The 69,758-nt window shown below is 45.5% G+C and overlaps 3 protein-coding genes across 6 annotated transcripts; 2 read left to right on the forward strand and 1 right to left on the reverse strand.

Moving 5' to 3' along the window:
- The first annotated feature begins 1,208 nt into the window (after positions 1 to 1,208).
- ELAC1 (elaC ribonuclease Z 1) lies at positions 1,209 to 5,604 on the forward strand. 2 transcript variants are annotated; one of them, XM_088527848.1, is made up of 4 exons: positions 1,209 to 1,227; positions 2,684 to 2,862; positions 4,334 to 4,801; positions 5,130 to 5,604. In XM_088527848.1, the coding sequence occupies exons 2-4, from the start codon at positions 2,706 to 2,708 to the stop codon at positions 5,597 to 5,599; spliced, it is 1,095 nt and encodes a 364-aa protein (XP_088383974.1). In that variant the 5' UTR covers positions 1,209 to 1,227; positions 2,684 to 2,705; the 3' UTR covers positions 5,600 to 5,604. The 2 variants fall into 2 exon arrangements, with proteins under 2 accessions (XP_088383974.1, XP_088383973.1); XM_088527847.1 differs by lacking the exon at positions 1,209 to 1,227 and adding an exon at positions 2,344 to 2,372.
- Positions 5,605 to 14,042: 8,438 nt separating this feature from the next.
- On the forward strand, positions 14,043 to 38,331 carry SMAD4 (SMAD family member 4). 3 transcript variants are annotated; one of them, XM_088527850.1, is made up of 12 exons: positions 14,043 to 14,174; positions 23,504 to 23,869; positions 24,810 to 24,984; positions 25,416 to 25,445; positions 27,054 to 27,269; positions 29,044 to 29,160; positions 29,293 to 29,403; positions 31,520 to 31,570; positions 33,029 to 33,212; positions 34,181 to 34,349; positions 35,670 to 35,808; positions 36,991 to 38,331. In XM_088527850.1, the coding sequence occupies exons 2-12, from the start codon at positions 23,621 to 23,623 to the stop codon at positions 37,200 to 37,202; spliced, it is 1,653 nt and encodes a 550-aa protein (XP_088383976.1). In that variant the 5' UTR covers positions 14,043 to 14,174; positions 23,504 to 23,620; the 3' UTR covers positions 37,203 to 38,331. The 3 variants fall into 3 exon arrangements, with proteins under 3 accessions (XP_088383976.1, XP_088383977.1, XP_088383978.1); XM_088527851.1 differs by having other exon boundaries at positions 29,068 to 29,160; XM_088527852.1 differs by lacking the exon at positions 29,044 to 29,160.
- An 8,109-nt stretch (positions 38,332 to 46,440) lies between these two features.
- MEX3C (mex-3 RNA binding family member C) lies at positions 46,441 to 61,131 on the reverse strand. Its single transcript, XM_088527890.1, has 2 exons — positions 60,987 to 61,131; positions 46,441 to 47,815 (listed from the first exon to the last, which is right to left on the reverse strand). The coding sequence occupies exons 1-2, from the start codon at positions 61,129 to 61,131 to the stop codon at positions 46,596 to 46,598; spliced, it is 1,365 nt and encodes a 454-aa protein (XP_088384016.1). The 3' UTR covers positions 46,441 to 46,595.
- Positions 61,132 to 69,758: the final 8,627 nt, after the last annotated feature.

Here is a 69,758-nt window from a genome sequence, read left to right on the forward strand (position 1 = left end):
CTTGGATTTAAGGAGAAAACCACTGTCATTTGAGCATTTTTTTTAAAGTTGACGTCCACTGTTACAAAGCACTGTGCTGTCCTGTATGTAACAAAATGTACATAATATGCAAGGACTGGTATTATGTTGAATACTGGAGCAAGGAGAAAATCTAGAGCAAAGCTCTAATTATACCCCTTTGCAGCAGAATTTGATTAACGCAATTCAGTTGCCTCTGGTGAAGGGACATCTAATTCCGTGCGCATCTACCTTGACCTACCTACCCACTCCTGGACATGACGTTACCGTGGTGTCAACCTGCAGACATTCCTGGTGAAAAACGAAGAAAACTCGGCACGCTTTCGGCCTCAGCTTCCCCGGTACTGCGTGGGGTGGCAGACCATGGCAAAAACACATCAAAACCTCTCTTGGGTCGGGTGTTGGACTGGCCATCGCGCCAACGGCTCGACATCCCACGCGTGCAAGATGGGCACTGGACTCAACGTAGCCCTACAAGTACCCCCGGCTTTGACCGTCCTTTAAATAGCTCCCTCCTAATAACAGAAATTAAAATACTTGTCAGATTATGCAAACAGAGCGCGTAGGAAATAAAATGGCAAAATTATTTCTCTCTCTAGAGCATCCGTGTTGTCCAACTCAACTATTGCCGCCTTGTGAGAGCAATTCCGGACTGCCTAGGGGGGACTTAACCTAGGGAGGCTCAGCTGAAACTAAAATTGTATTTAAATGTGAAGGGCTTTTTGTTGTTGTTTTCTCCCTTTATAATATTGTAACTGTTGAAATGTGTGTTCTGGTCTTCTATTTTCTTAGTAAAATGCATTCTCTTTGCCTAAATAACATTTCCTTTTATTTATTCCAAAGGGGTAGTGCTTGACCTGTACAAAACTGATAGGAAATTAACTATTTTAGCTACTTTCTCCCTTCCCCCTCCCGCCTTAACCTGTTTTAAGGCCATTTCAGTCCCGTGGGAGTGACCAACACATAAAAAAGGGGGCCGTGCGTCTCTGAGGTAGTTGGGAGTCGGCCTGTTCGCTTCGCCCACACACACGAGCGAAAAAAAAAAAAAAAAGAAAGGAAAGGATAAACAAAAAAGCTGAGGAAAAGGCCAAACGCATCAATAAAAACAACGAAAAGGCGCCGCGGAGGACGCGCCGCGGCAGGAAAGGCCGCGCGGCCGCCGAGGGGCCGGGCCCGGCGCGGGCTCCGCCTCAGGCGCCGCCGGGCGAGGTAGGCCCGGAGCGACCCGCGGAGGCCGCGTGGAACCGGGGGGGACCGGGGAACACCGGGGGACACTGAGGAGAGCCGGGGGGCGCTGAGGGAAGCGGGGAGGCCGAGGGGGCCCTGGAGCCGCTGCTCGGAGGCCGTGGCTTCTCCCGCGTTGCTGCCGTGCAGCGCGGCTCGGAAAAGCGAAATGGCTAAAAACCGACCCAAAAGGAGGCGGATGTGCAGCGCTTCTGGGCGGAGGGTTTGCTTCCCTTTCTGGCAAGGGAAGCAGAGGGTCTGTTGTGCCCCTCGGGGTGTGATGGGTGTTTCTCATTCCCTGCAAAGTGGGGTGCCCGCGTGCGGCAGCTGCATGTGCCTCATAAATCCTGGCGACACGAGAGCGGTCCCGTTCCCCATCCTGTGGCAACTACAGCAATCGCTGCAGAAATAACTAGCCCTGAGTAGACGGGTGGCTCTTTCCCTTGGAAGGTGTCCAAGCCTGTTCAAGATGATGTGGAAACACACCTGGAAGTGAGGTAGAGACCAAGTCCCAGAAGACTTAACGCCGAAGGAAATGCAAATACCTCGTATTTGCCTCGTATACATCCAGACAAGTTAAAAACCAGTCGTGAGCTTCTAACACAGCGCCCAGAGCGTTGTCCTGCCTGTGTACACGAGTTGCAAACGGTTTAGTGAATAAATAAACAGCTCACGTATGGCAGCTACTTATATAGATTCCTCTGTGACAATAGGTGTCACTTGATGTATTACAGAGCCTCTAGGCTACATAAAGATTTTGCAGTATTTAATTTTTCACCTTACCCCGATGAGTAAAACAGCGTTTGTTCTCAAGGTGCTTTTTCTAAGGTAAAGGAAATCGGCTCTTGCCTTTTGCGGTCTCTTAAGTTGTTCTGAGGGAAGTGAATCTTTCGCCCCCGTTGTGTTGGGCTGTCTCCTCCTGCAGCCCACTAATGGCTTTTAAATGCCAGCATGGGCTATTTGATATTAGTCTCGCTGGAAAGGCTTTTAAGAGGAAAGTGCCTGCCTTTGGGGAGGGGAAAATGGTTAAAGGAACGCTCTTACTATCAGACAACAGGAAAAAACAAGGTTAAAAGAAGTGGAGAAGAAAGAAACAGTAGCAGTTTTAAAGATTAGGGTATTTCCAGAAGGTTAGGGGGAGGTTTTTTGTTTGGTTGTTTGGTTCTGCTTTTTAATACCTAGGTGATGAGCAAAGGTCACCTGTAACATTCGCTGTGCGTGTTTGCAAACCTTCCATTGGCACAAGATGGAAATCTGCTGTTTGTAAACATTGTGCCGTCCCAAAGTCCTGCTCCAGGGAAATTTCTATTATTTTTTTTTTTTTAAGAGAAGGGGAATGTGACCCTCACACTAAAGGAGGATGCCTGCACTTAAGGGAAAGATACCTGCTTCTTCCCCAGCAAAAATAAGCATTTTGGGTAACGTAAAACGCCTGTTCCAGGTGGCGGCGGGACGCAGCCGGCATGTCCATGGAGGTGACGTTCCTCGGCACGGGCTCGGCCTACCCGTCCCCGTCGCGGGCCGCGTCGGCCGTGGCGCTCCGCAGGGAAGGGCAGTGCTGGCTCTTCGACTGCGGCGAGGGGACGCAGACCCAGCTCATGAGGAGCCACCTGAAGGCAGGTCGGTGCTGCGGGACAGGGCAGAACCCGACAGGGATCCGGGCCAAGGGCCACAGCCATGCGGAGGGCCGCGCTCTAGAAACAAACTGCCCCAAATTAATTTATTTTTAGGCCTCGTGGTTTCAGACACGGAGCTAAATTTGCATGGTTTGTATTTGTCCAGAGACAGGTCCAATCAATACCTGCCATGGGTCTTACTGCTCGTAGATGTTTTGCTTCTGTTTTTGAATAAAGCTGCGTGTTTTCCTATTAGCTTTTTCATTTTAGCCAGTAATGTAGGGACCCCCCTTGCTTTCGCTCATTGCAGTCTTCAGCAGCAAGCCCTGACTTTCACGGATTAATTTTAAACTTGGAATGTCGATTATAAACACAGAAATAACCTCCTGCTCCCCCAAAATCTGAAACTACTATCCGAATAAACATCAAAGTGAATAAACTGAAGTACTAACCTAAACTAATTCTTTTAAAGGGCTTCTTAGTTTTCACACGTAAGTTGCTTCCTCCTAATCGCTGATTAAGAAGACTTTGGTTCTCTGACATCTTTAGGTTCACAAACAGCAGCGCTAAAGAGGCTGCAAGTCAAACTGGGTTTCCCCATTATAGAACGGAGCACCTGAAGTGATCCAGGCAATTACAAGCTGGTTAGCTCAAGATGAAGCTGTTACCTGGAAGAGCACGTCTCATTTTGATGTCTCTTTTGTTTAAGTTTGACTTCTGTGGGAAGAAAGGCGGGAAAAGCCACTAAAAGACTCAGTGGGTGAAGAAAATGCCATATAGCAAGGAAGAAGGAACTCCATTAGTTAACCGAAGAGCCTGATTCAGCTAGATTAATGTATATGCATCTTTAGTAAGAGAAAATTCTGGGGTTTTTTTAATCTAACAAGGACAAGGTTCAGTGCCTGGAAACTGGGAGTGAGACAAATCCAGACTAGACTGAAAGCACAAATCTTTAAGTGAAAACTTTCATCTGTTTGAAAGAGATTAGGTAGGAACTGTGGGGTTCTGGCTCTCGAAAGTTTTTTGTTGTTGAAATTACGATTATTTTGTGTCTTAAAGTCAAAAGCAGAAACAACACAAATTCCACCTTATGTTTCTCATTAGTCCACAGATTCCATGTAATGTATCGAAGTGCAGCCACTTTCCAGACCTGCTCTGCATTTTAATGTGGCAGATGTCACGGCTGATCCAGCTCCGCGCTCTTAGCACGCTCTGCTTAGGATTAGCTAAAACTTACTGTCTTTTGGGACAAATCGTTTGTAAGTCAAAATAAGACCTCTGTGGAAAGTTATCCCTGTAGTGGAAAAATATACTTAGTGGCTTGGGATTTAGTTCTTAAACATGTGTTTTATTTTCATTTCCCACCTTCTTCTCATTTCTTTCTCTCCTTTTTGCCAAAAAGTGATTAATTTCTAAGTTGTCATGGTGTTCACTTGTTCTCCTTTTTTTCTTTTCCCCGTTGTTCTTATCAATAGGTAGAATTACAAAGATTTTCATAACTCATCTTCACGGTGACCACTTTTTTGGGCTTCCTGGCCTGCTGTGTACCCTGAGCCTCCAAAGCAGCCCTGACTCAAACAAACCACCCGTGGATATTTATGGGCCGTTAGGACTACGAAGCTTCATATGGAGGACTCTGGAGCTCTCCCACTCGCAGCTTCTGTTTCCTTACGTTGTTCATGAGCTCGTACCGACACGGGACCAGTGCCCTGCAGAAGAGTTTAAAGATTTTTCTTCCCTGGACAAGGACGACACATCTCCAGGGGAAGCCCAAGGGCGGATCCTCCACCTGGATCCTGTGGAAAACTCGTACTTGCTGGTGGATGATGAGCAGTTTGTAGTCAAAGCCTTCCGCCTCTTCCACCGCATTCCTTCCTTTGGCTTTGCAGTGGAAGAGAAGCCACGGGCGGGTAAACTCAACGTGCAAAAACTAAAAGAACTTGGTAATTATTTTGACTTTCTTTTTCCCTTCTTTAAAAATTACTGAATGCTTTGGAGATGAGAATTTTTTGAAACTTATTCCTGAATGTCCTTATGGTCTTACTGCTTCTTGCTGCATTTGCATGAGGGCTCTAACTGCCTTTTTTAGACCTGTAGGAACCATTAGATGCCTTTTTATACCAAAAGAGCAGGTTCTAATAGCACTTGTGTTCACGTTGCAGCTTGCATTTCTTCAGTGAGACAACTCTACATGTAGTGCAGCTCTTAGGAGTTCTTTGAAACCCAACAGTGATCATGGCACTGACTGGTTCTTTTGCTTTTATTTACCAGGAGTTCAGCCAGGTCCTCTCTATGGAAAACTGAAGAATGGTATACCAGTAGTTCTAGAAAATGGAGTAACAATTTCTCCTGCAGATGTCTTGGAAGAGCCTATTCCTGGAAGAAAAATTTGCATTTTAGGGGACTGCTCAGGGGTGGTTGGTGATGCAGCCGTGAAGCTTTGCTGTGAAGCAGATATGTTGATTCATGAAGCCACGTTGGATGATACCCAAGAGGAGAAGGCCAGAGAACATGGTCACAGCACCCCAAAAATGGCCTCTGGCTTTGCCAAATCGTGTAAAGTTAAGAAACTGGTTTTGACTCACTTCAGTCAACGTTATAAACCAGCCACGCAGATGGGTGAAGGAGATGCTGACATCACAGAGCTGAAGAGACAGGCAGAGTCAGTGTTAGATGGGCAAGAGGTAACACTCGCTGAGGATTTTATGACAATAGAAGTTCCAATGAAAAAGCAAAAATAGTATTAACAGGAAGATGTAAGCTAGGCTGTTCAGTGACACTTGAAGCTAAGGGCAGGGTTTCTGGTACCCACATGAGTTCTGTGGTGCATGGAGGACTGCTGCAAATGGGGGAATGGTGGAGCATGTAGCAGGTACAGTCTTCATGGCTTCTGGAGAGAAATGGAAAAAAAAGTACTCCAAACTCTGGAACTTGGAATAAATTCTGAAGCGATGCCTGCAGACACCTAGGCTGGCCAGAAATTGGAACACATAAGCACAAGCCTTCCAGCCTAGACGTTTCACTTGCACTACAGAAAGGCTTCTAGAACAGACTACTGGATGATTTCACTTAATACAGTCTTCAGGAAGGTTAAATTCTACATCAGAGTCTAACGTATCTTGCCCTTGTCACAAGCCTTTGTGTAACATCTATTTCAAACTATGCATAACATCTATTTCAACTATTTCAAATACTATTACACTGAAATAATAAAGTATTTTTAACCCTGCCCGGTATTTGTAACTGGTGGTGTTGCTATGCGCAAGTTGAGGAGCTTTTACAAATACTCCTTTCACATGTGAAGTTTTCACATAAATAACCGTAGTTTAGGCCTCCTGTCAGAGGAGAATCACTCTTAACATGATGGTTTATTTAAAACTCAGAAATGTGGATCCTGGTTTGCATACCTGTCTGCTGCAGCGCTGAAGTTTTGAAATGTGCTCTGGTGGTCTTCAGGCAGGTGAAAAGAAATCTTCCCTGACATGCATTTGCAAGTGTGTTTTCAAAGGTTTTTTTTTTTTCTTTCTTTTTTTTGGTAAAATCATATTATTCTGATAAAAACATATTTCTGTTGGTAGAAATGCAACTACAGGAGGAATTTCACCTGTGTTTAGCTCGGTCTGTTTACTGAATGACTTTATTCGTTCAGTTTAAGTGACCTATAGCCCAACCTTAAATCTCCTTCTCTTAAGGCTAATTAGAATTTGGGGTTTCCCACATTTTGGCTCAATTTTCTGTTCAAAAATGGAGTGCTTTTAACGAGTTTGCCCTAGATAGATCCCCCCTAGCATGGATTGCTGAAAGCTGAAATACTTCATAGCTTTCTAATAAACACTCAAAACTTTGGCATGTTTAAGTGCAGCTGCTAGAGTTTATGCTTGCACTCTTGTTGAATTGATAATAATACAGATGGCAAATGAATTTGTTTTAATTTACTATTTACCTTTCTGCTTTAGATCTGGAATAATAAAGTTATAAAAAAATGTAATGTTTACAGATCTCTCAGTTGTGAATAATGTGCGGCTCTGCACTGTTTTTGTGCAGTGGTAATCTTGACCCAGACCTGGTGAAATGACAAATCCTGCAAATAACTCACTCTACTCTTCACATTCTCTTCATTAAAAAGTGTGTGTGGCTGCAATGCAACAGCAAGATTTCAAGAACAAATAAAAGGAGTGTGATTTTCTAGTATTTGTCTGAACTGCTCAGATTGAATTGGAAGCCTCACCTTTCTAACACACCCTTTGTCTTACTGCAATTACTATGCACTAAATTTGCAATTACTCTATTTTCCCTATTAATGGCTTCGTCTTTCCATTAAGCGTATGTTAATTATTGGAGGACAAAACTCCTGTGGGTTCAAGCATATCTGCCTGAAAATATTTTGTTTGACAGCAAGTAAGTAATGTGATAATATACTAGCAAGCTTGTTAGGGTTACAGGTACAGGTTTGGGCAATCTCTCATTTGCATTTCTCAAATGGAGAGAAATTTGAGATCCTTGTTTTCCCTTTTTAGTTTTGTGTTTAGACGCACTTGAAGTTGAAAATACTTCACCCTGGATAGAAGACAAAAAAAAGTGAGACCCTGTGCAGCTCACAAGTTGGTATTGTCATTTTAAACTTAGTAGGCTTGTCAAGGTCCAAGGGATGTATATCTTCCATATAAAAGCAAATATTGAATAGCACGGATTAAAATTTCCAGCTGTGCAAATTGCCCTTTGAATAGCACAAGCCGCCCTCGGAGGCTTAGGTAACATTTCCTGTCCTTTAAGTGTTTTAGGCCAAGTAAAACAGTCTCTAGCATTTAGTGCCCTTGTCAAGCAAGGGCTGCTGCCAGCTAATGTGCAAGGATAGCCTGTGGCTTTGGTGTTCCAGCAAATGAAGAGACCTAATTAAAGGTCTAATCCTGTAGGACATGAGCTATCCTCAGCACCCAGATCAAAATGTCCTAAGGGCTGCTGATGGCCTTGAACTGCAGGTGTATTTTGTCTGGTCTTGTATTTGGTTCTGAGAGGGTTGTATGATACAAAAATAGGGATTTTCAGGGTGCCTAGCTATCTGTGGGGGAGAGAAAGGGGAAAGCAGGGAGGATTTCTGCTTTTCTGATTCTTCCCTCTCCTCATCGTGCGAGTGAGAAAAATCAGAAAATATCTGCCATGACTAATTCCTGAGCGCTGTCATGCCAGAAGGCAAAAGGCCTCTGGTTTTGCTAAAGAAATAAAATGTGACATGCCTTAATTTCTGAAGGTGATGCTGTGAAGCTCTGTGCCTGCAGACAGGACAGTTTGGGGACAACAGGGGATTTTAAGAAACTCTGATTACTTACATTTTTTTGAGTTTTTAAAGCTGATTCTTTTATCTCTTCTGCTTGAAGGTTTTCTTTAGTTTGCTTCCTTTTCAGCTGGTACCAACCGAGGGAAAGCCAAAGAAGCTTATTATGTTATGGGGAAGAAGAGGAGGGGGGAAATAATACCTGAAGATTTTTTTAACACCACAGATGTTACATAGTTTTACATATAGTCGCTAGGTGAATTGATGAACTTTGATCAAAGAGAGTTAAGTTAAATCTTTTGTCTGTTGGGATCTGCATGAACTTGCAAGAAAAACTCATGAATTGATAACCTGAAGCTCAGAAACATTTAGCTGTTCCAAGGGGAGTGCAGTCTTTGTAGGGGATGGATTCTCCTGCAGCTTGTGATCAAGTCTGAGCTCTATGTCCAGGTGTGGAAAGGGATTTTCGATGTTAGACGTGGTTCAATTTTTGATAACTATTATCCAAACCATACATGTGATTATTTATTTGTCTAAGTTGAAGAAACTGGATACAAAATCTTCATTTAGAAGCTTTTTTTATATAGGTAACAAATTTTTAAAATAATTTTCTATTATTGAATTGTGTTCATTTATAGGGAAAAATCTATTAATTATTTACCTGTAGGTTTTCATTCTATAAATCTAATTTCTGGCAAGATGATAGGACTGACTGAAATCAGTGGTTTGGAAGCTAGTCACTAGAACAATTTAATGCATTTTTTATTAAGAATAAAAACATATTGATTGGGATCTTGACATAAAGCAAGCTGCAGAAGTTTGATCAAAGTAATGTTTTCAGGTGGGGGAGGAATGCTGAAATATAAAATTGATCTCACTGATACTGGTATTCTATATTTCAGAAAAGTTTAAGTTCAAGGAAATTTTGGTAGCTGGAAAAAAAAAAGGTACTATTTTGTTGTTCATAGTATTTCTGCAGGCTTTCAAATTTGCCTTATTAGCCCTGAGTTTAGGAAGACTCTACATTAGCCCGTGTGTTATTATACGTGCAGCAATTATAAGATAATTAATTCAGATACTTTCAGATTTCAATACAACACTGATCCTATAGAACCATATTTATATTAATCATAATATCTTAATCATTAATATTGATTATCATAAATAATCTTAACTGCAAAGTCTTGTTTATGAAGAATGAGGCCAGGGATGCGAGTGTGATGATCAACAGCAGCAAAACCTGAGGGCACCTCAAAGGAATAACATTCAGCTGAGGAACTGGATTCAAGTGACTTGTGTGTATATGAAGCAGCAGGATGGAAATGCCAGGTTGGTTTGGAAAACAAGTCTCCAAGTGTTCACACACCCTGAACACTGTGCCCTTTTATACCACACTTCTGAATTTAAAGACCTGGAGGGTTTGAGAGTTAGCTTGTTCACACCTGCTTGCTATGATATCGTGAAAGATCAGACTGGATATCCCAACACCCCCTTCCCTTTCATCTATGCTGTTAAAAACACAATTTTGCCTGTCAAGATCATTGCCCATTGAAAAAAGATACCTAAAACACAGTGTCCCATAACAGCAGTTCACTGTATCGCCTCCTCCTTACCTGGGGCTTTGATTCAGAATGTGCCTTGAGAACAAACCATTATAAATGGAAAGAGATGTGACAAGCCATATTTAGACTTATTATTTGCCATTATATAATCAATGTGAATTCTGTAAATTATACTGCTTGTTTCACAGTGCTTGGTCTTCAGCATGAATATTTTGGAGCTTTCTTGCACGCTTCTGAGCAAATTCTCTCCCTGGATGAGTGGGTTTGCAGCTGGTTCTCCCAGAAAGGAAGTAGAAGGGGGAACTGATTGTGTTTACAGATTGCAAAATGTTGAATGATTTTTTTTCTAAAGTGATTATAGTGACATATCTTGGAGAGGGAGGGGAAGCACTCGTGCATAGCTAGCAGCCTCTGTCAGCAAATTGGGATCATTTACCTCCTCACAGGAACGTGTGCGTGGGCTTTTTTTGTGCTGTAGTCCACAACTGTTGCACGTGTCCAGGAGGAGACGTTTTCTCCTTGGAACTTCTGCTCCCATCTCCCATTCCTGGCATAGTTCTAGGAAAACACAACAAATTGAGTAACGTTAGACGAGACTTTTCATCAGTATTTAATCAGTATCCTTCTTCAGGATGTGGAAGTGACTAGAAATGGCTTAGTCACGTGAGTGGGGAATTTCACCGTAGGGTGGCAATACAGCAAAGCGCTTTCCTTAAACCACATCATTAATTCCAATAATTTTCCATAGTATCTGTTCCTCACTGGAGTAGCTGTGATAGTTCTTACTGACAGCTTGCAAATGCCCCATTTCTTCAGAAAAAAAAAAAAGTGTTTTGCAGTGGATACCATATTGCACACCCCTTTCTCCTTCTATTATGTATTATGCATTCTACTTGTGTTTCAGCAATGCTAGGGCAGAGAGATGTAGGCTTAGAAAATAAAGGAATTTTTGAGCTGAATTATTGGAAAAGCTACTTTTTTTCCTAAGCCAGGTGATGAAGAACAGGGAAAGCTCGCCATGGATCCAGGGGCCTGGGTTTGTTTCTCAGTTGTCCCTTCCTGGAGGAGCACAACGGGTGGTCGAGTGCTCTTTTGAACCTAGATATTTGGGCCCATCTCCAGCCCCGACATCCCTAGTGCAGGTGGTTGATGGTTTGAGAGCCACTGCACTGACTTGTGGCCTGCCTGGTTTAAGCAGCACTTCAACAGATACAACTGTGGTGCATCTGCTCCAAGGGGATTTTCATTTGAGTGTTGTGCACTTAGCAGTCCCACCTGCCACAATCCAATCTGGGTCTCAGTCCACAGAGAAAAACAGAATTCTAGTTGCTTTAACAGAGTTTCTCTGCGTAAGAGTTAAATTGCATCTGCTTTGAAGTAAGGGTTTTCAGTTTATTAGTGTGTAATTTGCTGCGCGCTTGATATTGTGACCAGAATAAATAATTGTGCCATCTCCTGCCCTGGATATTTGCTCCTGTGCCTGCTCCGTCCTCCCCCTCGTGCTGGCACAGGCCTCTGCGGAGCTCTGCAACGAGCTTTTTCAGGGAACTGATCCAGCTGAAAACTAACTTGGCAAGCAGAAAGGGTAGCTCTCAGCCGGATCGATTTCCTGATGCCGTTCATCACGCAGCGGCGGGAGGGGACAGCGCGGGAGCGGGCGAATGCACCACGGTTGGCAGAAAATCAGACTTAGTCCCTAAAAAAGCTGTTTTGTCTGATATTAGTTGAATGTTTGTGGCCAAGGGTAGTCTTGAGGAACCTCCTCTGACTAACAGGTATGTCCACTTTCCACCTAGTTTGGGCATAGCATGGTGTATGGATGAGTTACTTATGAAATAATGCATGAAATACATTATTTCATGTGAAATAAGCTCACAAAACACTTCAAACACAGTCTTTCTACTTTATAGGAGTCGTGTAACTGAGGCAGAATAAAGTAGACAGCTAGCAGGAGTGATGCTGTTCAGCCCTTCCTCCCTCTGTGGACTGTGTTCCCAAACCAACCCCGGTTTTAATCTGTAGAAACTAATTACTTGGCTTGGGTGCACTAATTCCAGCTAATTTCTTGGTGTCAGCAAGCCTTAATGGCTCCTGGAAGGAGTATTCAAAACTAACACAGTAACAAAAAGAGCTGTTGTCTGAAGAAGCTCATTAGGAATCCAGAAAGAAATGGGATAGTTGTGATTAATGGTGTTTGATGCTGCTTTCCGTAGGTGTTGGTGAAACACAGCGCGATGATTAACTTGCGGGATGCGCCTTGCATGGGAGCGCTGTGCCTGGTCCTTCTGTGCCAGGTTCATCACTGTCCTATCCGGGCACCGCGTCTCAGAAACGAGCCGTGGTGGGTGACATCCAGGCTCGGCTGTACATGGGAGGTGGTGCCAAAACGCTGTTGGGTGTTCTTTTCCCACTGAAACGCTTTTCCTGACGGATCTGGAGCTTGGTGGGGAAGCTGGAAGAGGTGGTTTGGGGCTCTTTGCCCCAAAAAAGGCAGGCATGGCTGTACTACAAGCATGCTGCTCTGACACGGATAGCATGAGTAAAGGCACAGGCCTCAATGGAAGGCAAAATCAGCGCGTTGTCCCAGGGATGAGCAAAGATGGGGATAGTTTGAGGCTGTTATTTGATCTCATGAGATTAATGTGGATGTTAGGCACTGTTGGGAAGCACCTCAATGGTGTTTCTTGCCCTGACGATTGAGGGCAAGAAACCAACCAAATTGGGGTTTGGAAAAGAACAGGTAGATACGATTGCCATCTTTGGTGTGTCTCTCTTGCCCTTCTTGCCTGAGGTATATCCCACTCCCAAGAAACAGCTGGAAATGGAAATTCAGCACGTTCCCTGCTTTCATAGCTCAGGCATCAGGGAGCTGGCAACTTCTGTCCCCTTTCTGAGGTGGATCTGCTGGTGTTGCAGCTTATGGACTAAAATTCTCCAGTCTGCAACTTGAGTGGCAGTTGTCGGTGGTTGTGGGGACAGTTGCTATATGGGGCTGGGAAGGTTAGTGTGTGTGGAGGGGACACTTGGTGTGTGTTGAGGGGCTGGTTGATTTGTGTGGAGGAGACAGTGTGTGTGAGGGAACGGTTGTTGTGTGAGGGGGCGGTTGTGTGTGGAAGGGTGGTTGGTGTGTGGGAAGGACTGTGTGAGCATGGTTGTGTGTGGAGTGGAAGATTGCTGTGTGCAGAGAGATGGTTTTTGTGTGAGGAGGTGATGGGTGGTGCGTGAGGAGGGGACAGTCGGTGTGTGGAAGAGACTGTAGTTGTGTGAGGGGACAGCTGCTGTGTGTGGAGGTTGTCCTGTGTGGAGGTTGTGCTGTATGAGGGGATGGTGGTTGTTTGTGGAGGAGATGGTTGATGTGAGGAAAGGATGGTTGGTGTGTGGAGTGGATGGTTGTTGGGTGAGCAGGGACACTTGTGTGAACTGATCGTTGGTGTGTGAAAAGGACAATTCCTGTGCGGAAGCGGTGGTTGGTGTGTGTGGAAGGGACTGTTGTATGAGGAGGTGGTTGGTGCGAGGAGGGGACTGTTGGTGTGTGGAGGGGTGGTTGGTGTGTGGAAAGGACTGCCGTGCGAGGGGACGGTTGTGTGTGGAGCGACAGGTTGTGCAGAGCGATGGTTGGTGTGTGAGGAGGTGTCGGGTGGTGAGGAGGACACGGCTGGTGTGTGGAAGGGACTGTAGCTGTGTGAGGGGACAGTTGGTGTGTGTGGAGGTTGTCCTGTGTGGAGGGGATGGTTGTTGTTTGCGGAGGGGATGGTTGGTGTGTAAAGTGGATGGTGGTTGTGTGAGCAGGGCTGTTGGGGACGGCTGTTTTTCTTAGAGGGGAACCCGAGAGCTCCACATTCACCCGCGGGCGCTCAACTCCCCCGACCGCGCAGCGCCCCGCACCGCCGACGGACGCCAACCACACAAATAAACGCGGCCGCGCTCGCGCGCGCCCGCCCGCCTCGCCCGGAGCCGCGGGGCGGTGCGCGGATCGCGGGCCGGCCCGGCGCGCAGGCGCAGTGCGGCCGGCCGGGCGGGGGGGGGGGGCGGCGGCGGCTCCTCTGTGGCGGCGGCGGCGGCGGCGCGGGGAGGAGGGGGGGGGGAAGTTCCCCGGATGTGGCGCATGCGCGGGGGCTGCTGGACGTGTCGGCGGCGGCCGCGGAGCGCGAGGAGCGGCGGCGGCGGCGGCGGCGGCGACAGCGACGAGGCGGCGGCGACGGGGGCGGCCGTGGCGGGGCGGCCGGGTGCTCCCCTCCCCCGCGCCGCCGGGCTGTGAGCGCCGCCCCGCGGGCCCGGCCGCCGCGCGGGGAGGGGAGCGGAGCGGAGCGCAGGGAAGGGAGGGGAAGGGAAGGGGGGGGGGGCGGAGGCCTGGCCCCGCTCCGCCGCTCCCGGGCCGGCAGGAGGCCACGGGAGCGCCGCCCGCCGCCGCCGCCGCCGCCCGTCACCGCAGCCGCAGGCCGCGCCCGGAGAGCGGCCGCTCCGCCGCCGCCCGCGGCCCAGGTAACATCCGCTCCCGGCTGCCGCCGGGGCCGCCCGCTCCCTCCATCCCTCCCTGCCGTGCCCGGGCCCTGCGCGGCCTCCCCCGCTTCCCGAAAACAAAACATCCCCCTTTTTACTTCATATGTTTTTACCACTTTTTTATTATTATTATTTCCCCGCCGCTCCGTCCCCAGCTAAACTTTTTCCCCCACCCTCCTCTCCCTGCCTTCAAACGCGCCGGGTGTTATTTTTTGTTGTTGTTGTTATTATTATTTTGTTGTTCGAGCTGCATCGCGCTCTAGTTCCTCGAAATCTGCCATGTTATTTACCGGACTAGCCAGCTCCGTGCTCAGCCTCTTCCAAGTGGGCCCTGGAGCTGCTAAGTGCAGGGGATTAGTTAAAGATTACCCCTCTGTCCGTGTTTTCCTGCCTTCCCCGTTTCTTTAGGCGTGTTTTTATCTTCTTTTTTGGTGGGGTTGGGGAGGCTTGTTGAGGTTGAGCCTCGTAGGATTTACCGCTGAGAGCTGCTTGATTTATGGGGCAATCCGGTTGTGGGCTTAGATGTGTTACTTCAGAGCCCAAACTGTACCGCTGCAGAGCGATTGTTGTCAAACACACACGGCGGGGCCGGCATCGCGGTGTCTTTTACCACCGCCTCCCAAATTACCGTGGTCGGGAACGGCGTGCCACTGTCAACAGGCTGTCCTAGTCCAAATAATAAAAGCCTTGCTGTGCTGTGAGCTGGCTCGGCAGCACAATTTCGGGCAAGTTGGTTGAAATCAGCTTTGTTGTGCTATAAAATAAAGCGTGTTTTCCTGTGCCGGTGTCACGATAAGCAGACAACCCGTTCTTCGGGCCCTCTTATCTTGGCCAGACAGCTCCAGGAAGCACTTATGCTCACTCTGCCTTCGTGAGCCTCTTTTGATTTATTTTGCTTGCACTAGCACGCCTTTTTCACACTAGTATCAAAGCTGTTTCAGAGAGCCCAAGTCTAGAGAAAAGCAGTGTCTCAAACTGATTATATATATTTGTTTTTTTGAGGTAGGTGACTCTCCACACAGTGTGTTGAGTTCCAACAAACACAATAGGCACGTGGGTTTTGAGACGCATCGACTTATCTAGGGGAGGACAAAGGTCCCCGGAGCAGCTTGTTGGATACTGTTGAGGAGCAGCTTCCCTGTACCGTGGTTATGGGCCAGCAGCAGTTCTGGGACTCTTGTTTTCCTACGTTTTTAACCTTGTGAAAAACTCTGCTTTTGATTGGGGCTGGAATTTTCCATGCTTGCTTTGCCCAGAGGTGTTTCTCTTTCTGTCTTTTTTTTTTTTTTTTTTTAAAGCTTGAACAAATGCGGAGAACATTTCCCCCCCCCCCACGCGGATTACAAAGAACAGATGTTATCTAACACACCTATTGTTAGGGTATGGAAACATTATGTGCTAACGAGAAATCACACCACTGCTGCCCGAGCAAGGCTGGACTCTGCCTTTTATTGCTCGGTTTAGCCACAATTGTTTCCTCTGCTGTGAGGTTTTGACAAATTACTATTTGTCCTTGTTGGAGGAAGGTGTCTGCAAAAGGCTCGCAGAGCGTCCCAGGAAAAGCTTCCGTGTGGGCTTGTTCTTCCCTTGTGTGGCAAGGGAAAAGAAAGGGGGGGTTTTCTGAGAGCGATCCCTCCTTCCCAAATTTGCATCCCCTCCTTATCCGCTGGTGTCTGTTCCGAAAATGGACCCCTTGGTAGATCAGGTGGGATGAGTGGCTTCTCTGCTGTGATGTAGCGTCTCGGTGCCTGGATCCGTGCGGCTGAAACAGATCCAATTGTGTGTTCCGCTGGAAGAATCCGCTGCCCTTTCCAGGCGCGTGCTGCCGTGCGTGGTCTTCCTTCTCCAGACGTGCAGGAGCCCGCGTGGAAGAGAGGGGTTTTTGACCTGTGTGCTTTCTGAAAAATTAAAAAAAAATATATAGGGAGGGAAGGGAGACTGAAATGAAAAACAGAGCTTTCTAGGGTTTTAAATGTGTGTTTTTGTAGTCGCTGATGCATGGTATTATTAGCTATACCAGTGTCCTCCCCCCACCAATATAGTCAGATTAAAAAAAAAAAAAAAGATTTGAGGGATTTTTTGCTCTTAGTGTCTTGAAGATGGTGGAAAAAAAAAGTGGGGCCTCATGCAGCAGAAATGCTTCCTATGCTCAATTTAGAGGGTCAGCCTATAGCGTTTGTCAAATGCTTTGGAAAGCAGCTGAAGTGCAGAGGTGGAAGCTGGGGGAGTGCACAGGCTGAGAGCTACAGTTGGGCAGCTAAAACACCCGATTAGTTTCTTCCACAAATAGTTGCTCACGCTTCGTGGCATGGAATGATTTTAAGTCTACTCTAAGCAGCAACTATTTCATATTAAAGCTCTCCTCCAATTCCTTTTATGGTGTACCCTTTTTTTTTTTTCCCCTTTGTCTACAGATAGTGAGATAAGCAGAATCGATGCTGATGATTCAAATACATGGAAAAAAGTAGTATTCTGGCTAACGTTAGTTATTCCTGTTAAAAAACAGGAAGGTAGTGTATTACCTTCTTAGTGCTATTTCTTTCGCTGCTTAATACTAATTATTTTTATGTCTGCAAACATTTTGACTCAGTTCACCCTTTGGGCATAATAGTCTGATGTGCTATAAAGTACCTGCAGTCAGGCCACTTATTCACATCTTCATCAAATTATGAAATCTCTTTTGTATTATTGCTTTATGTATTTTTTTCTTTATCACCATAAAACTTCTGCCACTGCATTATTAAGCAGCAAAACTCTAATATTTCAGTGTTTAAAAGCTATCAAATGTATATGCTGCTTCTGACTTCTTTGTGTGTGTCTAATTTCAGAGGCAAGTGCTTATGCAAGATTTTTGTGCCCTTCACCCATATGAAATGTTCTAGCACGATGCCAGTGTTTAAACTCCTCTAATGAGCCCGTTTGCTGGCATCATGTTACTGCATGGTATAAAAATGCTGGTGATCTGTGCCTGGCATTGGTGGTAAATCTGGCTCCCATAGCATCAGTGGCAGCTTCAAACCACTCTTATTTTTTTCTTAAATATTTTCCTCAACTGCCTTCATAATTGCAATTCTATACATTTGTCTTTGATCCTCACAATGTTTTTCTCATTAATAGCTTCTTTCAGCATATCAGTGCTCAGCTTTGCAGGCTGGGCATCTCCACCACATTTGGCAGCACGCAGCACAGGTCCTAATCTGACTGTAGTTTGTCTTTGCGACCACAGTAATAAAAATGATGAATGCCTGGGTCCTTATTTTGTGCTTTAAAACTCAGGCAGTTTGGGCTCTGACCATAGGAGTAATGACTACTTAAGGTATGGTGCATCATGAACAATATTTTGCCCACAAACTTGCTGACTTGCTTAGACCTTTCAGCAATGTATTACAGTGGCTAATGGCCAAATTTTCTTATGGTTCGTGGTATAAATGGTGTATTGCACTTGAGGAGTACCATCAGATGCACTTGGTTGCCTGACATTTGTCATCTTAATCGTCCTTTACATACTTGTGACACGTGCACTTGCAATGATGTGTCAGTATGAAAAATCATCAAGGTTGTGAATTTCCCTACACTGTGCCATATTTTTCCATAACGACTGCTTAAAAATCTGCGTTCATAGTTGAAATGTTAAGCAAAAAAACCAAAAAGCTAAGGTGGCAGATGACATTTGTCTGAGCAGTTTGTACTGCAAGATCCCTAACTCCTCTCAGCCCTGCTGCCTAAAGACTTCCCATAGAAACTTGAGTTAGAGCCCTGAATGTGTCATCTGATATCAAACACATGTAAAAATCTTTCTCCCTTCGATTTTAATACTGCAGACTGGTTGGATTTCTGTCCCAACTTCTTATTTCAGATTTCCTTTGCATGCCATTGCAAATCTGCCTTGCCTTCTCTAGTCACTTTTGACTACCAAGTGTGTTCTGCAGCATCCCCTGCTTCCACTGCCTGGCGTGTTTATTTGCTTTTCTCTCGAGCATTTTTGGACCTTCAACATACTGTCTTTGTATGGAACCTTTTTTCTAAACTAAGCAGCAAGTCTGTTTCTCCATCAAAATCTTTCCAAAGGGCTACTGCTGTCCTGACACCCGTGAAAACGGTTTGTCTGCACTGTGATTGTGCTCCATTTCTTCACATTTTTCTGTTTAAACACAATAACTAACACTTTGTTTCAAAAACTAAGATGCTAAAAGTTTTGACTCGTTCACTCCTAATAACAGTGGTTCTTGTGTAATTCACCCTTAAAGAACTGAAGTCTCTGGAGTGTCTCAAGTTGTCTCTTGTTGGGAAAATGCCTAGTTTATTGTGGAAACTTAAAAATAAAAAGCACACTAAGAAAGCAGCACAGAGGGGTTTTTGGCCCCATGCCCGTATCTTAAAGTAATTATCCAGTAGCATTTGGACTGTCACATTTTTAGACCGAGTTTCTTGGTGAATTTGATCCCTCCGCAGCTGTGATTGGCTTAAACCCCACTGTAAATGAGGAGGGCAGAGTATCGAATCCGCGCCGGGCCCGGATTAACCATCGCGCCCAAGCTGTCGGGTTGCTGCCTGCCTGGATCATGTTCGCCTGTGTTACGTACCTGACTTCAGTTTCCTCTGCAAAAGCCTGTTTTTTTTTTTTTGTGTAAGCAACACTCTCTTTTCTTGTTGTGGATAAACAGTGAGTTGTTCTGCCCCAGTTGTAAAGTGTGGCTTCTGATGGCTCTGCAAAGCTTTGAAAAGACAAAGTGGCTGGTGTTTTGGGGGAGGAGTGAGGCTAGTGACTGACAGATGTTAAAAAGTGTTCGTGTGAGGTTCTTATATGTATAGAAAAAACTTTCAGGCCCTTATATATATATATATATATATATATTCAAAAATCCGTTGTTGTAACTTCTCAGCATGTTTCAGGCATGCTAGAGGATTTAAAACAGGTTGTTTGGAGGAAGGGATTTTCAGATAAGTTTTAAATTTGTTTGGCTGAGTAGCCTGGGCACTTTGACAAATGTTTGGACGAAACATCTTTGCATTTTTAACAGCCCTTGCACTTAGATCTCTGCTGATCTCTGACTTCAGCTGTCTATTACGGTAACAAGACCTCTGCAAAAGCAAGGAAATCAAATCCATGTGTTTTTTTTTTCTTCGTAATTGCAAAAAGCAGAAAAACTTGAATTTCTCCTAATAAAACTGCCTGTATTCTCCTCAGAGTGTGTGTATGTGGCTATGTGGTATGCGTATAGGTTTCTGCACAGTTTTTTGATTAAGAGTGTCAAAGAATCCCTCGTGTTGAAACAGCTAAGCAATTGTAAGGCCTTCCAAATGATGATGTCTGTTATACCTAGTGTGCTGCGTGAGGAGTTGCTGCAAATATTTGGAATTTGGGCCTTGCACTGTTTTTGTTACCCGTGGTTTTTGGCACCTCTAAGCACTTGCTCTTAAGCTGTGCTAGTTTATAATATGTCTTTGCTGGTGCAGCTGAAGGGGTGCTGGCAAACAAGGTGGAATATTTATTTTCTGTTCCATAATCCATCGATAATCCTGTTGGGTGAGATCTCTACCCTGCTTTTTTTTATACTTAATTTTGTTTAGTGTCAGCTTGACCAGGAGCACCTTGCCTGTGTGAAGGGGAGGGCTCTCCTGCAGCTGTTAGCTAGCAATAGGTTTGCATAGTTTTTGCAGAAGGTTCTGGTGATGTTACTAAAATCTTTGCTACTTAGAGAAACAGAATTCAGTAGTGGATTTGAGAATCATGGATTAGATTGAGTCAGTGTTGTTTTTACTCTGCTTTACTACCCATAGGATAATTATAAATTGAATAAAAGCCCTAGCATGAAAGCTCAGTAATGCTACTTTCACATACGTAAGTCAATGATCTATTTGATTTTAATTATATAAGATAGCATAGTTTTGCAGATGCACTTGTTTATAGAATCTGTTTATATTGCTCAGGTAACCATTTTTGGTTACCTGAATTATCCACAGCCATGAAAGTGAGGCATGTGGTACCAGTGTTGCATTTTTAATTTTAACCAGCTGCTTTGTGTTTTGAATTTCATTGCCTAGGCTAAAAAGATGCATCGCCCTTCACAAAGGCCGTGTTAGGATGAACAGGGGAATTGCAGTGTTTGTCTAATTCTGCATTACTCTTTAAAGAAGAGTTTTGGTTAATGGTTACATATGAGTTCCCCCACATAGGAGTGTGTTTGCAGTAGAGCATCGAAGATGTTCTTAATTACTTGTCAGTTTAACTCCTTTTCTTTTCCAGATTTATCTCCTCTCCAGAGGTTCTTGTTCTCGTCACAGTTTTTAGACTGTGACAGAACAGTTGTTGTTACACACCACTTTTGTAACAAACCTACATATTGTTATTTTTTGAAATGAATTACTTTCCATAGCATGAAGTACTTCTCTGTAACTTCATAGCTTCTCATGTTAGCTTGTCTCCTTCTTCTCTATTCTGCTAGTGTTACAGTAACGGAGGAAATTATGCCTCTTATTCCCAACTAGGCCTCATCAGGTGGAACTGAAAACTCGGCTGCAAAGGGTCTTTCCTTTTTCTTGTATTCTCTGTCTATTCTCACTGCCCTGTTTCCCCCCAGGGACTCGCACCCATTTCTGGCTCTGGGAGTGTTGTGGGTGGAGGGAGGCAAGAAGGGCTCTGCTCTACCTCTTCTGCAGCAATCCTAACCTTTAGCTGCAGTGTGGGATCACCTACGGAAGGAGAGTGCTAAATTACAGCCGTTTTGTTCAAGTCTCACGCTCGCATCAAATGCATTGAATCTTAAATCACGCAAATAAGCATAGTGTTGTTTTAGAGTACATATGCTGCTCCATATCTGGGGGCATGTTAGGACCTTATCTTCAAAGGCTATCTTCTAAAAATATAATGCATCAAGATTGCATCTTGTTTTTACTTGTACACATGGAAGTAAAGGAGTAAGGAGGTGTTAAGGCACTTCTTGAATGTGTGACTCCGTCAGCGATAGGTTTGGAGAGCTACTTTGTAAGATACTAAATTTCGTGAATGTGAAAGAACTTGGCTTATGTGTAAAATACACTAGTGTGTGTAGTACTTCCGAAGCAATATATCACAGCGTTTGTCCATAGAGGCTGCTTCGTTGGCAGCTAGCTGCCCCCCTTGTCCTGTGAATCGAATTTGCAGCATGAAAAGACAGGTTTCCTATAAAGGAGGCTCCGAAAGGAAGGCTCCTGAATTCCCTGTGATTGCACCCCAGCAGGAACGGCTTCAAAACCCCACCGAGCCGCCTGCCTTGCAAAAATGCTGAACAGTCAGAAGCTCCTATTGAAAGCTGACGGGTGACTCAACGTTTCTGAAGATCATTCCACCTAAATAAGGATTTATTTGCCTCATCTTAGTGCTCTGAAAGCCAGCATGCAAAATGCTCATTCATAACTTCTAGGGGTGTAGGAAAGAGCTGCAGGCCTAATAAGTGTTTCTTTATTTAAAACTCTTGGCTAATATCTTTATCTAGTCACTTATTTATGATTACTCTCGTATGCGTATGTGGGGTGGTGGTTTATATTTAAGGAAAATGATGTTCTCTTCTGTTGAAGCTGGCAAGCTTTTGCAGATTTCTGTGCTCGTTGCCATGGAGAATGACTGGCAGGTTAAGCTTGACTTTTAAAAGAGGATTACTGAGCCGGAGTGCAAAAAAGCCAGTGTTGAGGGAGGTACTTTAATAACTAGGTAGAACAGTCCTACTCAAACTTTCAGGGAATTGTGTTCCCTGGGGAGAAATTAGGTCTGAAACCTTCTTTACAAAGGGAGAAAGCTATTGAAAATGGAAACGGGGGAGATTTGCACTGTTTTTCCTGAAATACTCCTGTACTTTGTATTCCAGTTGAAATTAGAGCAGACATTAAATAGGGAAGTCTTTGTTTCGTTATGTAATTGTGCTGGAATTGTCTTGCATTATTCCTTTTGCAAAAAGGAAAATGATGCATTTGCACTGTAATTTGTGTGATGCATTAACTTTCTAAGTTAAAACTGCTCTTATTTTTGTGTGATGCATTCGTTTCCAATAAGTAGCTGCTGCTGCTGTTGTACCTCCTAACAAATAGCAAATTCCAGTGTAGTAGCAGGTCTTTGACCCAACTCGTGCCTCAGATATGTGGAAAAAAACAACACCTTTTTTTTTCCTTAAGTATTGAAATCGTGTATATTTTATTTAAATTGATTAGAGCAACGTGGTTAAGTTTACTCAGAAAATGTAAATAATAAAATCAGTAATGTGTATTTGCTGCCAAGTGTTTTGAGAAAGTTAGGCCAAATAGTTGCTAGAATTATATTACCTGGCTGACTACCTGAAACCAGAGTTGCACAAAACGTACTATCCTAACTGTCTGGATAAAGTGAGATCAAATGCAACAATTAGTTCATTCAGAATTGGCAAAAGCAACACAGCTCTTCTCCTAAATTATGAATTAAAGGGAACTTGAAGAGGGTGAGATCTTCTAGTCCTGAAGAGAGTGACACAATGAACAGAAATCTCTCCAGGTGTATTTCCTTTAAAAAAAATTTAAAGGCCAAAATATGTTATGAAGAACTTATTCCTTACCCTTGTGCTTACTATAATTAAAGCAGCTCTGTTTGAGACAATTTGGAAATGCGTGTTTTTAAATGATTTTATTGATTTGTCTTCATCCAAAAAATGCTACACAGAAACAAGGAAATAGGAATGCTCTAGGTGCAGTTCTCGAATACGTATGCTGCTGAGTTATGTAAGAGTGTGTTAAGCTAATGGCCAGATAAAATTTTTTTGGCTTCTTGGTTAGCAAAGGGAAAAGCTAGAGTTAGTCTGAAGCCAGAACATAGCTGAAATATTTTAACAGGATCATTAAATACAGCTGACACATGATTCTCATCTACATTTATGCTTCTTCACCTATTTAAATTTTGTTTAAATCAGTGTCCCTTGATTCCCAGTCAGTCTTTTTGCTTGTTTTTGTCCTACCAATTGAAAACATAGGAAATCAATGTCACTGTTCTCCTTTTTCCTAATTTAAAGCCTGTTCATCTAGAAACCCGTGCCTTTCTATATGTACATATTCTCTGTACATTATATAAAATAATCTTTATTTAAATATTATTCCTAGGGAAAAAAAGAGCTTTTATATCTAAAAAAAATGTACAGGCAGTGTCTTAAGCATGTTTTAGCTATCATGGGACAAGCAATACAGTTTTTATGTGCTTTTAATATCCTGCACTTAGCTTGAAAATAAAAGAAACAGAAAGCCACAAACTTCCTTAGAAACATGATCTGCAATTTGTTAAAAACAATTCTAATGTAGATATTTTTTCCTCCTAGGTTTTACCAAGAGACAGTACATCTAACACTTAACTTGGATCATCTCTTGTTCATCAGCTTGAAAATCATAACAGCCCCCAAAACTGACATTTGATCTGAAAGAAAAAGCTGTGACAAATGGACAATATGTCTATTACTAACACGCCAACAAGTAGTGATGCTTGTCTGAGCATTGTTCACAGCTTGATGTGCCATCGCCAAGGTGGAGAGAGTGAAACTTTTGCCAAACGCGCAATTGAAAGTTTAGTTAAAAAGCTAAAGGAGAAAAAAGATGAATTGGATTCTTTGATTACAGCTATAACTACAAATGGAGCTCATCCTAGCAAGTGTGTTACAATACAGAGAACGCTGGATGGGAGGCTTCAGGTTAGTACAAGTGAAAATCAGACGTTTTCCTCCTAGTGGAACTGGAGCCAAAGTGAGTGAAACAGGATCCTAGAGTATTGAGGAAGAGTAGCTGTTCTGCTGCATTCCCCTCATCCCCATCTGTAGGCATGTTTTTGTGGCTGGGGCTCTGGACTGCCGCATTAGTCGATGTTTTTTTTTTTTTCTTTTTTCTTTTTTCCTTTTTTTTTTTTCTCCTCCCTCAAAAGGAGCAGAAGGCCTTGAATCAGCCATTCCAAATGAGCGTGTGTGTGGCAGTAAAAAGCAGGTTCACGTAACAAATCAGTTGTCTCTCCTGGTATTTTCACTACCAGCTTCTGTTAGCTCTGTGTTGGTCAGCAGTGTCAAGACCCGCGATCCCTTGCTGAGACCCTGCAAGGGCTCCGCACGGAGGATTCATGTTAGCCTATGTCAACAGGGCTGTATAGCTTGGGTTGTGATGTCTTTGTGCCAGGACAGATGTCATGTTTGCTGGCTAGCTTTCTGTCTACCCTAGAAACATTTTTTTTTTTCATTTTAGAATGGATTGGCATTCTTCTACTTGCAAATTTCTTTTAGTCTAGCTTAGTGCCTCGTTCCTCTTCTTCTGGAGCAAAGATCCTTCATCATCCATGGTGGGGGAGGTGAACATACATACTACATTAAGCATAAATTCTGCTTCTGCCTTTTTGTATCCAGTAATTTTTCTTGAAGAATCACAGTGTTGACTTAACCATAGCAAAACCCTAATTTAAACTGATTTCCATTGACTACAAATCTTCGGGAAAATGTACCAAATTTTTTTTTCATATTTTGATGATGGAGAAAAGTTGTGTTGTTTTTGCTTTTTTTTTTTTTTTTTTTTCTTCTAGCTTTGCTCCTTATTAAATGAAGGGAAATTTCTTGGTACTTTCCCAATCAACTTTTGTGTCTGACTTTTTAGGTGGCTGGTCGCAAGGGATTCCCTCATGTGATTTACGCTCGTCTTTGGAGGTGGCCTGATCTTCATAAAAATGAACTCAAGCATGTTAAATATTGTCAGTATGCTTTTGACTTAAAATGTGACAGTGTCTGTGTAAATCCTTACCATTATGAGCGTGTAGTATCACCTGGCATCGGTAAGTAGATTCTTGATGTAAAGGAATAAGCTGTAGAAATGTTTTGCTTTGATCTTAGAGAATACAGGTTTAAATTAGAAATAGAAACGTTAACTTTTAATGATATAATTATAGCTTATTCTCATATGTTCTTGTCCGTCTTTGTAATGGAGATATTCTTATACCTTTGTTCCCAATCTGAAAGAACAGGTTGTAGCTTTTTTTTTTTTTTTCTTTTTTTTTAGCCTTTACATTGACTTCACAGGCAATTGCAATAGTTAATGTGTTTCCTAAGAATGATTTAGCACCTAGAGCTGTGTGATGCAGGAGTGTAGTATGTGGAGTCTTTAATATTGATTTGTGTAAGCTTATAAACTTGATATTCAAACATTGTTAAACACTTGTGTTTATATAATACCTCCTTTCTCTTCTCTCTCTTTTTTTTAATAAAGATCTCTCAGGATTGACACTACAGAGTTCAAGTAAGTAGTTCTGTTTACTGTTACATTTCTATGGATCTAACTGTATTAGAGTCTTAAAATATAGGTATCTTTTGGGGAGAGAGGATAAAAAGCAGATGAAAATATTTATCTCATCAGTTTTGGAAAACTTTAAGCAGCGCAGGTAAGGTAAGTATATTGATCAATCCTTTCAGGAAAGGCTTCAGTTCAGCTCATAGGTAATGTCCTGCTTTTATCACCTATAAATGAAAGTTGAAAAATCCTCAATGGGGAATGCTGTTAACAAAAAACAAACAAACAAAAAAAAACCCAAAAGGCACCTGTACTACCTTAATTAACTGTTTTGGGAATTATAGGTCCTTACTATTTAATAAGTGGTTTAGCAAGTAAACAGTTGGACTTGCAAATGAGAGTTCTGCAATTAACATGCAATTGAATGAAGCAGTCTAATCATGCTAGTCGCTCTGAAAATCATGGGGGAAATGTTTAAAACTTGAGAGAAATTGGACGTTGTTTGACATGATCAGAAATCTCTGAGATTGCGCAGCTAGTAACTTTTATTTCAAGACTAGAGTGCTTTCTTTTAGAGGAAACGTGTAGAGAAGTGGATCTGTGTAATGTGTAAACCTGTGCTTGCATTTTATGAAAAATGTTCAAACAAGCTACTTAAATCCAACTGCTAATGTCATAAGCTTTAACTTGGGTATTCATCTGCTGCTTTGCGTGAGTTGCCAGTGTTTTCTGAAAAATGGTCTTTTATACCGTATCTAAACATAAAGACCAGTAATTAAGTACCTGTGTCTTAAAGTGCCATGCTTTTTTCAAAAGGAAGCAGAAAATTATGGTCATATTTTAATATATTTAAGGCTGCTTTAAAAATGAACTTAGGATTTAAAGTAGTTTGCGAATTTAACATGCTCAGCAGAATATATAGAAATAAATTCTTACGATGGTGATGGTAGTAATTTCCATATCTCGTATCTGGAATATTATGAATTAAAGGCTACAGTGGAGAAGATGGAGTAGGTGCTTTATCATCTTTTAATGTAAATTTATTGGGTTTGGTCAATTATAATGGAAGTTACTTAATTTTTTTTAAGGTTTTTAGGGTTGAAAGGTTTTTGGTTTTTTATTTTAAGGGTTTAAAGATTTTTGTATACAGTATGCATGAATTACCTGTTTTAATGGGAGGCTTATGGCCTGTATTTCTGATTTATTGTAATAGGAATTGTTCTGTTACTGCATTAACATATACTCAGGCACTTATCAAAAGGCATGTTCCCCCTTCTCCTTTTTTCATCCATGTCCAATCACGCACTGATGGAATAGAAAACAAAATGAGATGGGAAGGTACTACTTTGGGGCTAAACTGCTTGTTTGAAAGCAGTAAGTAAAATAAATGTTTCGGTTTGCCATCCAGTTACGCTTTAAAATTTCCTCCTGCTGGTTTTAAGTGTTTATTTATAATTTAAACGATGTTTCTCAGTGTTCTAGCAATGTTTATATAGGTCAAGTGCCCCACCCAGTAGTCTAAATAGCATTGTTACTGCTTGAAAGTAGTAGTGCCATTTAGCGTTGAATCTTCCAAGTGATTTTGCTTCGCATATTTAAGCGTTTGCTTCTTCACAGCTCCATCAAGCATGTTGGTGAAAGATGAATACGTTCATGACTACGAGGGGCAGCCGTCCTTGTCATCTGCTGAAGGCCACTCGGTCCAAACCATCCAGCATCCGCCGAGTAACAGAGCATCTACAGAGCCATACAGCACCCCAGCCATGCTAGCTCCTGCTGAGGCCAGCACTACCAGCACCACTAACTTTCCCAACATTCCTGTGGCTTCAACAAGTAAGATGGAGGTTTTTTTTTTTTTCAGAATACTAAGCTGTAAAACGTGCAAGGTTAAAGATAACCACTGATCTTGCTGAAAACAGATATTGCAAGAGAAATGTAGTGTTGCGAGATTACTCTGATACAGTGTAGTGATAGCATGATGTAGGTAATTTTGTAAGCATTCAAATGAGGATTTACTTGCAGCTGAATTTGAATAGCCTTCTATAATAAACTTTTTTTTTTTAATAATGATGAGGCAGACACTACATGAGCGGTCCAAGACCATTTTGAACAGTCTAGGTTGTTCAACGCTCCAATGTTCAACTGTTGACCATTGCCAGAAAATAGCATGGCTGATACTGGAATATTTGCTCCGGGAATGGGAGCATCTCAGTATTTTATTACAACAGCAAGTGAGATGACAAACTGATTTATTTGAGGGTGGCAGTACTGAGAGGTTCACAGACATCTCTCTCCAATGTTTTAGAAGCTGAGAGAATGAGTCTTCCAGGTTTAACCTGCTGCTGCTTGTAACTGCCTACTCTGCTACCAAAGTCACTGCCTTGATTAATATCTTCATTCCTTTGAGGTGCTTTATCTATGGTGTATTTTTTTTTGAGTGCTCTGTGTGTTTGGTACATGTGGAAGAGTCTGGGTAGCTGGCATCAAACCTCACACTTGAGTTTAGCAGGACAGTTGAGCATTCCCATGTTACTTGGGCACTGTCCTGCAGCCCTGATTAGAGAAACCGTGGAGTTTGGAGAAGTTTCATATACTCTGCAATACTTAAGTATGGAAGGTGTGAGTATAATGGATTTCATGCTGTCAACTTTAAATTATGATGGCATGATATTTTGATTATGTTCTTTAATTTACCTGCTGACTCTTTTGTTAAAACTAATAATAGTTTTTCCAGGCTGAGATGTCATTTGTATTTGTTTCCAGAGGGGAAAAAAAGGATAGGTGGCTTAATCTGTTTGATTTAGAAAAGTGTTTTGCAAAGGCAATAACTTGTTCTTATCATTTCTATACTTGTTGGAGCCAAGTGAACAAGAAAAAAAAATAGTTTTTAGGTTTTAGTAGAAGTTTTGAATATCTGAAGTTCTGTTAGTCAGACCAGTTTGAGAGTGCAAATCTACTTGTGAAACTGCCTGCCGGTTTAGTGTGGTGGCTGAGCTGAAGCCTTTTAAAATCAAATTCTGTTATCCTGTTCTGAAATTTTGGTAGCTTTGCTTTAAACATTAGACACGTCTTGAATCACCTATTTGGGAAAAGGAGGAAAACAAAGAAAATGAAAACAAAAGAAAACCCCAGCTTTTGTAGGGAGGAGTTCCGTGATGTACTCAGCTGTGTTCCAGCACTACTTGTTAAAAGAAAATGCTGTTCAATATGTTTTGGAGAAATATGTATTTCCATGACTGTCCTCATTAGGAGCAGTAGCAATAGCATCTTAAAAAACATTTATTGGGCAGACTGTTCATTGAGTAAACCTTTAGCATCGCCACTTTCTTTTAGATTGAAAGATGAGATGTGTGCGAGTTTTCTGCATATTTCTACTCCTAAAATATTAAGGGTGTCTTAAGAGTCAAAATTAGCTCATAGAAACCATCTTGCTCAAAAATTCCCAAGGCGCTTGGGGGAGGATGAGGGTGGGAGAAAAAAAGGCACCAAAACCAAGCTGTGGATTGCAGTGCCCTCAGCTGGGTGCATTTTCCTACCCAGTAGTGCTGAGCTCTTCTTAATTCAAATTTTAGAATGTGCATGAATAGGTAGTGTGTTTTTTTACCAGGTCAACCTCCCAGTATATTGACAGGTAGCCATAGTGATGGACTCTTACAGATTGCTTCAGGGCCCCAGCCAGCAGCTCAGCAGAATGGGTTTACAGCTCAGCCAGCTGCTTATCACAGTGAGTATATACATATGTGCACTCTTAGTTTTCTAAAACCACTTTCCAAATGTTCAGGAGAAATAGAGGATTAGAAATAAGATGAAGAAAAACTCCCTTAAAAAACAATAACTCCTTCATTTCTTTTTCTAGATAGTACTACAAGTTGGACTGGAAGTCGGACGGCAGCCTACACACCTACCATACCTCACCACCAGAATGGCCATCTTCAGCACCATCCACCTATGCATCCTGGACATTACTGTAAGTAGTGTAGATTATAAAGTCGTTTCTTTCCTTTTTTTTTTTTTTTTTTTTTTTTCTGTTACAGTGAGAACTCGTGATTAGTCCCCCTCAGCCACAAAGCCTGTTCTTTCTTTTTACGAAACATCAATTATTGGACGTAGTAAATTCTGGCAGTTTAAAATACAAGCTTAATGATCTTCTTTCATTTAAAGCAGCAGTAAGAGAGCAAAAATTCAGATGGCTATCGTGAAACTAGCTATACTGTACCTGTTTTTTATGTAACTAAAATAGTGTTTCCTTTTGAAACCTCTAACTTAAAAGCCTCTGTAATTTTGAAATAAGTACTTCTTTGGATCTTTAGATCGTTTGCTCAAAAGTTAATGCAGAATGATGTTTGGATCTTTTTTTTTTTTTTCCTTTAAAGTCTTGAGGTTGCTATTTTTATTCTCTAGAAGTTTTGAAGTCTCATCTTAATGATAGAGTACTCTAAACTTTGGAGGACATGTTTGTCCATGTGTGTAAGTCAGTTTAGAAGAACTGTTCAAGAACTTATGCAGTAAATACTTGTCAGCAGAATGGTCTTGCGACAGCCTGATTCATGAGTGCATTTGGCACGCAAGCTTCAGCATCTCTGGGCTATGAAATAAGAGCATAACCTCTCCTGTTATGGTACAGGCGTTGGGAGGGAAAAAAAATTACCAAATATCTTATGTGCCTAGCAGCGTGTGTGTGTTTAAGAGAACAGTGGATAAAAACAAAACAAATAAACAAAAAAACACGTTTTTTTCTTAATTTTGGTATTCAGAAATGGCAAAAATCTGGAACAGTTTTGGATTCTCTAATATAGTCCTTAACCAGTTAATCTGTGTGTGGCAGTCATTGTTCTTGGGCTAGTCAAGGGGAGAATATGATGTGAGATAATGTTAGAATGACTCTCCAACCTGTCTTTGTGAAGAAAAATTGTGGTTTAGATCTGGTTATTAAATTTAATTATCCTTTTCTATTAGGATCCCACTTCATTTCTCATCTTGTCAGAAATACCAGGACTGAGAAACTGCACTGGTGCTGTAGATACTCTATAATATAATGTCTTTCAGTGCAAGTATCTTTCCATAATTAATATTTGTAGCTGAATGGTAACACCACATAGTGCTTTTCTTGGCTGCTGCCTCTTGTCACTTCAGAAAGTTTCATCTTTTGACACCTACCAACGTTGTGCCTGTTTTGACATCTTGTTGGAGAAGCAGCCCTTGCTTACAGAATTATGTTTAAGTCTCTCCTTGTTCTGTGCTGCCTGTAAGCACAGGCTTAAAAGTGGAAAGAACAAACTGACCTTTACCAAGACCATATTCAGTATCATTTTTCCTTTAGAAAATTTGTTCGCTAGGGCTTTTCCACTCCCCCAACCAGTCTTTAGATGATGATTCTTTACAGTCAAGTCAGGGAGGGTGTAAAGCAGATGGAGCCAGACTTTCCTCAATGGTTTCCAGTGGTAGGATGAGAATTGCTGGGCACAAATTGAAACACAGAAAGCTCCATCTGACCATGAGGAAAAACAGGGTGGCAGAGCACTGTGAAAGGTTGCAGGCACAAAGAGGTTGGGGAGTCTCCATCCTTGGAGATCCTTAAAACCCTTCTGAACATGGCCCTGGGCAACATGTCTAGGCAACCCTGCTTGAGCAGGGGGATTGGAGCTCCCTCCAGAGATCCCTTCCAGCCTCAATCACTTTGTGATTTTTGGAGTCCATAACATCCTGGGCAACCTTTTCTGTGAATAGTGAAGCTATTTCTGTTACAACTTTACAATATGCCTAGTTTCTGCTATCTCCTTGAGCTGGTTCTGGCTTGAGCAGCACAGATAGCTGTTATGCTTATACTGCAGCCTTTCCTCATGGGGTACCAGTTGAGCTCCTTCCTTTATACAATTTCTGAATTTTCAGGAAGCCTGCAAGAGTGCAGTTCTTCTCTGGATGCTCATTTTCTGCCAGATTTGGCTACTATATCACAAATCTCCCAAATTTCTGAATCTCTGGCATTTTCTCACAAGCCTTGTTTCCATAGAAAAGCAGGTTAAATAAAGAAAATATTTTTTCTCATGTAAAATAAATTGCTTGCCTTTTTTTTTTTTTTTAAGGGCCAGTTCACAATGAGCTTGCATTCCAGCCTCCTATATCAAATCATCCTGGTAAGTGAAATAGTGTGCTATATATCCTGCAAACTAATAACTTTCTGTTTTGAGTCTCATTTCTTATAGAAAGTACTCTGAAATTTGTGGGATATGTTTTCCCGAGGGGAGGAGAGGAGGAAGGAACCCATTTGTGATGAGTCTCCCTTTGATTTTGGACCTCTGCTCTTTGGACCTCTACAGTGGTGTGAACTGAGCTTAATTTAGGTTCCAGAATCAAATCATAATAACAATCCTCCAACCCACACTGAGCTGCTGTCCAATCCTGGAGATTTCTGGTCTCTGTAGCTAGTGGTTGGATATTGAAAATTGCTAGGTACTGAACCTGTGCTTCTGTGCCTGCTTAGAAGCATCATGGAGCCAGGGGTTTGTGGATGGCAGAGAGAGAACTGACTTTTCTGCCTGCTTACCAGGCTGTCGTGTTTAGGTCCTGTCACTTCAGCTTCCCCTAAATTGAGTTCATGCTGTTGATGATTTTCTTTGCCCTCTTCAACAAGCTGGGCTGTTACTGTGTTGTGGAAAAGGTCCATAAAGGTGTTGTAAGCCTCTGAAATCCCCAGTAACTTAAGCTTCTGGAAATGTTTGGATTTATGTGTCTGAAAAGGGAAACTCTTAATGCTTGAAGTGCTCAGGTTGGGTGTTGCAGAGGATTTGGAGAGCCAGTTGCTCTCAGCTATCCCCAAAGCAACAAATACACATGCAGAGCATCACGTTGTGTTGTCAGGTTTCCTTGAGAGTTTGGGTTTAGTAGCATCCTCTGAGGAATCAGGATTCCCCATCCCCACATGGCAGCTTCTTGCAAGTGCCATCTTGTTTTTCTTTATAAACTAGTATGAGTTAAAAAGACTCTCTTTGTTTTTTCTTTTAACATGTTGTTTTGTTCCTCTCCTTTGCTTAATACTGTTTTTCTTCTGCCTGCCTTGCTTGCTGGGAAGCAGTATCTGATTTTGAGATGATTTTCCCCTCTGCCCTTCTTTCCAAACCCACTCTCCTTGCAGAGCAGACACAAAACTGACTTCTTTTAGGAGTTAGTTACTTTTACATCTCGAGCAAGATCTCTTTGAGGGTTAGTTTCTACCAGCCTAGCTCTGGACAGCCATATGAATGTTCCTTTATGCTAGAGGAGTCCAAAACCAAACCACAGCCATAAGGCACAGGGGTGCAGAGGTATAAATTGTATGAAGATTTGTGAGTTTTTTTTAGCCATAGGCAGAAAACACCGTTGATATGCGGGATAGTGGTATTGGTATGTGATCAGAAGAAATCTACAAGCCTGTGGTCTTCGTAGCATGTAGGATTTTCTCTACTTGTAATGTCTTTGTCCATCTAAGCTTTGGGCATGTGCACTCCCATTCTGAAAGAGAGTGCAGCTACAGAAGGCCTAATTGATCGTCTCTAATGGGTTCATAGGGTTTTTTTTACATACATTTCAGTCTGTTAATTGTTTATCGTCTTTAGCTCCAGAATATTGGTGTTCAATCGCATACTTTGAAATGGATGTGCAAGTTGGGGAAACATTTAAGGTTCCTTCAAGCTGTCCAATTGTTACTGTTGATGGATACGTGGATCCGTCTGGAGGAGACCGTTTTTGCCTGGGCCAGCTTTCCAACGTGCACAGAACAGAAGCCATTGAGAGAGCAAGGTATTTTACAGTTACCAAAAGTTGTCTGTTGTGCTTGGTAATATTTTTTGCTTGGTAATTTTTTTTTTCTGAAATTGCCAGTGTGGTATGTACTGTGGAGCTGAGTTAGCTATAGCAGAATATGTATTTCCAGGCCACTAGCTTAATGCATTCAAAATGTGAGCTGTGTGACAGGGACCTTTAGTGCTTTGCAGCAGCACACTGCCTTTCGTTGCTTTCAAAACGGTGCCTTTGAGGATAAAATTAGCAACTCGTGCCATTATGCATGCGAGCTGAGCACTAGCTCTGCACCGCAGATGAAGTAATGTGAGAAGAAATGCAATATATAAATTTGACGAAGTGGCAAAGGAAGGTTGCTAGAGAAAGCTAGCTGTTTTTTTGCTGCTGCTTACTGTACATGCTCTTTGAAGCACAGAGAACCCAAGTGATCCTGCAACTTCTTCCTTTTTGCTTTGAAATGAAGAGGAATCAAGTGATTCCCTGTCTCCAAAACCATTGCAGTGGGAACATCAAAGCTGCATTGTGGCATCAAAATGCTAGACTTCTGTTATGTGATCCCAAAAAAAAAAATATACAGTTCTTCGTTAAAATCTGAATTTGTACCTGTAGTTCAGTGGCTTCCTATGTTAGAAGGCTTGTGGGATTTTACACTTCTGAATAGCACCCTGAATATGTTTGGTATCCTGGTTCTGTGGTGGCAGTGAACATATTTACAGCTATTTTACTTACTACTTGAGTATTGTTTCTGCATTCTGTGTTTCCTCTGTATTTTATGTGGTATTGCAGGTGGGTTCTTGACTTCACAGATTAAGATATTCTAATTTCAGCTCCTCCTGTGAGCAAAGTGTTTCTGAATGTAAACTGTGGTATCATGAGCTGCTGAGATGGAGAATTCTGTAGTTTATTCAGTAAGGATGTAACTTAGGGTGCCTAAACACAAGTACACGGGCGCTGTGTTCCTTTTTAAGGTTGCACATAGGTAAAGGAGTGCAGCTGGAGTGCAAAGGAGAAGGTGACGTGTGGGTGAGGTGCCTCAGTGACCACGCAGTCTTCGTCCAGAGCTACTACCTGGATAGAGAAGCAGGGCGAGCGCCGGGCGATGCTGTCCACAAGATCTACCCAAGTGCATATATCAAGGTTGGTCCGATGCTCTCGGAGGAGTATTTTGGGGAAAACAGCACACGCTTGCTTCTTATAAATGCATTTATTTTACTCTCAATATTCTCTACCAACACAAGTAATTTCACCTTTGATCATTGTTTTTTAAAAAACAATATATTTCTTTTGGCACATAAAAAAAAACCTTTGCATTTAACAAGTCACTCTAACTTTTCAATAGCTCTAAAAGTTATATCACCTAAGTATTAGGGAAGCAACTGATTTTGTATTTTCTTACACGAAAAATCTCCATTGCAGTTTGTATTTTTACATTTTTAGCTTTATGATTTTAAATGAGCTACCACAACACATTTGATTGTGGATTATCTCTTTCTTCACTTTCGCTCCAAAACAAGAAAATCTAGAAATTAAGTTGCTGCATACTTTTAAGTGGTTAAGTGTGCATTTAAAGTGTTACTAACATGAAAATACCTAATGAATGAGTTAGAAGTCGTAGAGCTACCTAGAATCAAATACTTCTGGGAAAGATTCTTAACTAGGGGGCCTTAACTAGGTGGGTGTAGTTTTTATTTAGGGTTTTAAATAAGCCCTAAAATATTATTAAATATTTTCAGTGTCATTTTTGATAAATGTTTGAAATGAGATTTGCAGTGGCTTGGGTTTTTCATATTCCCTTCTTCAGTATTTCCTTTAACTTCATTTTTTCCAGGCAGGTTGTATAATAAAGATGAAAGAGATACCACCAGTCTCTTTTTAATGAAAGCTTTCTAGTATGTGAACAGAGTTCCTGATATCAGTGCCTACCCTGACCACAAAAACATGAAATGCCAGCACGCTGAAACTTAGCTATTGCAACTGCAACTATATGTTGTTATGTTTCTTCTAAATTCACTATTTTGCGTCAGTAAAGCAATGGTGAGGTTGAGGTGGGCTTGCTGACTTCCATTTTTACCTGCATGCCTAGCTGCAGGAGGTGCTAGGATTTAATAAAAATAACCTATAGAAAGTAAAACAACCTGCATTTCGTCAGCCTGTAGTACTTTGATCCTGCAGTCAATTCCACGTAGAATCCTGCTTGAGCCTGCGCAGTTTGGGCCGTTTTAAGTGACTGTGTTGGTGTAGCCACTGGTGCTTAGATAAGTCTGTAAGAGTCACTTCAGTGAGTTATTTCAGTTGGAAATTAAACTAGCCAGGAAAAGTTTGATCTTGCCCAAGTGAGGGGTGTATCTGGAATTTGCTTTGGGAGGGCAGAACAGCCCAGGTAGTAGGAGATGGAGATTGAGGAATTCTCTCCTTTATTGGTAAATCTACATGACACAATATATTTATATTTTGAAGGTTTTTGATTTACGCCAGTGTCACCGTCAGATGCAACAACAGGCTGCCACTGCCCAAGCTGCTGCTGCTGCCCAGGCTGCAGCAGTAGCAGGAAACATCCCTGGACCAGGATCAGTAGGTGGAATAGCCCCAGCCATTAGTAAGTACATCAACTTCAATCTTCCATTTTTCTTTGAAAGCAAATAATCCTGTTCTCCCTTGTAACAGCACACACATGCTTTCACCTCCTTCCTGCAGCAGTACAAATGTAGAATTAGGGTCTGGATTTGGACAAAGTGGGGCTGAAGTGGTATTTAAGTCCCTATTTGTTCCCTTTGTGCTTGCCTTGCACTTCAGTTTCTCACTGTGGTCCTCAGGAGACACTGAATATGGAAGTGGCTTCTTGTTCTGTGAGGAGTGTTGCAGGGTATGTTACATACAAGGTCAAGCAGTACAATTGCATTACTTCAAAGGGAGAGAGGTTTTCTGCTGCTTAAGCAGATCCAAGTTTGAAAAATGATCTTTGAGAGCTAGGCTTATAAACATGCTACTAAAAGCAGTGGAGAGGGCAGGGCCACCACATCCCATATTCAGTTTTAGAAAACTGCATATTAAGGTTCTTGAGAAGATGAGGAGGAGGATGTGAGGGTGTTTTTTCCTCTTTCTGCTTTTAAATTATTCTGATCTAGAATTTTACTGGTTGATAAATTCTAGATCTTAAAATTCTCTCTGAATACTTCTAAAATAGTGAATATTTATGTCAGACCTCTTCAGGCTCCATAGTGCTTTCTTATGTTCCTTTTGTTGCTTAGTGTGTCTCTCCAGCTGTTTTTAAAATGTTGAAAGCATTTTGGTGGAAGTGTTTAATTTTTGTCTTAGCCATACTTAGAAGTTTGCTTGTTGTGTTCATCCTCTTTTGTTTTACCAGAGTAAGTGATTAGTGTAATTGCTTTTTGAATTCAGCTCCCTGTGGCTGATCTTATGCTGAAATCCATGTGCTAAAAGCACAGCATTCAACAAACTTCAAGAATAAGTGTTTTTGGTGGGATTTGTTAAATGGAGTTTAAGCATAGTGTGTCACATAAGACACTAGGTTTCATCATACAACTGCTTTCATTATGAGGAGCTTTTGCAATTTAAAACAACTTTGAAAAGTTTTATGGGAAGAAATGTGAAATTGTTGCCGCATTCATTATGGCACCGAACTGGAAATATTGATTGGCCTTGGCTGTGATGAGAGAGACCTGCACGTGGAGGAGCAGCCAAGCAAATGGGATGGCTAAGGAAGCAGGGGGTAACAGAGCGTGTGTGTGAGCACTTACTGGAAACCTCTCCCGTGCAGGTTTGTCAGCTGCTGCTGGAATTGGTGTAGATGACCTTCGGCGCTTGTGCATTCTCAGGATGAGTTTTGTAAAAGGTTGGGGACCTGATTACCCAAGGCAGAGCATCAAAGAGACACCCTGCTGGATTGAGATCCACTTGCACCGGGCCCTGCAGCTTCTCGATGAAGTTCTCCACACCATGCCGATCGCAGACCCACAACCTTTAGACTGAGATCCCTCTGCTGCGCTGCTGTGGGCCATTATATTGTGAGGATGGTGGATTGTAAAATACAATTCTGTTTATAACCTAAAGATATATTTTACTTTTGTTCTGCTTAATCTTCTAAAACCAGGTTTTAAAAATGTGTTTGCCGCCTTGCTCTTAGCAGAAAGGAACTGAACATGCAGAAGTTGGATTTTGATTATTTTCAGAATTAACTGTCATAATACATGGCTCAGGGCTTAAAGTAAAGGGCAAATGCCTTACAGAGACTTCACAGTATTGGGTTTGTTCCCTTTGAAACTCTCCCTCTCTATCATGGCAACTTGATGCTAAGCCTCACAGGAGCCTTTTGTATGCAGAATATATATTATATATATATTTATATCTGAAAATTCCTTCTAATAGTTATAAACACTTACCTTACAGCAACTTTTAAATTCCGACTGGTGTTCTTTTTAGAGAACAGGAGTTAATAGAAGACTTCATTTTGTTGACCGTCTTGTTGTGATTTTTTCCAGATTAAAAGGTAGAAGTTGCCAAAAAAGAGGGATGAGACATACATTGTTTGGCAATGATGAGAAATAAAAAGGAAAAGAAAGTTGCTTTTCCGTCACTAGTTTTTAAAAGGATATCTTAGATTTTTATTTATATAGACACGTGAGTTTTGAAACACTAAAACGAATGGGATACTTTCAGTGCTGGCACTCAGTTTAAATATAACAAGAAATACCCAGTCTGCAAAGTTGCCACTTAAATTGCTTAACGAATACCTAATGGCAGGAAGATATTTTCATAATTACTACTGACTTCTATGATCTTATTCAAGTAAAACTTGGCAGGTATTTTAAAAAGTTGCATGACTCTTTTTACTTGCATATACCATTAAATCATATATCAGTACTTAGGATCCAGTTTTTGTATCTGTTCACCATTTCCACTCAGGGCAAGATGGCAAACTTGTTTTTATACCTCTTGGTTATTTTAAGCCCTGTGCCATCAAAGACCGTATCAATTGGCAATGACTTTGTATAGAGAATTTATAGTAGAAAAAAACTGCAGATGTACTGACTGTATGACAGATACAACATGTATGCTTTCTCTCTAGTCAATAGTATAAATAAAATTATGAAAACACTGATCTTTATAAATTTAGTTTGCTTTTGTTACGTAATTCTGCACCTTGAAACCCTTGATCTGGAGTGGTGGATTCCTCCCTTTGGAAGGGCAGCAGCAGCAGCCAAGAGTGGTCAGATTTCAGTTTGCCAGGAAGAGATTCCAGCTTTTCTTGTTGTTGCTGCTTCTCCATAAATATACGTCCTAGGGATATCTTTTTTTCCAGTTATTTGATGGGGCGTGAGGAGGAAGCCGGAGTTCTTGGCTTTTCAGCACGTGTGCAGGGAATTGGAACTTGAAGCAGGCTGGAAATCCGCAGATTCCTGCCCAAATGCTGTGCTCAGCCCTGCCAGCACCGCCGGCCTCGTGGGGAACGTAAGTGCGAGCCGTGGAACGGCTGATCGGGATCTTGTTGCCAAATTTCTTGCATAGATCCAGGAATCCGTAGAGGGCTGCGACACGCAGCGTTTGCATGTGGCTCCCTCCATACGTCACATTCTTATGGAAGAAGTGTCCTTGGTTCTGCTTCACAGATGGAAGCGCAGAAGACGTGATTCCAATGTGACGGCCAGAAATGGAATGGTTTTCTCAGTATTTTCATTAATTGTGTTGCTTTCTTCCTGTTAACTTTTAAGGAAATCACTTTTTTCTTTCCCTTCCTCTTACATGGCAGCTTATTGATGTCCAGCCTTGTGCCAGGTGAACCACTTAAGAGTGGAGCAATCACTTAATTAGGAATCTGTGAGTTTGTTCCCTAGGCTGCCTTTTCCAAAGGTGCTTGTCTTGATGGATGCCTGCTCTGGATATGGGCTACTTCACAGCAATCATCTTTATTTGCTTATGTTTTCATTCTGCCAAACTTTGACAGCATAGTGAAAGATTCCTGCCACCCGATGGTGTTCCTGCCTGTGTTGAACTCTGGGAAGAGCTCAGGTGATAAGACTGTTTTTATGGAGATTTTGCAAGGGTTAACCTCCACCTCCAGTGAATGGTACCTACAACACTCTGCGTCATCCGAAGTAAAAAAAAAAATCAGAACAACAAAACAGAATGTAAAAAGATTTCATTGGAACAAAATATAACAAGTTTCCAGAGAGGAAGAAATCTGAACTGTGAGGCAGTAAAAATAACGAAATGCCATTTATTTTAACCTACTGTGCAGTCAGCAATCTGATTCAGTCTTAACTGCTAAGGGACAAAACACGAACATCCAGGTCTTAATTTTTAATATGCCTTTAAGTTATTTCTTTGCATTCTTACGTGACGAAGCAGCGCGCAGCGGCTTGGAAACCCTGGAGCAGCAGCACGCGGAGTCGCTGACCGGCTCCTGCTCACAGCTCTTCCCCGAAATCCAGGGAAAAGCAAAATCCTGCTCTCGTGCCCGGACACTCTGCGTTCGCCCCGTCCTGGCGCCGGGGATTCGCACTGGAAGGGTGAGGGGGTCCCCTTGTGGGAATAACACTTAAAATAGTGGGATAGAGATGTAGAATCGACCTGTACAGGGGGGTGGTTTAGAAGCCCTTCCAAACTTGAAGGGTGATGTGAGGGCGAAGCAGCGCTGTTGAGAAATAGATGCTGGGCTCATTCCTTACGTCTCCGGGCTTGGAAGAGGGGACCTGGACCCCCGGAGTGTGACACGAGTCATTGATTCACGGCTCTGAAATCTGCTGAGACCTTGGGGATCATCCTGGCTTCTAGTCATTGACCACGTGTCCGAGCTCCTGCCTTACCCCTACAACCGTCTGCGTTCTTGTGACGCTCCCGAAGGTGACGGCCCCGCGCTCATCCCGCTGGAAACCATGAAAATCCCTGTGCCGGATAAACCAGGGGGTGCCCTCTGCCTCCGAACCCCACGGTGATGCGCACGTGTTGGTGAGGTCTCTCCGGGGACACGTTTCCCCTCTGCTCCTCGTGGAATACGCGCTGTGCAGGGCTGTTTCCGTAGCCGGTGCCTTGCTCTGCTCGGGATGGCCCCTGCGTTGCTGCAGCCCGTCCAGCACGGCCAGATGGGGCTTCCTCCGAGCGGGATTCAGGCCGCAGTTAAGAAATCCTCTTTCCTCCCCTTCCTGCTGCTCTTCCAGGCCCCATGTCACTTAGCATCTGTTCTGGGAAGGTGCAAGATGCTTTTCTGTTGGCAGGGATTGATAAGGACATGAAGTTATCAAGAGGTCACTTTATTTTTCAACTCTCTGAAAGAGCATCCGTGAAAAGCGACAGTCTTGCCTGGTCCTGCTGGTAACCGCGGTGTCTTTCCGTGTCCAGCGACATTTCCGCAAGGACCGTGGCCCTTTTTGCTGGGGCTTTCACTTGCAGGGGGTCTCGCGGGTGGCGTTTGTCACCTCCCAGAGCTGCCACCAAGGACGGGGCCGAGGACGAGCCCTTCTCCACCCGCTGCCTGGGTGCTGCCCGTGCCTGCTCATCCAGCCCCAAAAACCTGATCCTGACAATAACATTTCCAGAAAACGATCTGTTGGCTAAAAATCTCAAGCGATTTTGGCCCTGTTGGCTGCTGTTGTGCCTTGTGTGAGAGTCATGCATCACTCCTAAACTTACAAGACTAATTCTTCAGAGGTTGCCCCCAAAAAACGAATCTGGCGCTTTCTCGCTCCTCGGACCTTTTTCTTTGTCTTTTTGGTGAAGTTTGTAGCTCTACTACGTTGTGGTTCAGCTGGATGGAGAGCCGCAAAGTACACGCAGCCCAAAACTCACTGTGAGAGGGTGTTTTGAGCGTGAAAGCCTAGGTAAAAAAACATTCTTTTAGCCATTGCCTTTTGATAAGCGGTCTACAGAATTCCCAGTAGTTCCTTTGTAGCTTACTGTATGTTTTTCATTAGACCTAGTTTGTGGATAATACACTGTAGTTAACTTTCCTGAAATTCTGTAACAGAGTATGTTTTTGATTAAAAAAGGTAAAGATTCAAGTCTTCGGCATCTTCATTGTGTTGAGGGGGGAGCTCGGGCGCCGTCGCTGGCCCAGTGGGACCGGGTGGCCGGAGGGGCCCGGTGGCAGCTCGGGAGCCTCCTGGTCTCAGCGTCTCCTTTATCCAGCGCTTTTTCCCAGCCGGCTTCAGATCCCGCTTCCCTGTGTGGGAGTTCCGAGGGCTCCCAGGGCTGGTCCAGCGCAAGGGAACGCAGCTGAGGCCGCAGGTAGGAGGGCGTTTGCAGCCCCTGCGCCGGCTCCATCCTGCGGCCACGATCTGCTCCCTGCTGTCAGCTCCTCCGTCTCATCCTGAAGCCGGAGCAGCCCCTCGTCCGGAGCAGAGGGGGATGGAGGCTCCGTCCCTGGAGATGCTCAAACCCGCCTGGATGTGACCCTGGGGGCCCTTCCCAGCTCCCGTGCCTCCCTCGTCCGGCTCTCCGGAAAACTCCCCGCGGTGCCGCCCGCGTTCCCGGCAGAGCCGCGAGCGGTGCCGAGAGCCGCCCCGGCTCCTTCCCGCGCTGCTCCGGATCCCTCCGTCCCCGCGTGTCCCGGTGCCGGCTGCTCCGGTGCCCAAGCTGCGCCCAAGGCTGCACCAGGACAAAGACGGACGACGCTGGATATGACCTGGCTCCTGCACCGGTGACGGCAGCGCGGGACGCGGCACCGTTTAACGGGGCTGGTGCAAGGGGCAGGTACGGCCGCGGCCCAGGCTTGACGTGGGGCCGGCACCGGGAACAGAAACATGGCCCGGATCAATAAATAAAATATATATAAAAGCAATGTTTCTTGCTGAGGTTTTCTTTCAACTCTGTTGGCCTCGTTGTTGGCAAAAAGGCTGCGAGGCCGGGTGGTGTTTTTGCAGCGTTCTGCATGCAGAAACACAGTAGAAATCCTGTTCTTGCTGATGCCACGTGCATTTCTCAAGAGTCTGGGGCAGCGCAGCCGCTATAGCCCTTAAATGCAACATAGTTGAGTGGAGTCAACCTTAAGCTATGGTGGTGGGGGAAACACTAAAGGACTCTTTATTATTTTTCTTTTTTTTTTCTTAAAAACGTGGGGGAACAGGGCACCTCCAGCTTGGTCCCACCGAGGGAGGATCTGTGTCCGTGTGTGTGTTTGGGGCAGGGGGTTGTCGCTCTTTTCCAGCAGGTTTTAGGCCAAGGGAGCTCTGGGCTGCTCCGTGCACCCCCGTGCCACCGTCGCCAGCCCCAGGGAGCAGCTTTTCTCCAGACCGGTGCGATAACTACTGATGCCATCAGCTGCCTGTTTACAAAGAAATGAAGCATCAAATGTTGGTTTGGAGAGCTGGGCTGGGCGAGGGATCCGAACACACAGCTTTGCCATCAGCACTTTGCATGGCCAGCTTCCAGAAACAGGAAAAAAAAAAAAAAAAAAAAAAAAGCATTAAGCACAAAAGAGAGTGTTTAAAAAAAAAAAAACACACCAACTTGCACAAATTTTGGTCTCCTATTGCCAGCTCCCAAGCGATGCCCAACCTCACGGGAAAGTATGGGCTCTGTTTATAGCTGAGCAAAACGTTTTAACCCTGGCTGATTTTCAGGGATCGTCACGAGCCCCCGCGGCTCCGCACGCGGCCGGCACCGCTTCCCGGCGCCGCTTTTCCAAGGCGCCCGGCCAGGGAGAGCTGCGGGATGGAGCACGAGGATGCGGCGGCTCCGCCGGGGCTCCCTCGGCCGCCGCGTCCTGCCCTTCAGGCCGAGTCGCTCCGGGCTCCGGTGGCACCAGATGCTGCACGTTGCACCCGGGGCTGTGGTTAAACCCGGCCGTGAAGAGCAGCCTCGCGACCACAAACCCTCCCACCACAACTGCAAGGCTCAACCCTCCCTTATTTTTATTTTTATTTTTATTTTTTATTTTTATTTTTATTTTTTATTTTTAAGGTACTGCCTTGGTCACTAAGCCAGCGTGCAAAGCCCAGCAGCCCAAGCAGCTGCGCTGTGAGAAAGGGAAAAAAATTTCAAGCCGTTTTTTTTTTTTTTTTTTCTTAAGCTTTCACTTTTAAGTATTAAACATTTCAAAAAGGGAGGTTTTTCAGAATCCCTCCGCCTGGCAGATGGAGGGGCCGATGGAATCGGGCTGCCCGGCAGCCAGGGTTTACCCTCCAGCTAACAAGAGTTAAAATTCCTGGCTGTTTAGTCACCCATCAGAAGTGCTCCTGAGCATGGAAAAATAAACTAACTGCAGCAAATTCAGGAGGACGGGGAGGCTCGAGCCCGTGTCCGTAACGGCCCTGCCGCTTGCCGCGCTCAGCACCGCGCGCTGGGACCGGCGCTGGGGTGACCTGGGCCCCGGGATGCAGCAGCAGCCCCAGGCCACAATTGCAGGGGCCGTGGAGGGGACACTCATACATAACTATTTTTTGAAGGCCTTAAAGTGCCTTTTTGTCGGCTGCTGCTCTTGCTTGCACTAGGACAGAGGGATTTGTGCCGGGCTTTGCTGTGCCCTCCCCGGGCCCTGGATGTAGGAAAGGGGATGGTGGCGCCAAGCAAAGACTCGGCTCTAACCCGCAAGCCCCACCAGGGCACGGAGACGGCTCCAAAGCTCCTTCCTATGGGAAAACGGGCAAAAGAGGCAACGAGAAGACGCAGGTCCCGGCAGGGTGTGCACAGAACAAGCCCATGGAGCAGCCAGCACCGGGCACGCTCCGCGTTCCATGGGAAAGGGAGGGAAGAGGAGAGGAGATCCACGGCTTGCCCTTCGGCTCAGGTGGGTCTGGGATGAGCGGCTTCCTGGCAGAGGGAACCGAGTTCACCCAAACTGCACCAAGGGAGCTCGGAAACGGCATTCCCAGAATCCCTGATCCCAGGCGGAGCCGCCCGGGCAGCGCCCGCCCAACACCGGGAAGCAACGAGGAGCCGCATCCAACGGGACGAGGAGCCACATCCAGCGGGATGAGGAGCCGCATCCAACGGGACGAGGAGCCGCATCCAACGGGACGAGGAGCCGCATCCAGCGGGATGAGGAGCCGCATCCAGCGGGATGAGGAGCCGCATCCAGCGGGATGAGGAGCCACATCCAACGGGACGAGGAGCCACATCCAGCGGGATGAGGAGCCGCATCCAGCGGGATGAGGAGCCACATCCAATGGGACGAGGAGCCACATCCAACGGGACGAGGAGCCACATCCAGCGGGATGAGGAGCCGCATCCAACGGGACGAGGAGCCGCATCCAGCGGGATGAGGAGCCGCATCCAGCGGGATGAGGAGCCGCATCCAGCGGGATGAGGAGCCGCATCCAACGGGATGAGGAGCCACATCCAATGGGACGAGGAGCCGCATCCAACGGGACGAGGAACCGCATCCAACGGGATGAGGAGCCGCATCCAGCGGGATGAGGAGCCGCATCCAATGGGATGAGGAGCCGCATCCAACGGGACGAGGAGCCGCATCCAACGGGACGAGGAGCCGCATCCAACGGGACGAGTCTGCCCCGCGCTGCCCGCGCCGGCCCCCAAGACAGCGACACCTCCATGTTAATGGAAACAAGTCTTTATTAAGTAACTTTTAATATCAGAAAAATAAAACTCTTATAATTCTCTTTACAGCAAATATATAATATCAGTGCTTTGGCCGTCATAAGTTAAAGGCCCTTTATCATAAAATATATGGTTTTTAAACTTTACTCAAATTGAATTTATAATCCCTATAACCTCCCTACATATACATAACAAAAAGTGTAGTAAAATTAGCAAATACTAAACTATATTGATAGTTCATCATTCTTAGTTTGTGGTTTATAGAAACGGTACACGCACCTAATGTCTGTCGACTCCTTGGCTTATTAGTTGCAGTGTACAATGCAATAAAATACAAAATACATGCTCGGTGAACGGTTGTTCGTATCTACAAGACTAAAGATTAGGTTCCAATACTGACATGTAACTATTCTACAAGCAATCAGCATTAAAGTTATGCATTACATAATATGCCATCAAGGCAACTCTTATACTGAAAATCATAAAATAAAAACCGTTATTTGTAAACTTTTATACGAAATGTAACTCTTCAAGTGGAAATAAAAAATAAAATTTCTGTATATTTACTAGTTCAATACACTTATAATTTCATTTTTGTTTTACTGAGAAAAAGGCTTTGTCTTGCCTTGGGAAAATAATGCTCCGAAAAAAATAGAAAAATCCACTAGAACTCCACTTTGTGTCTTTTTTTGTGTGTGTTTTTCTGTTTTTTTTTGTTGTTGTTGTTGTTGTTTTCATATTATGCCAGCACAGATTCGGGAACGTACTGAGGATGAAAAAGCTGGGAACATCCACAGGCTGAAATGCAACAGCGCATCCAAAAGATGTTTTATTTTCCTGGCGATTGGAAAGACAGTTTGAAATGACGTAAACTGATTGCAGGGCCCTGCCGCGGCTGCTGTCACGAGCGACAAGGGCACGCACGCATCTCCCCTTTTTCATTACTAAAAATAAAATATATATTTATATATGTGCAAGACAAATACGGATTGAACACAAAAATGCTTCACATTTTTGAACTATCTATTCTCTAAAATGCGATTTAAGAACAGCTTGATCGGACTAATGAACGGAATGTCAGCATCCTCACCGTTAGTCGAAGCATGTGCATCCCAAAGCCCTTACTGAAATGGGATGAAGCCAGCCAGACTTTTCCACATTACATTAAGAAAAGCAGTGGGTAGGAATTCTCAATCGAGACCAGTACATTCCTGATCCTCTGAACATAGCCCCGTTAACACACAGGGGCAAGCCAGGGTCCACAAGGAAGCTTCTCCCTGCCTGGCAAAAATAAATTAACAGTAATTAACAGGTTAATGAACAGTAATTTATCTGAACCTGCCAATAAATTCATCCATTTCAAGAAATCAAATTCTGCTTAACAAAAGAAAAAAAAAAGGCATTTGCAATGCTGAAGAATTAGGCATAAGTTGTTGCCTAAAGAAAAAATGAATTCCCCAAACCTGTTTTTCAGAACTGGCAGTGTAAAGAAGGCAGCATTGGAAGTGTTGTTTGATATAGCGGTAATGCCACAAGCCTGCGCAGCAGAGCCCTGCTCCTCCCTGCCGGATCGAGGAAACGCTCCGCACAATCACCTGGAAAGCCCCTGAATTTGGTTTTACGGCGCGGTGACCGCTCGGGAGTCACTGCTGGACGCGCCGTCCGCGCAAGCCCAGCGGGACAGAGACCACCCAGGCTTAGTGTTACCATAGCAGCCTTTCTACTCAGAAAGTATAAATTTATTGACAACTTCAGCCTAATCCCAAGAAAGCCCAACAGTCAGAATTCATTAGGAAGTTTACTAGAGGGTACCATTACACCCATGCCTTTAAGAGTTTTCAAAGTTCCATATATAATAATATCTCTATATATTTAAGAGTGAATTTGGATTGCCTGAGTAACAGCTGTCTGGCAAACGGGACACGATGGCAACTCTTTTTCACAGATCTTGTTGGCACATTCCATGCAGAAGAGGTTGTGGCCGCAGGGGACGAGGGCGGCCACGACTTCGCTCTCGAAGCAGACGACGCAGTCGTGTTTGCGCCGCGACTCCGGCGGCGAGCTGGACGTGGAGCCGCCGTTGGAGGACGAGTAGCTGTTGGTACCGTTGGAAAAAGCAGGGATGTAGACGGGAAGGCCGGCGTGGTTCCCTGCGCCCGGCGGGTCGCTCCGCGCTCTCCGGGCCAGCGGGTGATCCAGGCTCTCGGGAAACGTCGGAGACAGGCGAGGGGGAGACGGTTGGCTCCCTCTGCGCTGAGGTTGGATGCTACCGGTGGGGTCGAAGCCGGAGAGCGGGTTCACGGGCTCGAAAGGGGTCCAAATGGCTTGGGAAGGCGTCGGTAAGGAGTCGTACGCGGGAGAGTCGACGGCCAGGTCTTCCGCGCCCACCGAAGGCAGCGTTTCTCCGAACCAAAAGTTGCCTGTGCTGAACGGGCTCGTGGGGCTGAAGTCAGCCAATCTATTGCTTCCGAAATAGGAATCTGTGGAGCCGCTTCCCAAGGAGCTGGAGCTATCGTTTCTGTAATTGGAAATCATTCTGGCGTGGCTGGGAGGGACCGGGTTGGAGGCAAGCCAGGCGGATCCCAGCGTGCCCCCTTCGAAGCTCACGTCGGTACCGTTGTAGTGGAAGTCGTTCTCCTCGTTGAGCTCGATGTAGTTGCCCGTGCGCATGGCTATGTGCATCTCGATCTCCTCGCGGGCGCGATCGACGTTCTCGGGCATCCCCGTCACCTCGAAGACGGGCTCCTTGTCCCTGCTGGGCGTCACGATGTAGGTGTGCGTCTGCTGCTGAATCCTCTTGATCGTGGCTCCTTTGGGGCCCACCACGAGCCCCACCACGCGGTAAGGCACCCTCACCTGCACCGTGGTCTGCCCCGGCAGGTTGGGAGAGCAGGGCAGCCCCGCCAGGGCCGGGCCGTTCTTGTTGCGCGAGGCCCTGATCATGGAGAAGTGCTCAGCAGCGGAGAGAATTTCCCTTTTGGCCATGGCCACGTCCTCTTTTCGCCCCGTGACCACAAAGATGGGCTCTTCTCCACGCACGGGGGTCTTAATGTACGTGTTCGTCTTGGCCCTCAGCGCTTTTATTTTGCAACCTGTTTAAAGGAAACACATGCGAGTTTAGCAACGAGTCTAAGTTTAGAAAGCCACAAGAAAGCAGTCTATTTTAAGCTGAGAGTTTCAAGAAACTGTAGGGTGAAACCAGAGGCAGCTGTTTTCATCTCTGCAAGCCACGCTAGCGAAAGCGGTAACAACGTGGACTTACTCTTTCCAAACAAATCTCTGGCCCTTAAAGCCACAAACTGCTCTAGCAACATGTCCTGGGCCGCTTTTGCCCGTTATCCCCATCATTCCTGTGAGACGGTGAATCAACGCGCGCTGCTTTCCCTCCTGGACACGGGATGCACTCATCATTACCTCAGCAATAGTGGTGGATTTATGGTTTTTTTCTCATTATTTCTAAGATTAAGCTAAACGCCTGCATTTTCATTCAAAACTCTTCGAGAGGAAGTAAACACTTACAAAAACATATGTGTATCCTTAAAACTGACACCCCAATCCTCTTAATGAAAAATGTTCAGTAAAAAACAAACCAAACGTTCACAAGGGAGAGCAGGGCCTGTATTACAACCACGCAGGGTATAGATGAGAGCCATTTACTGAGAATTGTGCGTTTGCTTCCGCTTCCCTGTAAGTGTTTTTGCAATCTTATTCTTCCCTGTGGGACGAAACAGCCACTCCTTGAACCAAAAGTCAGAGTTTGAGCACTTTTTGTTGTGTGCAGCAAGTTCTCTGTGTAATACAATGTGCCTACTAGGAATATTTTTGTTAGTTATATAAATACAGCCTGAAAGACGAGCAAAGAGCCAATGAAACTTTTGTCTGTGGCTCTGAGAGCCAAACTAGACAGTTTGCTGGGACACCGTAACAGCAGGCGCTTCCCTGCGATGCTCACAGTGTCTTGCCATGGCACACACATAAGAATCTTTATCCATTCTGGGGATGAAAAACACAGGTCGCACCCAATTAAAAATCCCTTTCGTGACATGCAGGACTGTCCCCTGGATTCGGTTCTAGTTCAGTTTATCCTATATACAGCGGAATTGGAAAGCAAGTCTCATAACTAATATTCCAAAGGGCACCTCGTGTCTAAATGACCTCAGTGTCTTCCTGGCTTCAGTCTTCAGTGCTAAGGCTGGTCCCCATGAACTACGGAGGCCTGAGCCAAGAGAGAGAATCTGGAAAGACCTCTGGATGAGGACTTCCCCTGGTTGAGGATTGAGTTCCTCCTGAGGTTCTACAAGGACAAGTGCAGGGTCCTGCACGTGGAGAGGAATAATCCCAGTCCCCAGTACCGACTAGGGGTTGACCTGCTAGAAAGCAGCTCTGCAGAGAGGGATTTGGGAGTCCTGGTTGACAGCAAGTTCCCCATGAGGCAGCAACGTGCCCTCGTGGCCAAGGAGGCCCATGGGCTCCTGGCTGCAGCAGGAGGAGCGGTGCCAGCAGGGCCAGGGAGGGGATCCTGCCCCTCTGCTCAGCTCTGGGGAGGCACTTGGAGCATCGGGGGCAGCTCTGGGCTCCCCAGGACAAGAGGGACCTGGAGCTGCTCGAGAGGGGCCAGCGCAGGGCCACGAAGGTGATGGAGGGACTGGAGCATCTGTCGTGTGAGGAGAGACTGAGCGAGCGGGGCCTGTTCAGCCTGGAGAAGAGAAGGCTGAGAGGGATCTGAGCAACATGTTCAAGTACCTGAGGGGAGAGTGTAGGGAGGATGGGGCCAATGGGTAACGGGTGCAAGCTGCAACCCAGTGCCCTGTGCTCTGGGTGTCCCTGCTGCAGCAGGGCTTGGACTGGATGATCTCTAGAAGCCCCTTCCAACCTCAGCCATCCTGGGATTCTGTAAGGAATGTTTACAGAGCAAGTGCTTTAAGGAATGTTTATAGAGCAAGTGTTTTAAGTATCGCTTTGCACACAGACTGAAACGTGCTCCCGTTTCCTAGTGCACCTTGAACATCTCTCCGCAGGTTTGCCACCCGGTCTCTCAAATCCGTGCTCTGCGGATCCCTCACACCTCGCACGCAAGGAGCAGCAAGGACAGGGACCTGTTGGGAATGCAGGGAATTCAGAAGCCCTCCCTGCCCCGAGCAGGGCTCCCTCAGCACCCGTGGGGCCACCCGAGGCCCCATCTCCACCAGGAAGCAGGCAGAGAAGTGGGGCAGGACCCATGGAGGGAAGCAGTTTGGCGCCACCAGATCCCAGCCCGGGAGAGCTACTGGGTACCCCGGAGCCAGACCGTGGAGCATGAAGCATCCGTGGGGAAACACAACCAGCAACCTCAGCCCTTTACAAAAGCCCACCCGGGAGGGCCTCAATGCCCCGTCTTCCAAAACGAGGAGAAGGGGGAGCTCTGATGCCAGAGGCCTTATGAGAGCAGGAGAGAAGCCGCATTTTGAAGCCGTTCTGTGCGCTTCAGAGGGGCACAGCCCCTAATTCCAACAGCTCCCATCCCCACGTTTGCATTGTGGCTCTGCACAGGAAGGAGCCCCTACAGCCACAGAAGGTGGTGTGCAACTGCACCTCAATTTCCTGAATTCATAGATTGCAGAAAAGGTGTTTTTTTTTTTTTAAATGCTAGGCATTCCTACCATACGTTCTTCTTCAAGCTCTGTGTTATGAAATCGCACTTCACTCTGAAGAATCGCACTCTGCAATTCTAGCTTCCGAGGTGCCTTGCCCAACTTCATAGCTTACATTTTAGACTAGGCTTCCCTGACGATTTAGAGACTAGAATTCGGTTAAAAACTTGCACCTTCGGCTTCGTTTCTCATTTCACATGAAAGCTCCCACAACTTGCTTTTTTAACAGTTGCATTTCCCAGCAATTTAGACCCAAAGAGGAGCCTTCCCAGCGCCCGTCCTTGGATGGCAGAAGGGCACGTGGGCCATGGTGGGCAGGGCTCCTCTTAAGGTAGGGGACACATGCCTAGAAAGTGCAGGCCAAGAGCCCTCCCAGTCCCGGCCTTGGCAGAGCAACACCGTTAAAACACCCCAAAACTGGCTTCAGAAAAGCAAGCTGATCCCACAACACTGTCAAGGTTGACTCTCAAAATTTTATCTGCAAAGTTGGAAGGAAATTGCCACATAAGAAGCCTGAGATTTCTGAATGAGTTGGTCAACAGCAGCTCAGTTTTGCTTGCAAGGAGCAAAAAAACCCCAAACAGAAAAAAGGAAAAACTCAAATGCAACCAAGATCATAGCAATAATCCTGCAATTTGTTTTTAGTCAGCTGCCGTTTCCTACCCGCTCCTATTAGTCACTCCGAGGTGCCGACACGGCTGCTTCCATCCCCTCTCCTGCTGCTTCCAAGCCGGCACGAAACCAGCCAGATATTAAGACATGTGGCCACCGTATGAAGCAAGAAGTTTCTCAACCTCCCGAGTTCAGACGCAAAAGCTCAAAAGATACGGAGGAAAAAAAAGAAAATACACGGCCCCACACTTCCTCAATAAACCAGAGTGTCGTTGTGGAAATTTTGAAAGGCAGAAAGATGGAAAAACCCGAATGCAGGACTGCCTCTTTGGTCTCACCAAATCTTTTAAAGTTATTTAAATTTTAGGGCAACTTCCTAATTAAGCATTTGGGTGGTTTGACTGAATTCAGATGGAGCGTTTCATGCTGAAGTTACAGCAACAGCAAGATTGCTGGGTTGTTTTTTTGGGGGGGAAAGGTTTTTTTTTTTTTTTTCTTAAGTCTATAGTTAAAGCAGGAAAAAACTCCCAGGTTTAGACCAAAGTTTAAGCACTTGTTGGCTTAGGCAGCGTCTATGAAGAACAGAGTCCATCCCAAACCCCAATGGTGTCCCCACTTGTCCCCCAAGAGGACGACTTGACCAAACATTTCAGATGTTCTACGAACGTAGCAATCCTCAAGAAACTTCAGGGCAGCTCCAGAGGAGGCTATCACTGACCTCGCACGCTGACATCTACACCATCTAAAAGCACAGGCTAAAATATTACAGCAAATGTCCATCTGAGCTGTCCTTTTAGAGGCAACAAGCCCAGATTGAAAAGACAGGGCTGTGGAATGGGTGATTTTGCTGAGGTTTTATATCACCGAGTGCAGTAGCTTTGGCCACAATGCTCGAGTTCAAAATCACCAGCGACTTACCAAAAACACTGGGGTGAGCCCATTTCTTCACGAAAAAGAGCAGCAGCAGCACCCAGAGCACACGCAGCGCTCGCCGCGCAACAACAGCCGGCTCAGGCTTCAGTTTTACCTTTCAACCTCATAAACAGGATGCGAGACGTTGAAGCAGGCGTCAGACGATCCGCTCCGCGGGGGAAACTCCCCAGAGGCGGCCGCAAACCTCCGTGCGTGCCGGCCTGCCCTGCTCCAAGGCAAGATTCCGCTGGAAAAGCAGCGAGTTTGAGCACCGAAACCAGCGCTCAAGGCACTCGGGCTGTGCAAAAACCCAGACCATCTCAGGAGACCTGCTACCAACTTCCATCAATATATGCCGGTGGGGACGGGAGGTATCCCAAGGAAACCCAGCCCCTGGTGCTTCTCAGTAAGAACATTAGCAAAATACGGTGCAAAAGCAGGGGCTGGCTTTATAATCATGCTCCTCCTAGAGTTCTTATTAGGAGCTCGAGCTCAAGAATCGAAACCTTCTTAACTCCACCCCTGTTTAATCTTGTTCCTCCAAATAACAGGTGATTTATAGCGGGGGAAAAAGAGCACCGCCAAAACGGTTTGTGTAAAGGGAAGGCTGGGACTCACTGGGGCAAAAACTCCACGGAAAGAGCAGCCTTTGTGAGCATGAAGTCCACGGAAGAGCTCTGCTCCCGGGCTTCCTTAGCTGCATGGAGCTGCATGCATCCAATGCATCCCCCGCGGGCGGCAGCGGGAATGTGGCATCCCGCATCCCGGAGCAAACCCCGGAGCGGCGCCGCGGAGGGGCAGGCTCCCGGGAATGCACATTCCCAGCAGCTCCCCGCATCCCAGCCTCCCTCTGCACCTCTGGCTTTGCCATAAGCTGATGCTGAGCAAGGAGGGGACATCACCTTGCAACGATTAACTTGCTCTCCACGGACCTGCACCTCCTGGGAAATGGCTCCAGAGTGTTTCCATGAAGAGCTCTCCATGCCCACTGGTGGATTGCTGTTATTTTTGCTTTAATACAGTGCCGATTAGTGATTACAGGGATAAAAACGCTTATACACTTTATACATTTGAAAACGGGCACACGCGCTGTTTGTTAGACATGCGGACGTGAACCTGCATTTGGATAGAAAACGAAATTCAATTTTAGGCTTTTTAGTAGTTAAACCTCCCAAAGTGGTCTGGAACTACAAAACATTAGGGCCAGGGGATTCTTGGCACTCAGCACTCGCTTTTTAGGGTCATATGAAATACTATCTGTGCTCTGTTCCGTTCGCAGACTGAGTCTGGTTACTATGGCCTCTAACCTAAGCCTGGCTAATTCATCTCACACCTTGGTTTTATTCATGGATTGGGAAGATTTCAAGTCCTGATAAACTTTTTTTCCCAACTGGTTGCTGCATGCAGTTGGTTGATCCAAGCAAAATGAAGAGAGTAATTTCTCTACACTTGTAAAAGATGCTGAGCTGTCCAAAACCCTATATTTGTGTACTCAAGACAATAATTTCCCACCCATTCAGCATTTTCATTTTAGGAATGAGGGCTGTAAAAACATAGCTTTTACATTTTACTTTTATACCGTTTTAAGAGACTAGAAAGCCTAAACTTGGATACAGATTATCAGTTAAAAGAAAATTTTGTAGAAGGTCTCATTTATTTTTATACGTTTTATACAAGGCTACAGCCAGAGGATAAGCTCCCAGAGAGATTTCACCACAAGCAGAACTCCCATCCTAAAACCCAGCCTAGACCAAACAGCAACAGCATCCACTTCCCTTCAGCATTCTGGAATATAGATAATGCTCTAATCATTATTTGGGTTAATCAGACAGCAAGATTGGAGCTCCCGTGTGAAAGCCAGACACAGACTGCTAACAAACACATCAAGAGATGGACACAGCTTGTGGCTGTGGTTTGGAAGTCTGGAAACAGCACAGTGCAAAAAAAGGAAAGGACAAGCTATGCAGGACAGCATGGATGCAGGTAAGATTTCGAGCAATAGCTGTTCTGCTGGCCTATTAAGCCAAAGAAATCTAATTCCCTGATGGTATCCAAGCTAAAACTCCTTATGGGTGGCTATGAGCAACAGGCAAGTAAAGTGGAATTGAAGTCTCTAGGCAAAGGCTTTTCCCACGTTTTCAGTGAAATCTCCAGCGTAACACAATAGGGATGTTTCATAACGAGAAACACAAAATAAGAGCTGATTGATTTCAAAGTTAAAATCTGAAGTAAAACAGATACTGTTACAACACAGAACTCAGAAGTGAAGTTCTGGGGCTCTGCTATGGACTGTAGCTACACAAATGCTCTAGATCACTGCTTAGCACCAAGTGCTGCCCCTTCGTAATGCCTCTCCTTCACTTTAACAACTCAATAAGCAATGCTACAAGTAGGTAAGTCAGACTGTATAGGGGAAAGGACGATTCGAGTTATTCCTGAAGAAGAGATGACGACGTACAGGTCTTTCAACAAAAATAAACGCATTTTATCCCAAAGGCATCTTCCCCCACCTCCTGACCCCCTCATTAAATTACCACTGCCATCAAGGGCTTTTAGTTACTCTGCAGTTACCAAATCCCTGTGCCCCACCGTGGAACGTTTCTATATGACTCATTCTATACATAGCAACCTACACTGCTTCCATTATAATCCTGCCATTGCTAAGGGCTGACCACTTTCCCGCGACGGCTTTGCATTTTCGCACGTACGAGTACGCAGACGATGCGCTGTTTTATTACCTGCAATCACCCGCCTGGGAACTGAAATGCAGGGAGCAAAAGGCTTCCCAGACAGCGAGCTCGGGTTCTGCAGGGGCCCAGCACAGAGGAAGGACTGAAGGAGGAGGCCCCGTGAATAAATGTAGGGATTTCTCCCCAGGGCGCACGCGGGGAGCCACGCAGGCCCCGGCTTGCCTGGGAACAAGGGAGACAACCTGGAAATCATGGATCTTAAGCCAGAAGCCAAGGCACCCCAGCTCACCGCTCAGCAATGCCAGAGCACACAGAGCAAGAGCTCTGGACTTTGTCTGGCCCCACTGCTGCTGGGCTGACAGATGGGAAGAGAAGGAAGCAGCAGGAGGCACGGATACGTTGGAGAAAGGTCCTTGGGGAACGCTTGCTCGCTGCAGCTTCGAGGGTTTTGTCTTCTCTGGAAGACAAAACAGCCCTGCTTCAGGAACAGTGCATGCAAACTCTTACATACATACATATATAAATATATACATAAACACACACACATCAGTGCAGCTAAGAACAAAGTCGTCTGCCTGCAGACTGCTTCCTTCTGCACGTCAGGTCGGGACAATTTATCCAATTAGCAATTGCACGGAGAGAGGAACGCTCCGATTCCCAAGACAGATGGCACCTCAGTAAACAAGTTACATGTAGCAAAAGAGCCAGAGGACAGCAACTTGTATTATTAATTACTCGGACTATTCTCACACCAGATCTGTAATGTAGCAGCTGCTGAGCAGAAGTAAAAAGATACAATAGCAGAAGAACAATAGCACAAAAGAAGTATTTCCCACAGATCAAAGGGCTATAGGGGAAAAATAAGATGTCTTCACACAAAAAAAAGGAAAAAAAGAGTGATTTAATGTGGTCTAGTGAATGAAGCAGATCTCTGAGCACAAAATAGCCAATAGAAGGCAGAGTTTAAGTCCTGCAAGTTTTCGTCTGTATCAAATAGCTCTGTTTCAAGGCTGCTGATAAAACTGCATTTTTAAACACAAACCTCTACAGCATATTGCCCAAGTGTGAAATGAACTACAAGGCCAAAAAAAAAAAAAAAAAAAAAAGAAAAATTAAAGATGCTGCATCTTTGTCCAAACAAGCAGCAGAGAACTTGGTGCAGACCCCAGCACTACTCACACCAGTGAGGGAAACAGGGCTCTTGGGCACAGGTGAGATCTTAAGAGTTTAAAGGGATACCTGGATGGGAGAGAAGGAAAACAACGTTCCGAAAGAGCACCTGGAACTGGAAACAAAGGCTTGATTTAGAGCTTTTGCTTTAATTACAAGAAAATCCTTTTGTACTTGGCAGTCTGCTTTGGGAGAGAAGGAAAGGAATAGGGAGAGAACATTTAGAACAAATTTAAGAGCTTTGAGACACCTAACTCTCCTTTTTGTTTAGAAGTACATTTCTCTTAATACACTGTGGTTTGTATTTCTGGAAAAGAGAGGGTGAAAGGGTGAGAGAGAAGCTTACAGGATCTGCTGACTTAACCAACAACTTAAAAGATCTATCCCTGTCTCCTCATGCCACTATAACAGGTTAGTCTAGGGCAGACTGGAGACGCTTTAACAAAGTTTATGTTGTTAGACTAAAATATCACCTTTCAGCCTAATATATAACTTTTAGCACACTGAAGTTCTGCAGGAGAAGCAAACGGTCCAGAAGATTAGGAATTCGTATTGCAAGATTTTTAGTTTAATTTCAGTCTTACTCGAAAATCTTACTTATGTGGGCATTCACTTCTGGTATTCGTACTTAAAAATCTACAGAGTTCTTGGCAAGCTACACAAAGAGAGAAAACCCTAAGCCTCAAGTGTGCTCTGTGTTTGGTGTGCTTCCCACCCAGCCAGCCACACAAGAGCAGCATTTAGGATTTAGGATTTATGACCCCAGCTGCAGAACCTGTAACTTTCTGACAAACTTTGCAGCTTGGGGTGGATCTTTATGGAGCTGAAATCACAAACAGCAGCACCAAAGTGTTGTTTGTTATATAGATCCAGGCCTATGGGACACTGAAGCTTCAGAGTTTGGCAGACAATGTTAACATGTTCACGGCCTTCAAGTCCTGAAACTCCTGATTCCATCCTGAGTGCACCAGCTTTAATGTTAATTAATGATGAAAAAAAGGTGACGAAAGGCACCTTGTATATTGGATTAAAAAAATCAGTTTTTTTTCAGGCTTCAGAATGAGTTATTTAGTAACCTACTTGTGGTGGAAAAAAAATTGTAACTGCCTTGTCAACTTCCATTTAAAATAATTTAGCCAAGCACCTTTCTTTTAAATATGAATTTAATTTGTGGTCTTTATTGTATGCAGTAATCAACTGAAAATGAGATTGAGATATGCAATTGCTTCAATGGTTCAAATTAAACTTATTCTTTGAATCCTAAGCATCCAGTTTTAAAAAATAACATCCCATTCAGACTACTTAACTACAGCAGCCTTCAATAACCTATCCATAAACACAGTCAGTTATTCAGCCTGATTACTGCAACCATTCTGGGTAGGAAACCAGATATTTGGGTCTTTTTGAAAGAACTATCATTGCCCGAGCACAGGGCACCTATACGCAATACTCAGCTAATGTAGGTATTAGCAAATTTGTTCTAGGATTGTTTTAGCATTGCTTCCACTCTCTGAGGTGGAGAGGAATTGTTTTTACTTGACTGTCAGCTATGCCAGATAGTTATCAGTCAGATACCAGATTTTTTTTGCTGTTGTTTCAAATTACAGGACTATTTTAGGTAAGGTAATCTTTTGCTCAAGAGCCCACATTCAAAAAGCAAAAAGGGAGTCCAAGATCATTAAATATACATTAAAAGAGTGGTGTTACAGTTGCAAGGCTGCCTTATGCAAAGAGAATTCATCATTATCGATTTAAAAATCAGCAAAGCGGGATGATATCATTCCTCCTCCTCTGACTCGTGGGGGGTTGCAGACTCCTGCCTGGTTTCAACTTCCAGTTCTGCAGTCATCATTCAGGGTGAACTATTCTTACACAGGAAAGAGAAGCATTAGACTTCAGAGCTAACTAACTCCAAACCGACTGCTGTCCTGGGGAGAAAATAATAGTAATAATAATAACAATAATAAAAACACACTATTGACAGCTTAATCAGTGATGTAGGCACTTGGTAAATCATGTTATTCTGACAACCATCGTGCTGAAAGGGGTTATCAACTATATTCTGGTAGTCATCATTTAGCTATACATTTAATAAATGTACTTAACCCTGGAGAATTAATACACTCTGAGATGCGAGAGATCGCTATAGGAAAAACCTCTGACCCTTCCAGTACCTTTCAGGTTTTTCATTCCTGTTTTTAAGTGTCTCCCTCTCACTGCACTAGTGAACAAAACTTCCAGTGTTTTAATATGACATTTTTTCTCAGCATACAGGGAGCACTGCGGGCACCCAAGATCCCTCTTATTCCTGCCAAATCCTTCTCAAGTTGCTGAGAAAATCACCATCAGCACATTAACCTGTAGCAGCAAGTTTCCAGGTGATCTGCAGCAGGCCTTTGTGAGTCTTTTATGCAATTTAGATTAAAACAAAGACTCCTAAGTCCAATCTCCGGAGACCTTTTTAGTGGGCCTACCTGCTTAGTTAATTTGGGGCATGCTCCCCATCTCAGGTTAGCAGTAAGGTCACCTCATCAGAAATACAGCTTTCTTGCTACTGATTTTCAATAGTTTTTTTTTTTTTTTTTTTTTTTTTTTTTTTGAAAAACACCAATACAATTTGTGCATCCACAGCTCTTAACAGCAAAGCAAGTCATGATTAGCAGGCCGAGTGGCCGGCTCGTGGACGGTGGGATTGGGATCCGGCACTCGCTGGGATTCATGCAGGAAGCCTGTGCACTGCCATGAATGGAATCTGGTTTTCCTGGCTCCCAGTCACATGCCTTAACAAGAATAAAAGGATACAGATATCTTTTCCTTTGTTCTTCACCTTTGAGATTCCTCCACTTCAAAGGCCACAAAGAACTACATTATACTACTCAAACCAGAGCCTGTGAACTTATCTTTTCTGGGGGGGTGAGAGGGAAAAAGGAGAGCAGGTCAAGGTTAAAATCATTTGAGACAGGGGTTCCTTTGGTCTGATAAACAGTTAGCGCCTGGAAATTCTCTTCCCCTATGCTAAAAATTAATTTTGGACGAAGAATCCCGTGGAATTCCTACCCCACTGCTCTTAGCCCTTGTGACAAACACGCTCTGAGAAAACCCGGGTCAAACTCCGCACTTCAGGACTGTCGTCCTGGGGCCTGCAGACATTGCAAGTTCTTTTTATACACTGCAAAGCCAGCAACAGAGCAGACAGAAATTTGATCTTTGTGAGGAGAGAGGAAAAGAAAAAAAAAAAAAAAAAAAAAGAAAGCAACCTTGCATCCTCCTTACATGATTATATATTGCATAAAGTATGGCAGCACAGAGAAGCTGGGCATGATGTTAATTTAAGTGGGATTCAGCCAAGAAAGCAACTGGTGAGGAAGGTCCCTAGGAAGAGAATTTGCAGCATCTTCCTCTGCAGATAAATCACAGCAGGGGAGCAGGATGTGGCTTCAGGGGGCCCTGCGAGACCTCCCCGTGCCCACTGCTATCCCCAAGAAACTCAGCACAGCGTCAGCTGCACTGCCACAAACTGCATGTTCAGCTCTGCAAGCGTTAAGTTTCACAAGTGAGAACTTTGAAGGACCTCCTTAAGCAACGTTTCTGTGCAAAGATACTTGGTAACAATAAAAATAAAAGAACCAAAACACACAAAAGGCCCCAACATTTCTCTCTAGCCCTCTGCTCATTCCTCTTTCGTAACTGTAATTCTTTTTATGACCTGATCCTCTCCACAGAGGCTAAATATTTTATCACAAGTGAAGCAGCGCAACATCAGATAAGAAATAAAAGCAGAAGCAGCAGCTGAACTGCTTCGGAACAAGGATCCTATTTTTATGCAAAAGCCACTGCCCTGTTTTTAAGTGGCTCAAAGTACCTGAAAATACTCCACAGAGAGCAATCCCGCCTGGTGAATATCCAAGACTGTCTAGCAGGTCCTCAAGGCCTGATATTCTGCATTTCTCCTTTAGCAACAACAGCTTTGCAGTTGTGTTTTCCACCTCCCCCATCCCCAACGGGGCTCGATTAAGGTCTTTAGTCGTCTAAGCGTTTTTTTCTTGGAAAGGATGTTTTTTGCTTCCGCATCCAACCGGCAGCTGGGAAACCCTGGCCCAGTATGTGAGGGCTGGTACACGGGAGGGCCACGCTGCTATTTAACAACATATCAGTATTTCAGGATGTGGTGCCAGTGAAGGGACATCTGACTCAGGCCAGGTGAATTTCTGGGGTCCAAACTGTGGTTTTCCAACGCACCTAAAATGCTTAAAGCTTAAGGTGAGGAAACACAAGCCTACAGGCACTGGTGCATCACTTCAGAAACACGGGGAAATAGGTCTAAATCCACGTAGGATCCGTACTTAAAGAGAAACACAAAATAAAACAGCTCACAAACTCACACAAAGAAATCAGACGCAGCTCCACAACCTGCGGCCCCATCAGCCGAGGAGGGACAAAAGCCCCACGAAAAGGGAAGGGAGAGGCTCATCCCAATGCCCTCCCTCGCCTCCTACATCGGGAATCCAGGAGGGCTCTTCCCAAAGGACCACGGGGAGGGGGACATGGCGACCTCACAAGCGCGGGGTGAGCAACACAGAGCGACCAGGGCACGAAATTTGGGGATGGAAAGAGACGAGCGGGGAGCAAGAGGAGCCTTCGGGCTCCTGCCCGTGCCGAGGATGGAGGAAAGTGGTGGCCCATGGCCCACATGGGGAACGGGTGGAGCCCACGCAGGTCTGTCACCTCAACTGCACCTTCAATGCAGTTCTTAAGGAAGAAAACAGGAAATAACAATGATGATGATAGTTATAATAATAATAAAAGGTTGTGAAGTACAGCCGAGCACCAGCAAAGAGCAAAGAGCCTGCTCGAAACACCCACTGTGCCACAGCCACCCTCAGCTGAGGACTTGCCAAAAAGCCTCAAATCCACCCAAACCTCATCCCTTCCCCTGCACCCCCTTCCAAAGGCAGTGGGGTGGGGAAATCCCTTTCTTACATCGCCCCACCGCTTGGGCCTGTAGGGATGCACAGAAAGGGTTGGAAAAAGAGGGGGAAAGAGAGGGCGGCAGGGCAAAATGAGGGGGGAAGAAGGGAATAAAGGGAGAAAAAGGGGAAATAGGGGAGGGAGATGGAAAAAAGGGGAAAACTGGCGGGGAAAGGGAGGAAAAAAGGGGAAAATCAGGGGAAGAAAGGCTGGGAAAAAAGGGGAAATAGGAGGGGGAAAGGGTGGGAGAAGGGAGCGCGCGGGGGTCGCCGCGCACTCACCCTGCCGCCCCACGATCTCGGCCACGTGCTCGGAGCTGGGCACGGGGACGCACTCGGTGCTGTTGACGCTGCGGCGGCGGAGCAGGGCCGCGTGCTCGGCGGGGAGGCCGGCGCCGCCGCCGCCGCGGGGCAGCGCGGCCGCCATCGCGCCCTCGGCGGGCGCCAGCAGCGGCGGCGGCAGCAGCGGCGCGGGGCAGGGCGCGGCGAGCAGCAGCAGCGCCGCCGCCTCCTCCTCCTCCTCCTCCTCGCCGCGCTCCGCGGCGCCCTCGTCGCCGGCCGCCTCGTCGCCGCCCTCGTCGTCGCCGCCGTCGGCGCCGCGCAGGCCGGCGAGGCGCAGCGCGGCCAGGCGCTGCCGCAGCAGCCGCGTGTCGCTCTGCGCGGGGAGCAGCGGCGGCGGCGGCGGCTCGGCGGGCGGCTCGGCGGGCGCGGCGGCGCCGCCGCTCGGCATGGCCGCCGGCGGGGAGAGCGGCGGCGGGGAGCGGGGCGGAGGCGGCGCCGCCGCCGCGCGGCCGGGGCCGGGGCCGGGGCCGGGGCCGGGCCTAGCGGCGCGGCGGCACCGCCGCCATGGCGCGGCGGGCGCTGCGAGCGGCGGGCGGCGCTCAGCGCGGCTCCCCTCCCCCTCCGCCCATGGCGCCCGCTCCCCCTTGGCGCCGGCGGCCGCGGGCGGGGGCGGCGGCGGCCCCGCCCCGGCCCGCCGAGCGGCGCCGCGATTGGGCGGCGCGGAGGGTTCGTGGGCGGGGCTTGCCCCCCCCGGGGGGCGGGGCCGGGCGGGGGCGGCGCGCGCGCGGCTGTGACGCGGCGCGGGGGGCGCCCGGGCTGCCCGCGCGGGACCCGCCGCCTCCCGCGGCGGCTCCGGTGTCGCGCGGGGCCCCGCGGCCTTTCCGAGGAGGCGGGCGCCTCCCCCAGGGCGCGTGGGTGTCCCGGAGGGGACAGGCACCTCCTCAAGGCGCGGTGGCCTCGGCAGTTGCACCCCTGGACATCGGCGACCCCCAAAGGGACCTCCCTGGTGGCCTCCTTTGGGTCACAGCAGCTTCCCCAAGAGGACAGTCCCTTCCCTGAGGAGAAGCTCTTTGGTGTGAGGGTGCCCGAGCGCTGGCACAGGCTGCCCAGAGAGGCTGTGGAGGCTCCTTCTCTGGAGATCTTCAAACCCGCCTGGATGCCACCCTGTGCCCCTGCTCTGGGTGTCCCTGCTGGAGCAGGGGTTGGACTGAATGGTCTATAGAGGTCCCTTCCAACCGCAGCCATTCTGGGATTCTGTGATTCTGTGACACACCAGCCTCCCTTTGGGCACTCTAGGGACATCCCTCATGGTCCCAGTGTCCCTCCAAGGGGACAGAGGCCTCCTTTGGGCCGCCCTTGCACCAAGGGGACCCTTTCTCCTTGGGCAGGTGCCCCTTGGAGACACCGAGACCAGAGGGTCTTGTGAGTCCCACCACAGCGGTGGTCACTCTCTTCCCAGTTGTTCCCCAGTGCTTCCCAAGCTGTGGGGAACCGATGGCCTCAGTGCCATGTCCGAAGGGCTTGGGGCAACTGGTCCATGGCGAGGGGCTCAGCCATGGCCGTAGCCACATGGGGCTTTTTCTCCTGAGCTCTTCCTTGCCGGGAGCCGCCGGAGAGCAAGGGGTTTTCTCCGCGGGTGCGGGAAGAATGAGCTTCTATCCGGCCTCTTATCACACCACAATAGCAGTTTTCAGCCTCCGGCCCTTGGAGCCCGTGGGACTTGCAGAGGATCTGTGGAAGAACGCTAAGAAAAGCGGCTCTGTTGCCAGCAGGCTTTGCTTCACTGATGAAAAGTGCATCATTCTGGGGGAAAAAAAAAAAAAAAGGTATCTTTGATAGATGCCCTGCTTTTCCCACATTTAAGAGCAAGACTGATACAGGAACTGCAAGTTAGAGCTATCAGACATCACTTGTAGATCCTCAGTGCATGCAGATACAAATCACAAATGGCTGGAAACTTCATACCAAACATGAATAATCTTGCTTAAAAACGTCATTGCATTTTCATGAAGAATTGGAAGATGAGAATTGACTTGTTGGTGCTTAAAGAGAAGCGATGGGGAGCACCAGGCTGTGGGCAGTGTCGGAGGGAAATGTTGGGGCTGACATAGTGCTCTGCAACGGGCTGCAAAGTGAAAACCACATGGAAATGACTGAAGCTAATGGGAGCCAGAGGAGGAACGTGAGCTGTGTAGCTGGTCCTCCAAGACGCTGTGCAGGAGAACTGTCCTTGAGGAAGATCTAAGAGGCTTGCATAGCAGCAGCCGTGAGCTGCCAGACAAGCAGACGACGTGAGAAGGAAAAGTGAGATTTTTAGGTGGGATGGAAAGGCTGCAGCGCAGTGATGGGTCTGTGCACCATGAGCAGGCGAAGGGAGAGGTTCCTGGAAAGTTTTCCTTGTTTTTTAGGGAGTTACAGGTGTCCGTGTAGTAGCTGTGCCTGCCTCAAAGATGTTGGGAAGAATAGGACCGAAGCGGCCGCCTGTCCTCACCATAAAAACCACTGGGGTTTTAACTGACACCCTGATGGTCACCATGCACAGGGACACCGAGGTGCCTTGTCCTCGGAGGCTGTCCCTGAAGTAAAGCTCTTCCCTGCTTTCCTCACCCTCTCCATGGAGATGGTTTTCAGGGATCATTTCAGGGATCAGCAACATAATGTCCTTGCTGAGCTCTGCGCATCGGTGGCCTTTAACTACGCACTTTAACCAGTAAATAGACAAAAGAACACAGTAATCTCTACAGTTACTTGTAGAAAATATTTTTGAAGACTAAGATTAGATAAGTGCCAATATTAAGTCACTGGAGGCTGTTGTCAAGTCAAAAAAGCCTTCTTGGAAATGTTTTTTACTCCATTAGCTTATAGAAGCCTTGGTAATGACTGTATTAACACTGTTCTTAGGTTTCAGGTTTCAAAATTGTCACTGATTATTAGTTTCTGAAGAATTTTAAAGCCTCCAGTAGCCTTTTTTTTCCTATGAACATCGTTGTTTCCAAGTGTAAATTACTGGAATTATACACGTGGCATCGTGAAAGTGCCTATATGCCTATAATAGGCTGAAACAGTTGGCTTGAGACAATCTATACGTTAAGTGTTGTTAATTAGGATAAGAGCAAGAAGGGATTCACATGCAATAATGTAGCTGGAAAAGGAGCCTGAGGAAGAGTAAATGCAGACAGAATAACTCCAGGGAAGAATATTCCGTGGCCTATGGATAAGGCTGACAGTGGCTTTTGCTCTACTGCTGTTTTTGCTCTGTGTTAATAAAATCTGATGTAATGAAGGGCTCAGCTGGACTTTTATACCATGGGGGACACGTTGGTAGGGTTGATTGAGAATTGCCAGTCCTTGCTCTTAATAAATCCCACTCGAGTTCCTGTTTCACGTTTCATCGCGTGTGGATTTGGGTGTTTTGCAGCATTCACTTACATGTAGCGTTGTACTCTGTGGACACTCCTGTCTTGCTGTTTAGGGGGGTTATTTCTGATTTTGCAGCAACAAATACAGCTAAATATACTATTTAGATGGCGTATCTCTTCTTGGGCCATGGCCCTGCAACCTTTGCAGAGCCCAAAGCTACTCCCTTACTCATGACAACAGGACAACTGGAAACACCGAATTCCTCATACTGTGAATGTGTTCAGGCAGCTTTGGAAACCCATCTGGTTTAGAGGGAAATGCTGAATATTCCACCGTACATCTGCCTTCATCAGGCCTCAAGCATTTTCGAGCGTAGGATTACGGGATTTGCAAATGCACCTGGCCTTGCATGACCTGCAGGCCCTTGCTCTGATGCTTGTGGCTGGAACCTGGAATCCCTGCTCTGTGTTACATAAAATCCTCTGTTACGGGTGCTGACAGCTCAAAGCGACTTCAAATGTAATCGGTATGGCTTCATAAACCATTACTTATGAAGCAGAAAAGTAATTGGAAATAGTTTGAAGAAGTCCTTTTGATCTTTAGGATCTACCCTCTATAGGGGAAGAAAAATCTTTGTGAAAAAGGAAGTTATGGGTGGTAAAATGTGCTTTTTAAAAAAGTTTTTTTCTTACATTTTTTATCAGAGAGGGGGTAGGAAGGTCAAGTGCTTTCAAATACATGTGAACAGAAAATGTTGGCTTTTCAGCTTTGAGCTACAGGTCTTGGAGCATCAAAGGAACGGGTTTTCCTACAGCTCGGGGCATTAACTTGCTGAAAGTAAGGACACCTGGGGGGACCTTTTCCCAGGGGTTTTCTAGAGTGCACATTTTTTCATGCCGTCCCTGCAGGCGCTTGGAAGGTGACCCACAGTGTGGGGCTACCAGCAGGGCAAGACAGGGCACTGATTTTCCTGCTTTTTGCAGGAAAAAAAGCAGGGTGGGCCATTTTGCACTTTTTTTTTTTTTCCATGATCTCTGCATCATCCGGACACATTAGTGCCTGAAATAAAATCACAGGTACTTGTGCAATGCTGGGGGCTGGCGCGTGTTTCTGGGTGCCCCAAGTTAGTGGTAGCCAGAGAAACCTGCTCAACTGCTTCCCCCTGTTGCTCTTTTTCCCTCATCTTCCTTGTGATCCCTCATCTGCTCCAATTCATGGCAGGAAACTGCTGTTTTGCTTTGGAGAAAGTGGAATCAGACCACAATTGTACATTAAATATTGATATAATACATTGTGACTTGAAATATTTGTTCTTAACCAGAATGAACAGCAATCGTATTGCTACTTCACGCTGTTTGGTCATAGTCGTGAAGCCATCTAAGGTTTTTCTTTTTGGCAACATTTGCAAAAATATTATGAGGAGGATTAAGTATGAAACTAAAGTACAAAAGATAATGACAGATTCCTCATTTCTTGATGACTGGAAATGAAGAGTGGATGTTTTTCTGGGAGATATATTTATACACAAATTACTAGGTTACAGCCATGGTAACTGGATGAAATGCTGTGTTTAGATTAGATGGCCTGGAAGTTCCTTCTGTCTTTGAGCTCTGCTAAAGAGTCCACAGTTTCAGCCAGGTTTGCCCATCACTGTTAGTCAATAATCAAGCAAGCAGCATGCGAAAGGGGGGGAAAAAAAAAAAGACTGGTGTGGTGGTGCTATAGATATTTGCTGATTTTAATACAATATTTTTCTCGTTTTATTTCCAGGTTGCATGCCAGATGTTAGAGCTGGGCTGTCGGATGCTTTTGTGATGTTTCACTTTTCATATACTGGATAATAATTTTCCTCCTGTCATTACCAGGTCACCAGGTAGAAGTGGAATCAAATTGCCCTTTGATCTCTGGCTGCAAGGTTTCATCTGCCTCCAGTATTAAGACTCATCATTTTTTTCAAGCACCAAAACAATCCTCATCCAGAAACCAGTATTTAAAAGAATCTCTTGCATCTGAATCTGTTGGTACCAGCCCATAAGTGAGTATATTGCTATCCCAGAGATGAAGATACTGCTTTCCCAAGGGTGAATGGTTCTTATCAGTGACATCTACACAGATGTTCTGTTTATTTCCATATTGAGCTATTTTACTTGCCATTTTCACAATTTTGCCCTTTTCAGCATCAGCCTCTCAATCTACCTCCTTGAAACCAGTGCTCAGGGCTCGTGCCCTCCTCTCTCATGGGACTGATCTTTGCAAGCTGCTCCCTTATTCCTCCCCCGAAGTCCTTGGCCATCGTTCTGTGGAGGTGAAGGAGGGAAGCATGATCACTTCTTTTTGCCATATAGGAGGTGGCTCTTGCCCTGCGGGGTTAGGTGAGAAAATGCTCCTTTTTACCCACACACAAGGTCACAGGAGCAGCTACAGGTGGGAGAACCCAAGTAGCACCTAGAGGGGCCCCAAAAACCCAACCAGACACCCCACAACCCCAGCACCTGGTCAGTGGGTGAGAGCTGTGGGCCGTGGTCACGCGGGGGTGTTTATGTGTGGGTTGTGCACGTGTGGATTGTGCACGGCTTTGGAGAAGCCTGTCCATGCAGGAGCCAGTGTGGGAGGAAATTGGGAGCACCCCTGAAAATCTGTGCCTTGGGTGAAGCTTCCAGGGAGCACCCGGGGTTGGGGGCACCAACATGTGTGAGGCTCAGGAGTTGTCACCTCCAGTTTTCTGCTCCTTTAGAGAGGGAAAAATCTCTGAAGTCTGTTGTTTCGTAGGGCGAGAAAACTGCTCTGGTTTGCTTCTTCCAGAATAGGGACAATTCAGGGGATATTGACTTCTTAGAGCCCATGTGGTTAGGAGGAAGGGCGAGCTCTTTGGAGAAACACTCAGCTTGACTTCTACGTCTGTGGGACCAAGACCGCACGTAGCAGGTACCTGAGGAGCTGCTGACGAGGAACTCCAGTAAAAATGCCCTCGCTGAGATCCAGACCGTCCCACGAAAGGCAAAAACCTCCCTCCTGATGTACCCACTTACATGCCCAGCATCCAAGCTAGTTTCCTACCCAGTGCAGACTGGGAACGGGCCTGGAGGCAGATGGTTTCTTTTAGCGAAGAAATAGCTGAGATAGCGTCAGGTCGTCGTGGCCTTCAGCTTGCTGATATCCTCCTGCAAGGCCGAGGCACCAAAACAGTATTGAAAGAATAAAACAAATAAAAGGAAAGAGATTATAAACTGCAGAGCCTGACATGGACCTTGCAGGGAAATCAAGGGTATTCACAACATATTGCTGCTGTGGGCTCATTTTGAGGGTTTTCTAAGCAATGGAACCCTGCTTCTTTGCCTAAAGAGCTATTTCTATACAAACTAGTATCAATTGATGAAGTGTCTGAATTCTCGAGGTTAATTATTCATTTCATGTGTCATTTCCATCACATGGCATTTTTTTCTGTCCTGTATTGGAGAGGGAGGGCTTTTATATAGTAAGACATAGCAAGCAATGAGCATTTTTGAAAGCTTGCAAATGTGTATATTTCTAAGAAAAGGTAGTATGAATACTGGGTTCTATGGAGAGGAGTAGCACGTAAAAAAATAAATATCTAGTGTTGCCTTGGACATGTACCACGAGTCTTTATAGTGCTTCAGGATCACACTATAGAAATTAGAGGAAAGAAAAGATGCTCTGGACCATGCTCATCTACACATGTGCTTTTCCTATGGAAAATCATCTCTTTTCCAGAGAAATTTTGAGGAGACACAAATATTTATCTTTCTTCAGTAACATTTCAGAACAATTTTGGATTAAAAAAAGAAAAAACAGGAAAAGCCTTTGTTTTTTTTTCAGCCAAAATCCTCTAGGTTTTGTTCAAATTACTTTAATGAAGATAACGAACGCAGCTTCATAAAGTAGACCCTTTCTGTGTTTACAGAAACCCACTTATTTGCAGAAAACCACTCAGATGGGGCTTTAGATCAGCCCTATATGTGGTGATTGCTCCTGTTTTAAGCATTTGGTTGGCAATGCTGCCACCATCGTTATAAAAACGTGGTAAAAACACCCTTTTTGGAGGCCTGGTGTAGCCTGAGAGAACATCACGGGCATGCGAGGACGGGAAAGCATTTCCTTACCTGCATCCTGCAGAGCATCCCGGGATTGGGCTTTGGGCAGGGGTGCTCAAATGTCTCAGCCGTCCAAATGACCCGGGGCAGTGATGTTATCTTGACATCACCCAGCATGGAAACAGCTGGTACCTAATACATTTAATAGATTTCTGAGGTCAGAAGAGACCGTTAGCATCATCTGGCTTGACAGTTACTGCGATCGATGGTGATATTTTGGGCTTCAGGCGGTAATCGGCAAGGGTCAGGAAGGGCTTTTTCCCTCAGTGCACAATGAGTCCCTGCTTTGGGAATTTTGTTTATGAGTTTGATGTCAGACTGTGTTGCTTCCTGAAGGCATCGGGGATCGTTCGCAGCTGGAGGTGGGACATGGCCAGGCCCCATGGTGGTCCAGAGTCAACATCTTCTCCTGGAGGTGTTGATACTGTTGATACTGTTGGCAGGGCAGAAGCTCATGGGTATCATCTTTAAGTGCCCAATTTTAAGTGTTGTATTCTGCTCAGGAGGCCTGGATCAATCTGAAGCAAGATTCAGGGTCAGGAAGAAGTTTTCCCCAAGTCAAAAGGGGCTTTTGGCTGCTTTCCGCTTCCCGGAATCTACCACCGGCAGCCCATGGAGATAAGGAGCCTACGCGCTGGGGAGCAGGATTTTGTTGCCGTTCCTGAAAATAGGAGCAACTGGATCAGTGCAGAATCAACAGTTTTGTCCCATCTGTGTTAGAGCTCTGCCAGCTACAGCCTGTGCCCATGTAATTCCATATAATCCTGTCCTGGTCCCCAGCCCTTCCAGACTCATGACGATCTCGTTGTAGAACAAAGAGGTTTTACGGGGGCTATAAAAGGGAAATATTCCTTCCATCCATTGCTGTTGGAAGCACACATGGAGAACAGACCACCCTGACTCCAGAAAGCCAGGAATTTTCCCCGGCGTGCCTGCAGAGGAGCCGCCAGCTCCTGTATTTCAGGTGTGTGATGTGAAGACAGGCGGCGAAGCAGCGTCTCGTGCCTGGCGCTCCAGCTGCTGCTCCACACCTCGCTGCGTTTCCTCCTGCAAATAGACAGAATTCCAGCTGTTTTGGCTCCCAGGGCAGCGGGGCTGGTGCGGCCGCCTGGTCACGCCGGGAATTCACGTTTATGGAATTCGCTCGCTGCTGTGGATTACAGCCGAGCTGTTGTCCGGAGCCTAAAACGCTCCGCGGCCGCGTGCCGGGACCTCGGCCGTCCCCTCTCCTCCTCATCCTCTCCACGCTGCCCTCTGCTCCCCGTCCCCTCCGGACCTGCTAACCCGGCCGATGCTCATG

Source organism: Tinamus guttatus, unplaced genomic scaffold (assembly GCF_059628265.1).
Source record: "Tinamus guttatus ecotype Peru unplaced genomic scaffold, ASM5962826v1 Tinamus_guttatus_pri_ptg000293l, whole genome shotgun sequence".
Classification (NCBI taxonomy): domain Eukaryota; kingdom Metazoa; phylum Chordata; class Aves; order Tinamiformes; family Tinamidae; genus Tinamus; species Tinamus guttatus.

Excerpts from the sequence above, each read along its gene's own strand:
- ELAC1 (XM_088527848.1), top strand. The coding sequence starts at position 2,706 with ATGTCCATGGAGGTGACGTTCCTCGGCACGGGCTCGGCCTACCCGTCC. Across the intron at positions 2,863-4,333 it reads GAGGAGCCACCTGAAGGCAG|GTAGAATTACAAAGATTTTC; the intron begins GTCGGTGCTGCG and ends TCTTATCAATAG. Across the intron at positions 4,802-5,129 it reads GCAAAAACTAAAAGAACTTG|GAGTTCAGCCAGGTCCTCTC; the intron begins GTAATTATTTTG and ends TTTATTTACCAG.
- SMAD4 (XM_088527850.1), top strand. The coding sequence starts at position 23,621 with ATGGACAATATGTCTATTACTAACACGCCAACAAGTAGTGATGCTTGT. Across the intron at positions 25,446-27,053 it reads ATTGACACTACAGAGTTCAA|CTCCATCAAGCATGTTGGTG; the intron begins GTAAGTAGTTCT and ends GCTTCTTCACAG. Across the intron at positions 33,213-34,180 it reads GAAGCCATTGAGAGAGCAAG|GTTGCACATAGGTAAAGGAG; the intron begins GTATTTTACAGT and ends TTCCTTTTTAAG.
- MEX3C (XM_088527890.1), bottom strand. The coding sequence starts at position 61,131 with ATGGCGGCCGCGCTGCCCCGCGGCGGCGGCGGCGCCGGCCTCCCCGCC. Across the intron at positions 47,816-60,986 it reads CGAGATCGTGGGGCGGCAGG|GTTGCAAAATAAAAGCGCTG; the intron begins GTGAGTGCGCGG and ends TCCTTTAAACAG.